We start from the raw sequence: 56382 nt of genomic DNA, 5'->3' as shown, positions 1-56382 counted from the left end.
AGATCAACGCTTACTGTGTTAACCCCATGAGATTTTTATAAATATATGTATTTTTGCTAAAGCCATGGGCTTACTTGCTTAATACCTAGGTCTCACTGAAGGTAGAGTTGGCTGCCCGTTCCCATGATGGGACGGAACAACTGTTGGGACCATTGGGGATTATAATAAGAGAAATGGAGTGACATGGATGGAGTACAAAAAAAAAAAGCAGAGCCCTCAGGTTGGCATAACGGTTTATTTGGCAAAGACTTGAGCCTTCTCAGGATAGAGAGGTCAAGGAAAGAACAGAGAGGTTCTCAGGATAAAGAAGTGAAGGAAAGAACATAGAGTAACCCGTGGGTATTGCAACAGGGAGCCAGGCTGAACTCTTCTCAAACCTTGGAGGCATCCTCCTGCCCGACTCGTGGTGAGCCACCTGAAACCAGGGAGTCCCTTAGCAGTGTTTTATAGGGTTCTCTGGAAGAGAAAAGTTAAGTGGTAAAAAGCCATGGAACCCCAGTGGACATTCATTCCCAACCTTAATAACACCTTTGGTCCCAGTTAATGGGAACAGACATTGTTTCTGTAAGATCAGGAGTTACCCACTTTTAAGCAAATTCACCCAAGAGGTTTGTCAATTGAGTGCAGAACTGGAGACCCAGGTCTCCTTGGGCCGGGCTGAGATAAGGGGCCATTGAGAGGCCAGACTAAGGCAGCAATAACTGGGGTCTTGGACAAAGGCAAGATAAACATACTGATGGGTGATGTTTCTGGGGAATTTAATGAAAGTTAAAAAAAAAGAGTAGAGGCCCCCATGTTGGTGTTTTGGTTTACTTTGCAGTGAGTGGCAGCCTAGGTGTGGAGATCTGAGGGAATTGCCTTGTGCTGCCTGTCTCTTTGACCAAGGATTTGGGTGACTGCAGTCTTCTGTTCCAGGTCACAGCTTCTGAATAGGAGTGAGGAAGCATACCCAGGCCCAACATTCCCTCCCCAACCAACTCACTCATTGTCCAAGCAGATGTTTCCACAGAAGGTCCAGCAGCAGGTATAATTTGATTTTAAACATCCGTTTAATTTAGTGCACCTTCTGCTGCAAAACTGAAATGGAGGCTGTACCCAGCACTGCTTAATTTCTTTTTTTTCACCTGAAACCAAGATGATAGGAGTTGGCAGGGTCTATCCAGTCACAATTTGGTGAGGAAACCCTTCTCAAGCTTAACAATCACTAAAGTCTGGAACCTAAGCTCCAAGCCATAAAGTATTTCTCTGCCTTTCAAGATAATCCCTTCCTTGAGTGCTAGCCAGTGTCTTTTTAGAAGAGATTATCTTTCATGATGTGACTTCCATCTTTCCACATGCCCCCATAGCATTGCAGGCCTTCAAGCCCTCTCTAAGCTCCCTAACAATAGGATCTATGATACCCTCACCATGTCTGACACCACCTCACCAAATCTATTCTCATATACCCTTAGGTTTTAGGACCTGTAATATCCTCTGGCTCCAATTTCCACACCCAATTTGCAGAATGGAAAACTGAGCTGGGGGAGACTAGGAACCTGCCTTTCCCCCTTTCTGTTCTCTCTTCTTGTTTACTTTTATTTTTCACTATATTCCCTATGCTGTACTTTATATCCCTATGACCATTCTGTAAATACCAATTTACACTTTTTAATCTCTTTATCTTTTTTACCCAAACCACGCCCCCCCCAACCCTCCTCCCATCTGGCAACCACCAAAATATTCTCTGTATCTGAGTCTGTTTCTGGTCCGCTTGTTTGTTTATTTTGTTTTTTAGAGTCCACATATAAGTGAAATCATATGGCCTTTGTCTTTCCCTATCTGACATATTTCACTGAACACAATATGCTCTAGATCCATCCGGCTGATACCACCTAAACATTAAGCCTCTCCCCAAATTCCATATCTTTTACTGGTCCACAACCTTCCCTCTCAGTCCTTCACTATTCCCATTTTCTTATCAAAGACCCCAAACTTTGACTCACTAAGGACTTCTTATTTGTTCTTGTCTATTTTTTCTTGGTCTAAAAGATTTTCCCCCTCAAACTAAATGAATATGTTAAAATATTACCCTTTTTGTATTCATCAAAGGCTCACTCAGATCAGGCGCAGAGATTCTGAAAATAGGGGCTCAGAGAGAAGCTCTGTGCTGGTGTTTCCACTGCCCAAGGTGGTCTGGCATTGGAAAAATATCATTTCCTGTGAGCTAATGAAATATAGACAAAAACTACATTGCCTTTCCATATACCCAATATTATTTTCAGATCTGGGAGAGGGACCTTGAAGGGATGCCAGATTGGGAACATCCAACCTAATCTTTCTTGGATGTCTCTGCTTTAAGAAGGGTTCTGATCCTTTGAAGGGTGAATCTGGAAATTGGGCCCTGAATCAGTTATGTCCTGGAACAAGGGGCCAGCTTCCCAGGCCTGGGCAGAACACCCTTCTCCCTCACCACACACCGAAGTTCCTGACACCTCCCAGCGCAGGCAGAAGCATCACAATCCCACAGATGGACGTTTTGAGTAGGAGAACCCAGGGCTTCATGGTAGTCTCTGGGTTAAGTTCTGGCACAAGACAGGTCTTCTCCAAATGCTGCTAGAGGTAGAAAAGGAATCAAGGAGAATAGGGTAGGAAAGAGAGAGAAAGTGCTTGTGAATATTGTGTTATTGTTTCTCCTACTTTTCATTTTCACTGGCACCCTCCGGCACCTAACAACATATCAAGCTAACCATTGGCTTCCCCTGACTACTTTCCCATCTCGCATTACATACAGCTTCCTTTCCCAATTATTTTTAAATGCATTGCTATTTTTCCCATTAAAAAGCAATAAATAATCAAATTGTATAATTTCTAAGACAAAAAAACAATACAAAGAGAAAATGAATAAGCATTAGGAATTCTACTACCCAGAGATAACCAGTATATGTGTATCCTTTAATCTTGTAGTCATTATTTTTATGAAATTGGAATAATAGAACACATTGAGTGTACTGATTTTTTAAGAACATACGTAACCAGATGGTATAATTTAGTCAAGACCCTAAAATAAAGATTACCACAGGGATTCCAGGGTGAGTGATGAGGTGGATTACTCAAGAGGACTTGAGAAAAGATGATGGCCAACAACTGGTCTAGGGACTCTTAAATCTTTTATCTACATAGATGGTGTAAATGCCAGATTTAGGCATGTGAATCACTGACTCATTGACTTTGAAGCAAATTGGATTTAGGTGACTTGAGGAGAGACAAGAGTAAAAAAAGAAGATCGGGAAGAGAAAATCCTTCAAAATGTAAGAGATCAGTGGTTTGGGGAGCTACCGCTCTGAGACACTTATATATGACCTGCAACCTACTCCATTCAGAAGCCACACCCTTGCCAACTTGCCTTGGCATAGCTTGATGATGGAAAATTGTCAAGTTAAGGTGTTTAGGTTTCATTTACATCAAAGGATATAACTTAATTGGTGAAGCTCCAGGCCAAAGAACTACCTTTGAGCATGGCAGTCTTCCAAAAATCCTACAAATCACCTGCAATTTTTGGGCAGGAAAGCCAGTGAGCATAGATAGTTCTTGAGTGTGGCTCAGAGTGTTCTTCTGATCCTCTGAAGGCATCAGCACAGAGCAAGACACATGTGCAAAGCAGATAGTCTGTTAACCACTTACAGGTGAGGATAGAAGGTCTGAGGTAACTGGATTGGGATGGCTTCTGGATTCTGGCACCTGCCTTTTGCACAAAGAAGGAGGAAGACTGGCACACAGTCACAGAAACACAATAATTCCAAAGCTGTTTATTGGTATTCAAAAATATCATTCTAGACCTCAGTTGTCCAAAGCTTTGAAATCTGTTTATTTAAAAGGCCTCATGCTTAGTTCAGTTTTCTGAGTTTCCACTTGCCCTTGAAGGATTATCAGGACTTGGGGATGCCCAAACCCCTTCTTTGCACAACTCAGATGTACTAAGTAGCCCTTGAGAAGAGAAACATCCTCCCGCTCAGGCTGAGTACTACTCACATACAGAGTTCTGGGTGAATTCTTTAGCCATCCTGAGATAAAGTATAGACAATGAAAAGGTCTCTGAGTATCACAAAAACTCAGAACTACAGCTCCCCACAAAATTCGGGGCTTGGGGGCTTTCCAGATAATGTTAAAGGAGAGAAAGTGTTGAATTCGAGTCAGGAATGCTGGTGTCTTGTTTCATCTCTGCCCTTTTTACCTATGGGACCTCAGGCAGGTCATATCACCTCTATCTCCATGTTTTATTTGAACAACAGAGACAATGATCCCACATCACAGGAATAATGCTGACACCACCTGAGCAGGGAACTCATCCAAGCAAGCCACAAATAAAATTTTATGCCTCAAGACCCTTACCCCACCTACCTCTAAAGCTCTCTGAGTTGAGTGTCTGCAGTAACTGGCTGACAGTTCTTTTAGAGGGACTCTTCTCACGTGGGAAGGGAAAAGGAGGCTATGTCCTGTAACAAGGGTCAGAAGAGCTGAAAAACAAAGGTCAAAGGCCTGGAACTTAATGATTTGGTAGTGGCAGATCTTTATGTTCCGCCCAGGAACTACATGTTGGCCATATCACCAACTGTTTCCTCCAATAATCACCCATACAGAAGTACTTGATTTTCTTTGATTTGAGCAGTATCTCCTACCAAACTAGGAGGAACATTGTGTACCTGGGTTGCAGCCACCCCCAACAGACTGCACTCTAGAGTCTTTATCTAATGCATAGGTTGGGAGTGGAAGATGGTCTGTATATTTGTTTTCCTTTGACTTGTGTAGGCAGTTGAAGGTCTCACCCTCTTCTGTATTGATTCTCCTTTGCTAATTAAAGCATAATATCATCTCCTACCACATGCAGTGTGGCTTTTATGTGGATAAAAAGAGACCAAATAGGAAGGACTTTAGAAAAGATAGATTTGGTTCACCCCATATCAAAGAGGAGCATTATATTGGGCATGCATACACATGACTTGAAGGTCACTGGAAAACAGAAGAGTCAAGGGGACAAGGACCAGGGACTACCAAGGGCACACACCTCCTTCTCCCAAACCTTGTCCACAGGTATGTTTTATACAGACAAGAGATATTCATATGTGAGTGATTTCCCCCAGGCTTTGTTGGGTGTCTTGAGCAACAAGAAATATATGCCAGGAATCCAGAGACTTGGCTGAGGAGGGTGGACCAGTACAGGCACAAAAGGCAGAATTTGGGGACCTAGGGACTGAAAATAGTGCCAAACCTAAATAATTGAATTATGAATTTGCATGTATCAGCCTCATGCTCTGTGTCTGGCCCAGAAGTTAGGGGTTTTTGATGGTTTGTTTGAGGTGCACAGACACTGACAAGTACCAAGGAGGCTTCTCTCAGGACTCCTGCTTTCCTGGTTCTGGATCATATATATGGACCTGCAGAAAGCTATGCAGAATTTAGAACAATATCTTCTCATTTAAAATGCAGTGTCCTGTGGGGTGGGGGTGGGGGGCAATGGTAAGATATGTACACATATAATACCTTAATTTAAAAAATTGGGAAAAAATAAAAATAAAATAAAATGCAGTGTCCTCGATAAAAAGAGATAGAGGAAGACACAAACAGATGGAAGAACATATCGTGTTCATGGATTGGTAGAATCAACATCATTAAAATGTCAATACTGCCCAAAGCAATCTATAGATTCAATGCACTCCCCATTGAAATACCAATGACATATTTCACAGACCTAAAACAAACTCTCCAAAAATTCATCTGGAATAAAAAAGACCCCAAATAGCTGCAGCTATCCTGAGAGAGAAGAACAAAGTAGGAGGGATCTCAATACCAGATATCAAGCTGTATTACAAAACCACTGTTCTCAAAACTGCCTGGTACTGGCACAAGAATAGACATATAGACCAATGGAATAGAATAGAGAACCCAGAAATCAACCCAAACCACCATGCTCAATTAATATTTGACAAAGGAGGCAAGAACATACAATGGAGTCAAGACAGTCTCTTCAATAAATGGTGCTGGAAAAATTAGACAGATACATGCAAAAAAAAATGAAACTAGACCACCAACTTACACCTTACACAAAAATAAACTCAAAATGGATAAAGGACTTAAACATAAGACAGGAAACCATAAAAATATTAGAGGAATCCACAGGCAGCAAAATCTCAGACATATGCCAAAGCAATATCTTCACCGATACAGCTCCTAGGGCAATGGAAACTGAAGAGAAAATAAACAAATGGGACTACATCAAAATAAAAAGCTCCTGTACAGCAGAAGAAACCATCAACAAAACAACAAGAAAGCCCACTGCATGGGAGAACATATTTGCCAATGTTATCACCAATAAGGGTTTACTCAACATTTACAGGGAACTCATTCAACTTAACAAAAGGAAGATAAACAACTCAATCAAAAAATGGGCAATGGACCTAAATAGATACTTTTCAAAAGAAGACATAAGTAAGGCCAAGAGACATATGAAAACATGCTCAAAGTCACTAATCATCCGAGAGATACAAATCAAAATGACAATGTGGTACCATCTCATACCTGTCAGAATGGCTATCATCAACAAATCAACAAATGACAAGTGCCGGCGAGGATGCAGAGAAAAAGGAACCCTTGTGCACTGCTGGTGGGAATACAGACTAGAGCAGCCACTGTGGAGAACAGTATGGAGTTTCCTCAAAAAACTAAAAATGGAACTCCATTTTTATTCTTCTCTATTCTTTCTCCCATTGACCCAGTGATCCCACTTATAGGAATATATCCCAAGAAACTAGAAATACCAATCAGAAAGGATATATGCATCCCTATGTTCATAGAAGCACAATTTAAAATAGCTAAGATTTGGAAACAGCCTAAGCACCCATCAGCAGATGAGTGGATTAAAAAACTGTGGTACATCTACACAATGGAATACTACAAAGCAATAAAAAAGAAGAAATGCTTACCATTTGCAACAGCATGGATGGAACTGGAGAGCATTATGCTAAGCGAAATAAACCAGTCAGAGAAAGATAAATATTACATGATCTCACTCATTTGTGGAATAAAATGAACAACTTAAACTGATGAACAAAAACAGATCCAGAGACAGAGAAGCATCGATCAGACAGTCAAACCTCAGAGGGAAGGTAGGGGAAGGTGGGGGTAAGGGGGAGAGATCAACCAAAGGACTTGTATGCATGCATATAAGCCTAACCAATGGACACCAGGGGGGGGAAGGCATGAGTGGGGGGTGAGGGGGCAATGGGGAGATAAGGACACATATGTAATATCTTAATCAATAAAGAAAAAAATAAAATGCAGTGTCCTACAGAATTTGAGGAAACTGACACTTATCCTCTGTTGAGTGAAACATGCTTATTTAAAAAACAAAAGGATGAAATTTGCAAAAACATGGTAGATCTTGAAAGTATCATGCTAAGCAAAATAAGTCAGATGGAAAATCACTCATATGCAAGATATAAAACAGAAAGCAACAAGTGAACAAACAAATTCATAAATAAAGACAGCAGTATGATGGTTATCTATGGGGAAAGGATGAAGAAAATGAAGAGGTTCATAATATATGTGGCGACAAAAGGAGACTACTAGACTTTGGTGGTGAGCATACAAGGAAATATACAGATGTATTATAGAATTACTAGAGGCCCGGTGCACGAAATTTGTGCACAGGAGGGTGTGTCCCTCAGCCCAGCCTGCACCCTCTCCAATCTGGGACCCTTGAGGGATGTCTGACTGCCCGTTTAGGCCCGATCCCAAGATATAAAACAGAAAGCAACAAGTGAACAAACAAATTCATAAATAAAGACAGCAGTGTGATGGTTATCTATGGGGAAATAGATAACCCAGGGGATCGGGCCTAAACGAGCAGTCGGACATCCTTCTCACAATCCAGGATTGCTGGCTCCCAATTGTTTGCCTGCCTGCTTTCCTGATTGCCCCTAAACGCTTCTGCCTGCCAGCCTGATCACCCCCTAACCACTCCCCTGCCAGCCTGATTGATGCCTAACTGCCCTCCCCTGCAGGCCTGGTCACCCCTAACTGCCCTCCCCAGAAGGCCTGGTACCGCCCCAACTGCTCTCTGCTGCAGGCCTGGGTCCCCCCCCCGCAACTGCCCTTCCCTGCAGGCCTGGTCGCCCCCAACTTCCCTCCTCTGCCAGCCTGGTGACCCCTAACTGCCCTCCCCTTGCAGGCTTGATCACCCCCAACTGCCTCCCTTGCAGCCATGTTGTGTCTACATGGAGGCAGCCATGTTGTATGTTGGAGTGATGGTCAATTTGCATATTACTCTTTTATTAGATAGGATACACTTGAAACTTATGTAACTCTTAACTAATGTTACCCCAATAAATTTAATTTTTTTAAATTAAGAATTTATGAATAAAATGCTCAACATGATATTGTCTAGATAATCAGTAATGGCTACAACACAAATGCCTGACAATAGGTATTTATTTTAAACAAGAGCTATACAATTATGGAAAACCATGTTTTGCAAAACATTTACATGATTAAATTAGGGTGAGACAAGATGCATAACAAAAGGTGGGTGATTCTGCCCACCAGTGTGGCTCAGAGAATGATCATCGCCCTATGAACCAGGAAGTCACTGTCTGATTCTGGTCAGGGCACATGACCCGGTTGCAGGTTCAATCCCCAGAAAGGGGTGTGCAGGGGGCAGTGGATCAATGATTCTCTCTTATCATTGATGTTTCTATCTCTCTCCCTCTCCCCACCTCTCTGAAATCAATAAAAATACACTTTTTTAACAGGTGGGTGATTCAAGATGTGAGAAAAACAGAATTTATCTTAAATATGCAAACAAACTAAAAAGATAACACAGTTGGCCCTTAAACAATATGAGGTTAGGGGCACAAACACCAACACACTCAAAAATCCACTTACTACATTTGATTCCCCATAGTTTGCCCTTAGCATCCACAGATTCAACCAATGGTAGATGTAAAACAGTATTTTTTTTTATTCTGTGTTTGAAATGCAAAAATACTGTTTTCAATCCACAGTTACTTAAAGCTGCAGATGAGAAATCCAAGGATACCCAAGGCCAACAGTATTTATGGAAAAACCCGAGGATAAGTGGGCCTGTGCAATCCAAATCCATGTTGTTTAGGATCAACTATACAATGAGACACAGGTTAATTCTACACAATGAGATTATCATCATTTTTAAGTTATATATTTTTCTGTAAATTATTTTATAATTAAAAAAATAGAAATAGATTACATCTTTCAGGAAAAAAAAAAAGTTCTGCTTACAAAAGGAGAGGGTTAGTTATGTGACAGGAATGGCAGTGTCTTCAGAAGCTCAAATCCCACATAGAACAGGCTATGGGGAGGGGCAGGGACAGGGGAGGACACAATGACTCCTTGTCCTGTCCTGGCCTGGCCAGTGGAGGCAGGGAGGAGCCCAGAATAACCTGCTCTTTCTTACCTTCCCTCCACACACCAGCTTCCAGGAAAGTCTGTGTCAGACGGAGAGCCCACTGTTCTGGCCAGAGTCATGCCCACCCAGGCTCTGCTGCCCATCCTGCTTCTCTGTGTTCTGCTGCTGCAGGCCCAGGGAGGGCACCGTAATAAGAACAAGATGCAAAGTAGGTGATGGGCTGGGGGGCTGGGATGGGGAGGGGGAAGGAGGAGCTGTGTCCAGCTAAGGACGACCTGGACTTGAACCTTTCAGCACATCCCCCTCTGACCACAGGACTCTGAAGACTCTGGGTCCTTCCAAATCATGGCCCTCCAGCCCCCTTACGGTGTGCCCTGGGACTAGTGATGGGGGTGGAGGGCAACCTACATCTTTTTATTCTCCATTCTCAAAGTCCAGAGACATATGGTGCATACAATAGTGAAAGGTGCACAGAGCTGAGAGTCAGACAGTAAACAGTAAAATCTTTGATTTATGCACATATGTCACAGTCAACATCCAGAGATGTTTATGGGAGTAAGTCTAGAGTTAAAGGACATGGGGAAAGCAAATTTTGGGATGTAAAAGATCAACTTAAAATTATTATCAGAGTTATCAGTTTAAAATTATTATCAGAGGACCAGGATAATGACACTGGAAGGGAAATGTTATTTGGAGGGAAGGGGCAGACAGTGACAAGAGCAGAGAGAGGGTGGAGAGGCAAGTTAATCTTCTCTGGACTCTGCAAATTCTGGACAGTAGGGGGAGGGGTTACAGATGTCTTAGACTGCTCTGAGTTCTCAGAGTCAGAGTGTAGATTCTATGGGGTAACTTCACCAAGGCCATGACTAACATGAGAGACAGGGTCCTGGCTGCAGAAGTACGGAGAGGGTCCAGGAAGCCCAGGCATTGATCTCTATTGGTGGAGAATGGAGGTAATGAATTGAAGATACTATCAATCACCAGGTGAGGGGCAGAAAGTGAGATCCCTAAAAAGTCTAAGAATGTCATGAGTGGAATGTGTCTTGGGTCTTGAAGGAGGCTATTCATTTTCAAAGGGTGCTCTGTGGCGGGGTGTGGGGGGGGCGGGGGAGAGGACCGAGCGGCGGGGGGTGGGGGTGGAGGGGAGGTCTATTGACCTTGCTTCTGCTGTTTCAGGTACAGAGCCACCGCCACCCAAAGAAATCCCGATCTGTGAGAAGAGATTCAAGATACATTTGTGCAGACGCACCTGTACACAAGACCGAGAGTGTCAAGCAAATAACATATGCTGTTTAAGCTTCTGTGGGAGAATTTGCATAAACATTCTCTGAGTGGGAGAGGGGGCTGGGCTGTGCATCCTGCTCCTCCAGCCCTTCATTTAACACCAAAGAACAAAGACCTCAAATCTCAGGCACAGAACTGTCAATAGCAATGCTACCCTCCTGTCTGTATGGCTTGTTTCTGGCAAACAAAACAAAGCAATTGCCCTAGGACCTGCCTATTTTATTCCTAGTGCTTGTAATTATTGAGAACCCAGTGCAGACCCCAGCATGCCCCCACCTCTCTGGGTCCTGGTCCCTGGTCCCTCTCCCCTTGTCATGCTTCTCTATTCTTTCTCCCATTGGCCCACGCACTCCTCCCAGGCCCTCGGAGGCTCAGCTCTCTCGTTGCTCTGCTCACTGAACCAATACTTCCAGGGGGGAAACTGATCATGGGTGGCATCCCCTAGTGCTAAAGAGAACATCCTCACCCTGGACTCACAAGGGCCAAGTTAACCATGAGCTAGGCGGAGGCTAAACCCTGGGGCACAGAGTCCGAGGCCCCCAAGGGGGCCTCTTTAATTTGCCCCATCCCTGTCCATTTCTTCTCCCTCTTCTTGTAAAAATCAGGTAACTATCTCTTCATAATGAAGAAAATGAATCCCAGAGTAGTTAAGTGACATGCCCAAGGCCGAAGAGAGTGACAGGCCATTCGTGATATGTCTAGAGAAGTGTGTTTCCTCTGAGCTCCCTGTTTGCTCACTTCTTTTTTTAAATCTTTATTGTTGAAAGTATTATATATGTCCCCTTTTTCCCATTGACCCCTTCTAGCCTGCCCCAGGCTTTCACCACCCTACGGTCTGTGTCCATGGGTTATGCATATATGCATACAAGTTCTTTGGTTGATCTCTCCCCACCCACCCACTCATCCCCGCCTTACCTCTAAGATTTGACAGTCTGTTCCATGCTTCTATGTCACTGGATCTATTTTGTTCAACAGTTTATTTTGTTCATTAGATTCCATCTATGAGTGAGATCATGTGATACTTGTCTTTCTCTGACTGGCTTATTTCGCTTAGCATGATACTCTCCAGGTCCCTCCATGCTGTCTCAAAGGGTAAGACATCCTTTTTTTTTTTTTTTTTTTTTTTACTGCAGCACAGTATTCCATGTTGTATATGTACCACAGCTTTTTTTATCCACTCATCTACTGATGGCGCTGGAGCTAGATCCAGGAACTGAGTCCTGTATGGCCAATCGGGACTTGGCATCAAGTGTGGAGAACTCAGGCAGGCAGCCCATGCTGGAGGCAGGTGTGCAGTGTGACACTCCAGTCCTGTGCTTCCTGCTGGGCATCAATGCAGGAGACATCAGAGGAGGAAATCTGCCTCCATCAGGCCAGAGCCTCTGACCCACCTCAGAAGCATCACAGGGCTCCTGGTATTAGGATCTTCTCCATCTGTACTAAGAGCTGCTCTTGGGCAAGGGGGCCTTGGGAAAGAGGTCATGACCAACCACCAGCACAGACATCACCGGAGTGGGTAGGTGGTAAGGGATACTCTACAGAAATTCTTATTTGGTTCTTTCTCAGATAACCTCACTCTCCAAGCATCTTCCCAGTGCTTGGCCATGCCTCAAACACCCTCGGAGGGACTATTAAGAGAGGCAAGGTTACCTGCCAGGGCTCACATAACAAATGACCTCCCATGTCCAAGTCCAGAGCTCCCTATCATGTGGAACACTATGGGTGCCAGGCTCACCTATTCTGTGCCCCTGGCGTGAGCACCGTGTACCATGAATTATACTGGAAACAGTTGTTCTTCTTCCTTGTGATAATTGACCTGTGATAATTGCCCTGACCTGTGTTCCAGAGAGTTCTCTGGACACATCACCCTACTCCATGGAACTCAGAAACTATACCTGGACATCACTGCCTGTTCTGTCTTATTGGAACAACTGTGTGCCTCCGTGTTAGGCAGAGTGAAGAGTGAGAACCCCTAGAAGACCTTGAATCTTATGAAGGCAAAGGAAGAAGCAAATGCAAAATCTGTCATGATCTGGGTCTGCATATTATTAAATCTCAGCCTTCAGAGCACTTAGTCTCATGGTTTCCACGGGTTTTGCATTATTTGTTCCCTTCTCATGCTCTAGACATGCTCAATGCAGATGGGAGTACTCTAAAAGATTAGCCTATCAGTTCTAAGGCAACCAGATGGGGAAGGAGGTGTTGGAAGCTTCTGTACACTGTAGAATAAGAACTATTTGGGGGGTTTAATAAGGCAATCAAGAGTAGTGGAATGAAGTAGAAAAAAGTCAACGGCCATTGTTGGTAAATGAGTTTATTTGTCAAGAATTTGCTGCTGCCCAGCCCTCAGTGAGAACTGACTGGTATCCCGGGTAAGAGGTTATGGTTTTAGCTATCTTTCAGAGGTTTTCTGCAAGAGAGAAAGGGTAGATGTTAAGAGGCTATGAAGCTCTGAGAAATAAGCATTTATTCCCAAGCTTAATATTACCCATCTGCCAGAACATGTACTTTATGTAACAATAGGAATTGTGCACTCCAGAGTGGGTAGGAAGTGTGGTATTAGTTGATTGAACGGAGAAGGGTAGAAATGTGAGGCCTGGCTGAGACAAAGGGCTCATTGAAAGGCCTCACTATGGTGGCAATGGTTAGAAATCTGGATGAGCCCTAGCTGGTTTGGCTCAGTGGCTAGAGCGTTGGCCTGTTGGCCAAAGGGTCCTGGGTTCAATTCTGGTCAAAAGTATGTACTTTGGTTGCAGACTCCTCCCAGCCTGGGCCCTGGTCAGGGCTCATGCAGGAGACAACCAATCAATGAGTTTCTCTCACATTGATGTTTTTCTCTGTCTTTCCCTCTCTCTTACACTCTCCCCAAAAATCAATGGAAAAATATCCTCAGGTGAAGATTAACAACAACAACAAAAGAAATCTGGATGAAAATTAGGAAAAAAGCAAACTGTTGCATAATATACTGAGAGCACAGGCATTGCTTATATAATGAAAGAAGCAATGTGTCCCAACCTGATGTCTTGGTTTATTTGCTAGTGAATTGCTTTCCAGGTTTAGGAGATATTTTCTTCTGCTACTTTTATGCCTAGGGTTTGGGGTACATCAGTCCTCTCTTTAGGAATAACAGCATCAAGAAGAGTGTATCATTGAAGACACATCTCCCAACTCACTCTAGCTCTCCAACAGATGTTTCCACAGTAGGTCCAGCAGCATGTGTAATTTACCCTTACACATATAAAGGTTTTAGAACACTTCTTGGTACAGTCATCGATGTTTGGCTCTCCCCAGCACTCCTCAATTAACGTTTTATCCCCTAAAATTGAGATGAAACTGTAAGCATGGGAAGAGAAGCCCTTCATAAGCTTAACAACCCTTCTGAGAATCCAAGCCCAAGTTCCTAGCAAGGTATCTATGGTATCTGCCTTACAAAAAAATCTCCTTCCTGACCCTCCTCATTGCATCTTCACTGATATGTTTGCCTTCTCTGCTCCCACAGGTCCTGTGTTGCAGCTCTCTGGACCCTCTTTGAGCATCCTAGAGATAGGACTCAGTGTACTTTCAGCCTGTATGTGCTCTCTTATAAAATCTACACTTATGTATCAGAAGATCTCATAGCCTGAGATATCCTCTAGCCTCATTACCATGCCTATTTCATAATGTGAGAAGCTAGACCAGGGAGAGTAAAGAGCAGATTCTCTCCTTTTTTTCTTCCCCTCTTTGCTGACCCTCTGACTTTAATAACTCAGCCCTTTTTCAAATTCTTCTCTCTCACTCGATTTTTTGGTCTTCTCCATTGATTCCTCTTTCATATTATATGACCCCCAACTTTGCCCTACTAAGGACTCATTTCATGTCTCTTTTCTATTTTTTTCACCTTCTGAAAGATCTTATCACTAAAACAAAGGGTATATATTAAGAAATATCCATTTGGTACTACTCATGAAAGTACACACAGCTAGGACACAGAGCTTCTGAAAGTATGGGAAGATATAGCAACTCTGTATTGGTGCTCCCTCCTCAAAGTTAGCCTGACAGGGGAAATAGTATATCCTCTAACCTATGAAATATGTAAAAGGGGACAGATACTCATTGATACTTTCAAGGTTGGAAGAGGAAGCATTAAAGGACCTCAACTTGGGAATTTCTTAGATCTCTGTGCATAAAAACATTGTGATTCTCTAATACATGACCCAGGGAAGGTAGGACCTGAATCAAACACAATAATACCACTTCACTTGTCCAGAAACAAGCACAACAATCCCCCACCCTTTGTCTCCAACCCAGCCTCATCACCCCAGTCCCTATAAGGGACTCTTAAAGCCTTTACTTGATTTAAATGTTGATCTTTGCTTAATTTCTCCCAGCACAGACAGTAGCACCATATACAGGAATGCCATGAGTAGAGGTGTCCAGAACTTCATGATGCTGACCATACTTATCTGAATATATATTGTCAGGATTTTTTTTCCTTGTCAGTTGCTTCTAGAGATCAGGAGATATAAATAGAGTTGTAAAGCAAGATGAAGTGCTTATCAAATTTCTTTACACTTTGTCTTCTAATTATTCCCCTTTGCTCTCTACCCATCCAACAATAGGTACACATGTCAGCTAAGCACGGCTAAAAGGCCAACTCACAGTCTGTGCCTTCCCGTGCAGAAAAAATAAATTTACAAATGTGTTGCCTTTCCTTGAGTCAAAGATCATTCAAATTTAGCCTATAAAGTCTTAAAACACTAAAAAAGCACAAAGGAGACAATGAGATAGTTTCAGTAATCCCCTATATTGACATATGTTATTTTGTCTTATATATATATGAATTGTTTTTGTAAAACTGAATTCATATCAAGCTTGCTATTCCATATCTTGACTTTTACTTAAAAAGTTGTAACATGACTTAAAATGAAAGTTTTGGCCAAGACCTGTGCGACAAATCAACTTGTAGGACTTTTGAAAAGTGAGAGAAAGATGGTCCAAAAGAGGTTAAGGGACTCATAAAACCTTTACTTGTTTTGTCAGGATTTTGACATATTTTTTTGGAGGAGATCTCTGAGCAGATTTTCTTTAAAGAACATTGTGCTCTCTTAATTCCAAGTCACCAAAAAGGCTTGAACGATACCTCCCACTGAATTTTCTATGTGCCCCAAGCGTTTGTGGAGACAGAGAAGACAGCTGTCTGAGTCACACCTAAGAACACAAAAGCCTAAGAGGCTGGCGGAAGTGACCTATGGCTATAAGAAAGAGGCTACAGCTTGCACTAACTTGACAGGGCAAATGCAAGAAAGCCAGTGTGGATTTGTGCCAGATTATCCCAGGCATGCTGCCTGGGAGGGCCACGTGACCTCAGCAGAAGGAAGTAGAAAGCAAATGGCCAGATCCACTCACAATAGACCAGCCAGAAAGAACTGTCTACATTCCCTTACCTCTTTTTCCTCCTCCACCTCCAAAATGGCACTTAGCCAACTGCAGGAGAAGAGAGAGAGAGGAAACTGACCACTCTCTTCCCCAAATGCAGATTTCTAGATGTGGAGGAAAGCCACAATTTTAATGCAAGCTGAGTGTTTTAACTATTGCATGGGCTTAGGCTTTTATATATGCTGTAAATGTAGGCAGTGTCTAGAAAAGTCGAGTTCTATACCCAAGCTCTCCTACAGACGCAGGGAAAGAAGTATCTCTTCTGAATAAATTTGAGACAAAGAACAGGTCTCCCACGAATATTTTCACAACATATTATGCATATGCATATCATTGATATTTTCCCATTAATCATAAGACACCTAACAATTTGTAATTTCTCTTCCCTAGGGGAAAAAATTAATGCCACTGGGAACTTTTTTGCCAATAAAATTTGGTTAAATGCAAATTTGTCAATCTGGAAGTCCTGGGAAAATATTACTGCCTATCTTGAACCCTAGATAGTTGTTACCAGTTCTTCCTCTATTGAAATCGGTTTATTCTACCCATAGGATACACATCTTATCTCACCACAGGAGGAAAATTCTCCCCTAATGAAGACTGTCAGGATAGTAAAGGACAAAGAACAAAATGTGGGCACTGGAGTTGGAGAGACCTGGGCTTGAAACCAAACCACAACACATTTAGTTTAATATGAGTTACTAGAGTCCGGGTACATGAAATTTCTGTATGGGGGAGGGGGTGTCCCTCAGCCCGGCCTGCACCCTCTCCAATCTGGGACCCCTCGGGAGATGTCCAACTGCCGGTTTAGGCCCGATCCTACAGGGCAGTCAGACATCCCTCTCGCAATCAGGGACCACTGGCTTCTAACCGCTCACCTGCCTGCCAGCCTGATCGCCCCTTAACCACTCCTCTGCCAGCCTGATTGATGCCTAACTGCTTCCCTGCCAACCTGATCACCCACAACTACCCTCCTTTGCCAACCTGGTCACCCACAACTGCCCTCCCCTGCCAGCCTGATTGCCCACAACTGCCCTCCCCTGCCAGCCTGATCACCACAACTGCCCTCCCCTGCCACAACCCACCTCCTCTGCACTGGGTGGAGCTGCAGGACCCCCAGGCCTCATCACGCAGAGCAGCTGCCAAGCCCCACCTCTGCTGTGTGCATGGCCATCTTGTGGCAGCCATTTTGTGGTGGCCATCTTGTGGTAGCTATTTTGTGGTGACCATCTTGTGGCAGCCATCTTTGTGGCAGTCATCTTGTGATGGCCATCTTGTGACAACATCGCATGCAAGGACCACCTAGACTTTTATTAGTATAGATGATTGGCCAAACACTTAACTTCTCAGAACCTTAGCTTTCCCAATCTGTAATATGGGGGTGACATTAGTACCCACATTGCAAAAATTGAATATATGAAGCACTATATATATGACTTGGCATACAGAATATGCAAAATAAATGTTGGCTATTATTATTATTAAACTTAGTCTCTTTTCTTCTACAGAAGAGTGGAAGTCATTTTATTTCATTGACTTAATTGTGGTCATTTTTTAAAACTGTTTAACTTATTTGGAATTAAGTCTGCTGAGTGAGTGAGATTCTATCCTTTTTTCACCTATCCTAAATTTATTTGACTCACAAATACTTCTACTAAGTTACTACTATTCTAAGGACTAAGAATACAGTAATGAACAAAGGCAACAACCCCCCCCCCCATAGAGCTTATATTCTAGGAAAGGGGACACCCAATAAACAAGATGCATCAAAGAAATTCACAATAATAGATGGAGGTCAGTGTGAAGGAGAAAAAATAAGAGAGTGTCTAGGACTTGGAACAATATGCAAGATAACTGATGGCAATTATTTTAGGGAGCTCACTGGTGGTAAGAGGTGGGGTTCTGAAGCAGGAGGCTGAGTAGTGTTCAAAACAATTCCTTTCCTTGCCCAACTGGTGTGGCTCCGTAGTTAAGCGTCAACCCATGAACAAAGAGGTCACTGGTTCCATTCCCAATCAGGGCACATGCCCAGGTTTTGGGCTCAATCTCCAGTGGGGGCATGCAGGAGGCAACCGATCAATGATTCTCATCATCGATGTTTCTTTATACATATATATATATATATATATATGTATATATATATATATATATATATATATATATATATATATATTATTGATTTTTTACAGAGAGGAAGGGAGAGGGATAGAGAGTTAGAAACATCAATGAGAGAGAAACATCGATCAGCTGCCTCCTGCGCACACCCCACTGGAGATGTGCCCACAACCAAGGTACATGCCCTTGACCAGAATTGAACCTGAGACCCTTCAGTCCGCAGGCCAACGCTCTATCCACTGATCCAAACCGGTTAGGGCTCATCATTGATGTTTCTATCTCTCACTTCCTCTCCCTTTCCTCTCTCTATAAAAAATCTATAAAAACATATTCTAAAAAAAATTTATTTCCCCAGTCCTCTCTCACTCCCAACCCGGTGCTTCACATGACTAAGCCAAACAGAAAGGAAGAAAAGAAGCAAAGACAAAGAAGTCTGGATACTATGAGCAATACAGTCACAATGGAGTAATTGTCTTTCCATGCAAGTGACCAAGTCTTTATTTTTGCTTTGGTGTTTTCAACCAAGCAGAAGATAACCTACATGCATTGGTTGAAATCCCCCAAATGCTCAAAAGCAGGCACATTACCTGGAGACATTTTAAAAGGTTCAAAACTCTTTAGAAAGGCTAAACTTATTTTCCTCTTGGCATGTGTAAAAATATAAAATTTGAGGCTCATGAAACTTTAGATGGGTTGTCTTTAACTTTTTTTTTAATTTTGGGAAAATTTTCAAAGTTATGAGTAAGAATAGTACAAAGAGCATCTGAATACCATTTGTTCAGATTCACCTACTTTAAGAATTTACCCCTAAATACCTTCTCATATAATTTCTTCTCTGGAGGAATAGTGTTGGCATGATCTGGGAACTTGATTTGAAAAGGGAACTCATCCTCCCTGGCCTGTGAGTCTAAGTGGTTGGCCCAACAGACCTAAGGATCTTAGGTCTGATTCTCAGTCAAGGGCATGTACCTGGGTTGTAGGTTCAATCCCAGGCCCAGGACTTGTGCAGGAGCCAACCAATCGATGTGTCCCTCTCACATTGATGTTTATCTATCTATCTATCTATCTATCTATCTATCTATCTATCTATCTATCTCTTCTTGCCCCCCCCCCTCCTTTCCTTCCACTCTCTCTAGGAACCAATGGAAATAATATCCTCAGGTGAGATTAATTTTTTAAAAAGGAAGTCATCCAACCAAGCCACAAACGAGAGAGTTTGCAGGCTTATACTCACAGCCCCGGTACTCAATACCCACCTACCTCTGAAGATGTTCAAGTCGGAAATGCTGGTGATTGTTTCACTGACAGTTCTTCCTGTCCTCTGAGAACCACAGAGCCCCTGCACAGGGGTTGGACAATGAGCATAACAGATTTCAAAGACTCCGATTGTGATCATGGTTCTGATTGTGGCAGAGCCATGAGCTCTGCCCCGGGCCATAAACTGGATGCGTACAGGTAGTCACTGAATTCCTATTTAAGGAGTACTTGTTTCTTGCTTTTTGTTGCAGGTAATATAGGCAGAAGCAGAGCACTGTGGAATTGCAGGAGCTTCCTGGAAGTTTGGGTGATTGTGGAGGTGGGGGAGGATCTGTATATCTATTTTCCTCCAACATTTGTGTGATGACTTTTGCAGTCAAATGCTCTACCACTGAGCTATACCCCCAATGTGTGATGACTTTTGTAAACTCCCATCCATCTCTAGATTAATTTCTCCACTGCTGGCATCAACCGAACACTACATTATCAATGACCTGAGGCTTTTGGACTGGTGAAAAGAGAGAGCTCTACCAAGAGAGCTTGGAAAAGGTCACGTAACATGGAGATTTATAACTGACTTAATCTGGGTTCAAATCCTAGCTCCCACTTAATTTGGGAAGTTGCTTATCCAATCTGTGCCTCAATTTTCTCATTTGCAAAGTGGGGGTAATAACAGCCCTTGTTAATTTTGTCACCCTGTGTTAACACTTTTGTGTATATCCATCTAATCAAAAAAGCTATAGGGCATATAGAAAACAAATAGCAAAATGGCCGAAGTAAGTCCCTCCTTATGAGCAATTACTTTAAGTGTAAATAGATTAGATTCTCCAATCAAAAGAGATTGGCAAATACCCTGGCCTAATGGCTCAGTTTGTTGGAGCATCACTCCATGCACCAAGAGGTCCCCAGTTTGATTCCTAGTCAGGGCACATGCCTGGGTTTTGGGCTCAATCCCAATTAGAGGTTGTGCAGGAGGCAGCTGATCAATGATTCTCTCTCATTCCTCTCCCTTGCTCTCTCTCTAAAATCAACAATATATATGTGTGTGTATATATATATATATGTGTATGTATGTGTATGTGTGTGTGTGTGTGTGTGTGTGTGTGTGTGTTACAAGAGACAAGGAACACTCTATATTAATAAAAGGTTCAATATGGCAAGAAGATGTTCTATATAATAAAAGGCTAATATGCAAATCAACTGAACAACCAGTCACTATGATTTGCACTGACCACCAGGGGGCAGATGTTCAATGCAGGAGCTGCCCCCTGGAGGTCAGTGCACTTCCACAGGGGGAGCCACAAAGCCAGAAGCTGGGCTCACAGCTGGCAGTCGGACATCCTCCGAGGGCTCCTGGACTGCGAGAGGGCGTAGGCCCGGCTGAGAGATTCCCCCTCCCCAGTGCATGAATTTTGTGCACCAGGCTTCTAGTAAAATTATAAACACTTATGCACTAATAGCAATCATCAAAACATGTGAAGCAAAAACTAACAGAACTGAAGCAAGAAATTGACAGTTCTACAATAAATAACTGGGGACTTCAATACCTACTTTCAATAATAGGTAGAATAACTAGACAGAAGATAAGTAAGGAAATAGAGCACTAACAAAATAAAACAACTAGATTTAATAGACATATACAAAATACTCAACCTAACAACAGAACACACATTCTTCTCAAGTGCATATGGGACATTTTCCAGGAGAGACCATTTTTTTAGACCACAAATTAAGTCTCAGTAGATTTTAAAAGATAGATGTCATCCAACCACAATGGGATGAAGTTAGAAGTTATGAAAGTAAAATTCACAAACTTATTGAAGTTAAACAATACATTATTAAACAGACAATGGATCAAAGAAGAAATCACAAGGAAAATTAGAAAATACTTATAGATAAATGCAAACAAAAATGACACAGCAACAGCAGTGCTAACAGGAAAATTTATATCTATAAATGCTAACATTTAAAAACAAGGAAGATCACGCCCGGGTGGCTGAGCATCTACCTATGAACCAGGAGGTCATGGTACGATGCCCGGGTTGGGGGTTTGGTCCCCAGTAGGGAGCATTCAGGAGGCAGTCAATTGATGATTCTCTCTCATCATTGATGTTTCTCTCTCCCTCTTCCTTCCTCTCTCTGAAATCAATAAAAACCTATTTTTAAAAATAAATAAGTGAATAAAAACAAGAAAGATCTTAAATGAACAACTTAACTTTATAATTTGAACTAGAAAAAGAACAAATTAAATCCAAAACTAGCAGGGGAAAAATAAATATTAAGCAGAGACAAACAAAATAGAAAATCAATAAAGCCAAAAATTGGGTTCAAATCCTAGCTCCTACTTACTTTGGGACATTGCTTATCCAATCTGTGCCTCAATTTTCTATCTTTTCTTTGAAAAGATAGATAAAACTGACAAATATTTAATTCAATAAACTAAGAAAAAAAAAGAGACTACTCAAATTACTAATATCAGAAATGAAAGTGAGGATATTTCTATCCATTCCAAAGAAATTTTTAAAAGATTATGAGTGTGCTAGAAATAATTAATGCCAACAAATAAAATAACTTAGATGAAATGGACAAATTCTTAAAAACACAAATCCTACCAGGATTAAATCATGTATAAACAGATTTGAAACTTGAATCCATTCACTTGCAAGCTGCATGACTTTAGATAAGTCACTTAATCTCTCTGAAATTCCATTTAATCACATATATGAATGGGAATAATAATAGAGCTCATTGCATCAGGTATTGTAAGAATTAAGTGAGCTAAAGGATGGGTGTGTTTTCTAAAAAGAAAGCTGCCATCCTGCACTTGAAGATTAATTCATCTCTTCTGGGTCTCAGTCAAAACTAGCATTGAGTTTACATCCCCTTGTCTATGTCTATTGAGTTTACATAGACAAGAGAAAAATGCCCCAAAGTGGATTTTGTTCTCTCCAAAATCCAGAAAGCTCTAGCAAGCATTGTGTCTTTCTTCATGGTGGACAGTACAGGTGCAGCAACTTGTCTGCTGCCTCAGAGGGACTATCCATATATGCCCCAGACTAATGACTGAAATCTAGAAATTTCACCAATATGGCAAGTCCTGGACTATTATCAGGTACATCTCCCATTCTCTGGCATGCACATGATAAAGCACCTAGGATATCTGCTGTTTTTGTTCCTTATCGTCAGCTAGCACAATGTTATCAGTGTGATGGACGGGCATGATATCCCGAAGAATACCAAGGGATTAAATTCTCTTCAGACTCTGACAAAGGGCCAAAGAGATGACTTGTCCTGGGGTAAGGCAGTGAAAGTATGTTGCTATACATGGGCAAAAGCTACTACTGATTATCTTGGTCAATAGAAATTAAAGAAAAAAAAATTGCTAGGAGCAGGTCTGAAGCATGAGAAGAGAACAAATAATTCAAAAGCAGGGGCAAATGTGAAGTTATGTGTTTGGTTTCAAACAGACCAGCTCTGATCTGAGTTTCTCTGCAGGCTGTGACTTGTCATTTTAGATAATCAGATCATGGCAGAATTTGCAATTGCTTCTTCCTCTGCCTCCATAAGATTCAAGGTTTTCCAAGAGTCCTCACTCTTCACTCTGCCTAACACGGAGGCACACAGTTGTTCCAATAAGACAGAACAGGCAGTGATGTCCAGGTATAGTCTCTGAGTTCCATGGAGTAGGGTGACGTGTCCAGAGAACTCTCTGGAACACAGGTCAGGGCACCAGTTATCACAAGGAAGAACAACTGTTTCCAGTATACTTCATGGTACATGGTGCTCACGCCAGGGGCACAGAATAGGTGAGCCTGGCACCCATAGTGTTCCACATGATAGGGAGCTCTGGACTTGGACGTGGGAGGTCATTTGTTATGTGAGCCCTGGCGGGTAACCTTGCCTCTCTTAATAGTCCCTCCGAGGGTGTTTGAGGCATGGCCAAGCACTGGGAAGATGCTTGGAGAGTGAGGTTATCTGAGAAAGAACCAAATAAGAATTTCTGTAGAGTATCCCTTACCACCTACCCACTCCGGTGATGTCTGTGCTGGTGGTTGGTCATGACCTCTTTCCCAAGGCCCCCTTGCCCAAGAGCAGCCCTTAGTACAGATGGAGAAGATCCTAATACCAGGAGCCCTGTGATGCTTCTGAGGTGGGTCAGAGGCTCTGGCCTGATGGAGGCAGATTTCCTCCTCTGATGTCTCCTGCATTGATGCCCAGCAGGAAGCACAGGACTGGAGTGTCACACTGCACACCTGCCTCCAGCATGGGCTGCCTGCCTGAGTTCTCCACACTTGATGTCAAGTCCTGATTGGCCACACATGAATCAGTCCCTGGATCTAGCCCCATGACCATTTCAGAGGAACTGTTATTGCACAGACAGGTAGGGAGACTGTGCCCAGTGATTATTCTCACTGACTCACCATGAGACCACGGATAAGACTCATAGCCACCTGTGTTCATTAATCCTTAGCAGCATCACAATGGAACCACCCCCATGGCTTCCCTCCTGATTAAAAAAAAAGAGAGGGAATGAGGGCATAAGGAGGAGGATTTGGGGCAGGTAGGGACTGCTCAGTGAATGGAAGGCACTGGAGTCTTAGGTCCTGACACTCCCTCCAGGCCCCATGTTAAGAGTGGCCATACTGGTGGAGGATGAAGTGGGAAACTTGGGGTTGGCACAGGTACTCACTTCCATGCCCGTGGTCTCACCACAGTGGAGAAGATGTGAGCAAACAGGGAGCTCAGAGGAAACACCCTCCTCTAGCCATATCATGAATGGCCTGTCACTCTCTAAGTGACAGGCCTTGGGCATGTCACTTAACTACTCTGGGATTCATTTTCTTCATTATAAAGAGATAGTTACCTGATTTTTACAAGGAGAGGGAGAAGAAATGGACAGGGATGGGGCAAATTAAAGAGGCCCCCTTGGGGGCCTCGGACTCTGTGCCCCAGGGTTTAGCCTCCGCCTAGCTCATGGTTAACTTGGCCCTTGTGACTCCAGGGTGAGGATGTTCTCTTTAGCACTAGGGGATGCCACCCATGAGCAGTTTCTCCCCCTGGGAGTACTGGTTCAGTGAGCAGAACAATGAGAGGGCTGAGCCTCCAGGGACCTGGCAGGAGTGTGTGGGCCAAAGGGAGAGAGAGTAGAGAAGCATGACAAGGGGAGAGGGACCAGGGACCAGGACCCAGAGAGGTGGGGGCATGCTGGGGTCTGCACTGGGTTCTCAATGATCACAAACACTAGGAATAAAATAGGCAGGTCCCTGGGCGTTTGTTCTGGTTTATTTGACAGAAACAAGCCATCCAGATAGTGAGGGGGTTGACAGCCATGTGCCCAGGATTTAAGGTCGCAGGCACATTTTTAGAGGGTTAGGGGAACAGAATACACAGACCCACTCACAGGCGATTCATGCAAACGTTCCCGCAGAAGGTTGAACAGCATATGGTATCTGAATCGGGACACTTTAGGAAATATGAACAGTGGTTGTTGCAAAGTTGTACACTGGGCCGCTTCTGACAGGCCTTGACACCTAAAAGGAACAGAAGCAAGGTCAATGGAACCAGGCCACACAAAGCATTCCTCTCAAGCTTAAAGTCTCATCATGACTCCAAAACCCAGGTCCCCTCATGACACTCTTGGACTTTTCAGGGAACTCCCTTTCTGCCCCTCACCAAATCCTGGTGATTGGTAGCATCTTCAATCCATTACCCCCATTCTCCATCAACAAGGCTTAATGTTTGGGCTTTCTGGACCCTTTCCATACGCCTGCAGCCAGGACGCTGGCCTCATATTAGTCATAGCCTTGGTGAAGCCACCCCCATAGAATCTACACTCTGACTCTGAGAACTCAGTGAAGTCTGAGACATGTCAAAATTTGCTTTCCAAAAGTTCTTTCATTCTAGACCTACTCCCCAAAACTTGTCTGGATGTTGACCTGTCACATATGTGCATAAATGAAAGAATTGACTCTCAGCTCTGTGCACCTTTCACTATTGTATGCACCATATGTCTCTGGACTTTGAGAATGGAGAATAAAAAGATGTAGGTTGCTCTCCACCCCCATCACTAGTCCCAGGGCCCCGTAAGGGGGCTGGAGGGCCATAATTTGGAAGGACCCAGAGTCTTCAGAGTCCTGTGGTCAGAGGGGGATGTGCTGAAAGGTTCAAGTCCAGGTCGTCCTTAGCTGGACACAACTCCTCCTTCCCCCTCCCCATCCCAGCCCCCCAGCCCATCACCTACTCTGCATCTTGTTCCTATTACGGTGCCCTCCCTGGGCCTGCAGCAGCAGAACACAGAGAAGCAGGATGGGCAGCAGAGCCTGGGTGGGCATGCTCTGGCCAGAACAGTGGGCTCTCCGTCTGACACAGACTTTCCTGGAAGCTGGAGTGTGGAGGGAAGGTAAGAAAGAGCAGGTTATTCTGGGCTCCTCCCTGCCTCCACTGGCCAGGCCAGGGCAGGGCAAGGAGTCCTTGTGTCCTCCCCTGTCCCTGCCCCTCCCCATAGCCTGTTCTATGTGGGATTTGGGCTTCTGCAGACACTGCCATTCCTGTCACATAACTAACCCTCTCCTTTTGTAAGCAGAACTTTTTCCTGAAAAATATAATATTTTCTATATTCTAATTAGGAAATAATTTACAGAAAATTGTAAGGAAAAAAAATTATATATGTAAAAAGATATGGAAACAAAGTAAGTCCATCATCAGATGAATGGATAAAGAAGATGCAATGTAGCCCTAGCTGGTTTGGCTCCGTGGATAGAGTGTTGGCCCCCAGACTGAAGGATCCCAGGTTTTATTCCAGTCAAGGGCACATACCTCAGTTGCAGGCTTGATCCCCAGCAACCAATTATTGTGTTTCTCTCACAACAATGTTTCTTTCTCTGTGTCTCTCCCTCTTCTTTCCACTCTATAAATCAATGGAAAAATATCCTCGAGTGAGGATTAATTTTATATATATATATATATATATATATATATATATATATATATATATGATATAGAAATAATCATCCAGTACATGAAAATATTCTCAACATTATTAGTTACTAGAGGCCCAGTGCATGGAATTCGTGCACTGGGGGAGGGGGTGTCCCTCAGCCCAGCCTGCACCCTCTCCAATCTGGGACATCCTTCTCACAATCCGGGACTGCTGTCTCCCAACCGCTCGCCTGCCTGCCTGCCTGCCTGACTGCCCCTAACCACTCCCCTGCCAGCCTAATTGACGCCTAACTGCTTCCCTGCCAGTCCGGTTGCCTCCAACTGCCCTCCTCTGCCAGCCATCTTGTGGTGGCCATCTTGGATCACATGGAGGCGGCCATCTTGTGTGAGGGCATGAAGGTCAATTTGCATATTACCTCTTTATTATATAGGATTAGTGAAATGTAAATTAAAATCACAATTAGATACCAACCACTTCATACCCACGTGGATAACTATAACCCAATAAAAGGGAAATAAGATGTATTGGCAAGGATGTGGAGAAATTGGAACCCTCATGCATCAGTGATTAAAATATTAAATGGTTCAACCACTGTGAAAAGTTTGAAGTTTCCTCAAAAATTAAACATATAAAGTTATATATATGACCTATCAATTTTATTCATAGGTATGTACCCAAAAAAATTAAAATAAGTTCTAAAAAATACTTGAACACAAATGTTCTTACTACACCATTCACAATCACCAAAGGGTGGGAACAACCCAAATGTCCATCAACAGATGAATGGATAATCAAATTGTGGTAAATACATACAATGGAATATTATTCAGATATGAAAATAAATAAAGTACTGATACATACTACAACATGAATGAACCTCAACAGCTACAGAGATAATATTTTCACTCATCATTTTGGCAAACATTCAAAAGCATGACAACACATTTTGTTATGGAAACACATGTTCACAAGGTTTGTAGCAATACAAAATGGTACAACCTTTATAAAGTAAAATTTGGCAATATGTCACAAAACTACATATGACTTTATCCTTTTAACCAGCAATTGCACTTTTAGAAGTTGACCCTGATGTTACACCTCCAGCAATACAGAAAATATGCACATAATTGTTTGTTGCAGCACATTGTAATAGCAAAATCTTGGAAAATACATAAATGCCCATATAGGGCAGATTGGTTGACTAAGATGTGTGAACATGGAGGCATAGCATGCAGCCATAAGTAAGAAAAGGGAACTCCGGGTATATTAGTAAATGACAACAGCAAGGTGCAAATGAACATGTTTGTGCAAGAAAAAATGAAATTAAGGATTCGAGTAACTAATTATCTTTATCTTACACAAAATATTCCAATGAATTTATTTTTTTTTAAAAAAAAGGGGGGTGGAAATTCTGTGATTCAGCACAGTCTCTGAGGTCAGTGTAAACTTTGTTACAAAACCAGGCAAGAACTATATGAGAAAGGAAAGTTACAGGCCCAGTTCCGTTATGAACATAGATGTAAAATTCCTTAGAAATAGTAAACTGGCCTGGCCACAGTGGCTCAGTGGTTAGGCATTGACCTATGAGGTTGCCCCCAACTGCCTTCCCCTGCTGGTCCAGTCGCCCCCAATTGCCATCCCCTGCAGGCCTGTTCGCCCCTAACTGCCCTCCCCTGCCAGCCTGATAGCCCACAACTACTCTCCCCTGCTGGCCATCTTGTGGCGGCCATCTGCGACTGGTTCGGTTCCCAGTTGGGCATATGCCTGGGTTGTGAGTCCTATCCCCGATCATGCATGAGGCAGCCTACCAATGATTCTCTTTCATCATTGATGTTTCTATGGCTCTCTCTCTCTCTCCCTTCTTCTCTTTAATCAATAAAGATGTTTTTTTTTTTAAAGTAAACTGAAAAAAAGATGGATGGGCATAGAGGGTATTGTGCTGAGTGAAATAAGGTCAGACAAAGACAAATGCCATATGATTTCACTTGTATGTGGAATCTAAAAACCAAAATAAATAAACAAGGACAACAGAAACAAAATCACAAATACAAAGAACATTTTGATGGTTGCCAGATGAAAGGGAGATTGGGGGTTAAAAAAGTGAAGAGATTAAGAAGTACAAATTGATAGTTACAGACTAGTCATGGGGATGTAAAGTACAGCATAGGGAATATTATCAATAATATTATAATAACTCTCTATGGTTCCCGGTGTTACACCTCCAGCAATACAGGAAATATACACATAATTGTATATCTAGGTACTAGATTTATCAGGATGATCACTTGGGAAGTTATATAAATGTCTAATCACTGGTTGTACACCTGAAGCTGAGATAATGTTATATTATTGAAAATAACAAACGAAAACAAATAACTGAAGAGTTACAATACCATTTACGATTTCACTTGAAAATTCAAGCCTCTAGGAATAAATATAACAAAGACATGGAAAACTTACAAAGTTTTGTGAAAGAACACTAACAAGACTTAGATGGCCCTGGCTGGTTTGGCTCAGTGGATGGAGTGTCGGCCTATGGACTGAAGGGTCCCTGGTTTGATTCTGGTCAAGGGCACATGCCTGAGTTGCCCGCTCGATCCCCAGTGGGGGGCATGCAGGAGGCAGCCAGTCAATGATTCTCATCATTGATGTTTCCATCTCTCTCTCCCTCTCCCTTCCTCCCTGAAATCAATATATATATATATATATTTTTTTTTTTTTAAAGACTTAGATGGATGAGAGAAATAACAAGGTTAAGCTTAGGCGGATGCAAAGGGTGTAGATTTGAAAACCCTACCAGATCCTGGAGTGGGTGTGGTTAGGAGGTGCTTGGATTTCTGCCAAATCCTCCTGATAGATCGGAATACACAGTAAAAAGCCAATCACAGCATGCCTTCTCTTTTCCCGCCTTCCGTCTCATTTCCCCTAAACTGCACCTGTTCAAACCCAGCAGTCCTCAGCCAGGACTTACCACCCATCCTGCCCCCAGCATGAAGCCTGCGCTGCTTCTTCAGCTCCTGCTGTTGATTCCTCTAGCACCACAGCTGGTGCCTGCGAGTCCCAAGCAACATTTTATGAGTAGGTGCTGGGGCCCGGCCCAGGCGAGGGAAGAAGCATCTGTAGAGATGGGGGGATCTGAGGGCCGATTCATGGGCGTACCTCATGAGAAAATACCATATGTTCAAGAGTCCAGATTTTATTGTCATTAAGATGTAGGTTGGAATGCCTGTCCTGTTTCTTACTGAGGGATCTTGGGCAAAGTGTCTGGGCCTCGGATTTTATCTTTGTGATGAATATAATGATCCTGGGGTAGTTGGGAGGACAAACTGAGATAATGCATGCAGACATAGGGCACTCTTACTGGACCATGGTAAATGCTCGGTAAGTATTAACTACTGAAATGTTATCAGCCTCATCACCCAGCTGATTCTTGCTGCCCTGGTTCCTTCATGGATGTTTGGGCCAACTTTTCAAGCATTAACGCAGAGAGGAAAATTAAGTTGGTAGAACTCAAACTGGAACCTACATAATCTTGGCTTTGGAAAATGTTTTAGAAAGAAACAAAAGCCTTGCATTTTTTCCTCCGTTTAAAAACTCAGAGGTACCCACACAATTACCAGTGATTTGCATCAGTCTGAAGCTCTATATAATTATTACTCAGTAAATATAATCCATCTCAGCAGCCACCATTGACCAGCTCAACATAATAAGAGTGCTGGCCACAGTAATGTTGACATTGACCAATACCAAAAGGAAAATGAATTATTATTCATCATGCCTGCATATTTCTGTGGAGAGGACATCTTCAGAATATTGGGGGCTCAAAGCAGGAATACGTATGGTATGTCATGTGTCAAGATAGACAAGGTCCTGTTTTAAGGGTCTCAGAGAAGGTTAGTATGACTGAGGAAGGCTAAGCAAGCTACAAGAGAATGGGGCTATCCAGGGTGGAGTTAATTGGAGAATCAAGAACTAAAATTTGGATATAGGCACAAACAGGCTCTCTGTAAGACTGGCAAGTGCTATGACTGGTATTGCAATTAGATACCCAGAAGAGGAGTCAAAACCTGAGAAGGTCGATCTTCCTGAGGTCCTGGTTGATGGATTCCTTCCCCATGTTATTCCATTGAAGCCCAACCTCTCCAAAATGGGAACCAGTTCCAGTTCCTTGCACTGACTCAGATTGTCAACAGCTTGGGCCTGGGCTTCTTTCACCCCATCTCTGGTGCCATTTGCTGTTATAATGATAGCCCCACTTTTATTCACTTATTCTTTTGAGATCAGCTTTGATATCCCACAGACCCTCTTCTAGTTTCAAATACCTGCAGGGTAATACATCAACAGGGGCTTATAGAATGCCCCACCTATGACATTTGCCCTAAAGAAAGGGCAAGTCACAGGATGCAAAATTTAAGACCTGGCTTAGATAAAGGGGCTAATGGGGCCCATCCTTAATGCCTTAGAAATCAGAAACAAAGAGAAGGTTATGAGTTGAAGGCCTGGGACAGAATCTCCTGGTGGAGGTAATCTTGGCTTTGACCTGAGTACTGGGGGCTGAGGGGAATGAGATGTCAGCATGAAGATTCATAGTCTTCTCCCGAACAGCAAAGATCTGGGAAGAAGGAAAAGCTGATCTTTGACCCCAGAACCTGGCCCTACTCTGAAATACCCACTCTTCTCCCCATGAAAGAAGTCACACCCAGAACTCATTTGTGATTTGGGTTCTAGCATTCTGATGCCAGTGCCTTTTGTGTGCTGTGTGGTCTTCATCCTTTCCCAAAATATTCCCTTCCATTCATTCTGCTATACACAAATAACACATGTTAGGTTGACCCTGGGCTAAACTATAAGAGAGGCTTTATGACCCGCTTGAGACTACATAATGAGTCAGTGCAAATGGATCTACGTACCCTTTTCTTGCTCACCATACCTACCATTCATTCCCTTGAACTGGACCCAACCAAGTTTCTGGGCACTGGGCATCTGATCTGCAAGGATGGTGAATGACCAATGGATGTAGGGTTCTAACAAACTGTGTCTTTGATCAAATATCCAAACCCTGACTTTCCCTGCTGAGAACTCTATAGAAGGCAACAGCTAAGGGGAAAAAAAAATCTTATTCCACTTCCCTGTGGCCACACAAGGGAACTCAGGGTGGCTGGTTTCCTGGCAGCTCCTTGGGCTTCTAGAGTTCTGAATGCTACTCCAGGCTGTTATTTAGGCTCTTTCTTTCCTGTTCTGTGTTCCAGAGTATATTTTGGAACCTCCACCCTGCAGAGTAGACCCTGGAAACTGTACTCAATTCTGTACAATGCAGGAAGATTGCCCAAAAGGACTTCAGTGCTGTTCTGCCTTCTGTGGGATAATCTGCACATTCAACAAAAATATAATTCATAAAAAGTAAGGAGCTTCTCGTGCCCAGGCCTGACCCTGGGGCTGCTGGTGGGAGCTCAACAGAAGAATATCGTACCAGCCACTGCATTATTCTCTCTAACGTTCTCCCTCTCTTGACCAAGAATAATTTCCATAAATGTCATGATTAAGAGTCTTCCTCCACTCCTGAACTCCAGAACCCTTCTCTCCTCATCACATCTATGAATCTATGAATCTACCTCTCTGAACACATGCACAAACCCCTCCACTCACAGACCCTGTCCTGTCTCAGCATCCACCTTTATTCTGGGGTCTGGGACATTATATCTGTCACCAAAATCCAAAAGCAAATTGTTCTGTTTTTGCTTGCCCTCTTTCACCAAACACCATCCTTTGCCCCCTACTATTCCTGGGTTTTGGAAATCCTCCAGCCCAAGGGAAGCTTCGGTTAATCACCAGGAAAATTCACCAAAGTCTACTGAATGGAGAACAGAGAAAGGGCATTACAGTGTTGATGAGACATCTAGTTTCCAATCCTACCTTGAGACTATCTTTCTATGTCCTTGAGTAAGACAATTGCCCATTTTTGCCTTTTTTTTCCCCATGCCTAAAATGGGGACTCATTTTTTCAAAGTTGCAAGATTGTAAGTCTCAAATGAGGTCTCAAAAGACCCACAAAGCAGGAGACTCAACCAGTGAGCTTCTAAAATGTTTTATTCTCTGCTTGGTTCCCTTCCCTGAACACAATACCCTACCTATGAGACAAGGTACAAAGTGATGAAGAATGGGCCCAGAGCCAGATACCTAGACTCAAATCCCGGCTCTACCACTTTCTAGCTAAGTGATCTCAGATAAGTTCATTCACCTCTCTCTAGGCATCAACTTTCTCATCTTTAAGACTAGAACAATAATAATGAGAATAAAATAGATTTCCACGAAAGCTCTATATAATTATTACTCAGTAAATTTTAGCAATTTCTCTCTCCGGAGACTGGCCCTTGCCATTAAAACCCACATCTTTCAAGGCTCCCCATTGGAGACAGAAATAAGTATGACTCTGAGTTGCCACTGAGTCTTTGAGGTTTCATTTTTTCCTATGGCAGAAGAATTTAGCTTCATGATCTAGTCTTAAAGATGAAAGTAATGGAAAATAAAAAATTATATCTATAAGAATAAAATTTAACCAGATAATATTTAAAAATGTTTTTCTCCCACAGAACAAAACCCAGACAGTGGAAAAAGAAGATGGGCAAATGAGGCATATTTCCAAGGGCCTTTTGTAAGTATCAGGGGTCGGCCTGGCATTCCTGGTGTGAGTTTTCCCAGTTTTCCTCCCAGAGCCTCTGCAGAGGCACCAATATTCCCATAAGGTCAAAATAGCCTTTGTCATTTAGATTGTGTTTCTTTTCTGTAATTCCCCTCCTAGGGCTGCTCTCACTCCCTGGGGCAGGATGTGATCCAGGGCATATTATGCAACATAGAGCAGGGGGGTTGGCAACACGGCACAGGGCACTCAGGTCTGAGCAAACAGGCTCTACCAGCTCGAGGTTGACAGTGTCCTGAGTAGGAAGTCAAGCTGAGCTCTTCACACTCTGTGTGGCCTTGGTCAGCCCACTTTCCCTCTCGGAGACTGTAAGCTTCCTCATGTCCAAGATGAAGAGGACACGGTGCCTCAGGTTTTGTGAGAACACATGAGGCCACGTGAAATGGAAGAAATTGGTCGTTACAAGGAGTCTACAAGGTTAGCAGCTGCCAGCAACTCACTCTTTCTGGGTTCCAGGTTATTCCTTTTTAAAAAAAAAAAAAATCCTTTTTATTATTTTACCAATGTCCCAAGAAAGGTGCACAAAATACAGCCCTCTGTCACTCCACCACCAAAACAAAGGAACTATTCATAACTTGGTGGATTTTGATTCAGACTGTTTGTAGGGAAAAGGAGAAGCTTAGGATCTTCTAATAATCCTTCTGAAGCCACCCGAGTTTCCAAGTTAGAACAACGGTATTTTCACTTAGACTATCTTTTTATTAACACCACATGAAGGAGTTCAATGAATGGTAGCAAGTGGAGGTTAATGGAGGAGTGTAAGTGTGTGAGCACACTTTCACCCTTGCTCAAGCCCCGGTAAGTCAACCGTGCTAATTTCCTCTGCATCTTGTGCCTAATTAACTACTCAGGCCACACACTGGCCATCAGTGGATGCATCGGCATTGCTTCGTAATCCAGGGCCCATTCAGCGGGGAAATACCGAGCTCAGTTAGAACCCAGGTAGAATCCAGGGGAAAGGCTGGCTGGTGTGACTATATAGAGTATTTTTACAGCCGTTTCAGGGTTACATGACTGTGGTTATATGAGCCTTAATAAGCCTCATCTCAACACATTACTCAAAGAGGCAGGACTTCATCTTGGACGAGCATAGAAACATTGCCATAAACCTGAGTGTGTCTTCTATGGAACCAGCACCCCATCCTGTTATCTTCTACTAGGATCAGCTAAGAATGTCCCTTTGATGCATTGCATTAACTGTAACATCTGTCAGCTACAATGTTAGTGTGTTTGCTCTCCTTGATCCTGCAGACTATTCTCTGCAGAATGGTTCCTCTCAACTGACCATTGCTACTCTGGGGACCCTGGTGTTACTGGGAAGATCAGGTGAAGAAGGAGATGGTAGTGCCAGTGAGGGCCTGAGAAAAAATGTTGATCTTGTTCCCACAAAGCGTAGTGCTGAGCTTCTTATGGTGAGCTGAAAGCAGACCTTATCACAGTCTTCTATGAAGCCTGGGCTCTGACAGGTGTTGTCAACGTTATTTTTAATGTGAACATCTTAGCCATGACTTTGCTTCATCTCATTTGGTCCTCACAGCAACGATAATACCCAGTTCACAGAGCAGGAAACTGAGGATCAAAGAATTAAAGTAATATACTCAGCATTAGCCAATTGGTCAATGATGGAACTAGAATATAAACCAAACACTTGAGATGGCTTCTTACAAAGGGATTGCTACCTTGGGTGGCTCTGTTCACTTGGAAATTGGAAACCCACAAACAGTGGGTTTCCAATTTCCACTGAGGTTTTCCATTGATACCCTTCCCCGGCATACAACTCAGAACTCCTAACTTTCACACTTGGAAACCTACCTCACTAAATTTGGTCTTTGTCCAAGACTAGGGACTCTCTCCCTCTATGTTCTATCTCCAGCTCTTCTCTCAGCCAAAATGTCTTATTCCACTTTCTGATGAGCTCCCACTCATGCTTCAAGTCTCATATTAAATAAAAATCACCATGGAAGATTCCCCAGGCCTAGTCTTAACACAAACCTAACCCTAATCTTAACACTAATCCTAACCAAAGAGTAGCCCTAGATCTAACACAAACATTAACCCGAGCCCTAAATGTATCCTAACCCTAGCCCTAACCCAAACCCTAAGCCTAACCCTAACCCTAGCCATAGGCCTAACAATAACACTAACCCTAACCCTAACCTTAAACCTAGCCCTAAACCTAACCATAACCCTGATCCTAGCCATAGCCCTAATTCTAACCCTAACCCTAATTCTAGCACTAGTCCTAACCCTAACCCTAGCCCTAAACATAACCCTAATCTTAACCCTAACCCCAGCTCTAACCCTATACCTAACCCAAACCTAAAGCCAAACACTATTCTAGTCCTAGCACTAGCCCTAGCCCTAACACTAACCCTAACCTAACCATTACCCTAATCCTAGCCCTAGCCCTAACCCTAATTCTATCCCTAACTCTCCCAGTGAATCCAATGTGCATCCAAGGACCCAAACACTAACTCTAATCCTAGCCCTAATTCTAACCCTTATCATTTATCTCTAGGTGATTCCCCTGTGCATCTAAAAATCTAGATGCTAACCCCAGCACTAACCCTAGCCCTAACCATAACCCTAACCATAAAACTTACCCCTAACCCTAGCCCTAACCCTAACCCTAACACTAAACCAAGACCTGGCCCTAACCCTAAACCTCATCCTAACCCTAGCCCTAACCTTATTCCTAACACTAAACCAAGCCCTAACCATAGCACTAACTATAACATTAACCCCAACTTTAACCCTAGCCCTAGTCCTAATCTTAACCCTAAACCTAATCCTAGCACTAACCCTAGATCGAACCATAGACTTAAACCTAACCCTAACCCTAGCTATAGCCCTAATCCTAACTCTAACCCTAACCCTAGCCCTAACCGTACCCCTGACACTAACACTAACTCTAGCCCTAAACCTAACCTTAAACCTAACCCTAGCCCTAGCCCTAATATAAACCCTAGCCCTAAATCTAACTCTAACCCTAACCCTAGCCCTAAACTTAACCCTAACCCTAACCCTAATTCTAGCCCTACCCCTACTATGAAAATAACCCTAACCCTAATTCTAGTGCTAGCCCTAACCCTAACATGAGCTCTAGCCCTAAATCTAACCCTAGCCCAGATGAAATGAGTCATTCTCTTCGTCCTTTCACAGAACCCTATCTTACCCCTATATTAACCCTTATCATGCTGCACTGTAATTGTTTAACTTAGTGTTTTTCTACCTAAAATGTGAGTATCATAAAAACAGGAACTGTATCTGACGTCTTTGCCACAGAAAACTAGAACCAAACACCATGCCTTGCACATACTGAGGCTACAATTCTGACTTTCAAAATGGGATGCAAGGGAGGCTGGCAAGGAGTAGACTAATCCTAACCTTTACTGAATTGTTCTCACAAAGAAAAGCTTCACTGCATGACCCAGAACCCCTCAGGAATCCACTCCCTGCTTCACTTTTGCCTGCTGGACTCAGCCTCCTTTTGTACATTTTTTTCTTAAATACTAACATATTTGCTTTTGAAAATTTAGAATAGGCTGAGAAAACAACAGCTATAAGAACAAAATAGAAATTTGGCAATATCTGTTCATGAGGGGTTCTGGGACATAGTAAGAGCTAGGGATCCTGGCTGCTCTGGGACTCAGTCCAGCTCTGCCTTTGCTGAACTGGTGATGGGATGTCTCCAACTACCCAGTCTCTGGAAATGAAGCCAAATAACACCTTCCCTCAGGTGTGTCATGAGATGACACAGGCAAAGCTCATACCCCAGGGCCTGGCAAGAGTCGAAGGAGAATGTTACTATTATTATTTATATCCCTTAAATTTTTTATCCAAAATTCCTGTTTTAGAAAGAAACTTAAGTTTCACCTTAAACTCTATAAAATAAAAAGTGGCCTTGCAATAACCAAGCCCTTTTTGCCATTGTAACTTCCTTGTTCCTTTCCTTTCTACCTAAGGGTCATATATATATTGATTTCAGAGAGAAAGAGAGATAGAAACATCAATGGTGAGAGAGAACCATTGATTGGCCGCCTCATAAATGCCCCCTACTGGGGATCGAGCCCACAACCCTTGTTGCATGTGCCCTTGACTGGAATCAAACTGGGGACCTTTCAGTCTGCAGCCCGATGCTCTATCCACTGAGCCAAACTGGCTAGGGCTACCTAAGAGTCTTTTATTTTATACAATTTTTTAAATTCTAAGCTCTTAAAAAAATTCTCTGGGTTCCATATAAATTAGCTCTTAAAATCAGAAACTGGCTTGGCCAGGAGTAGCTCAGTGGTTGAGTGTTGACCTATGCCATTAGAAATCACAGTTCAATTCCAGTCAGGGCACATGCCCAGGTTGTGATCCCAGTGGAGGGTATGCAGGAGGTAGTCAATCAATGATTCTCTCTCATCATTGATGCTTCTCTCCCTCTCTCTCTCCTCCTCCCTTCCTTTCTGAAATAAATAAAAATATTTTTTAATTTAAAAAAAGTTAGCTCCCAAAAAAGACAAGTGCCATGACTCTGATCTTTGAAATGTCTTCTAAGACAGAACAAAGCATAGTTATGGAAAGTATTTTATCCTTGAAAGATAATGTGATTAAACTATGTGATGAAGGACCAGCTAATTGAACAAAGATCTCAATTCCTCTACTAAACCACCAGCAACTGTAGGAGATGTTGTTTTCCTATGAAAATCCTATGTGAATGTTAGCAACTTGGAAATTTGTGGTTACCTAGCCCACAATTCTTTCCCCCAATCACATCCCCTCCAAATGAACTCTTCCTGAGATAAATTTATAACAATTCTATGTCCTATTCCTCTCTTTTGTGACACCTTCTAATCAGGCTGATCCTTGATGTCCCTGGACCAGATCTGGAAACATTGTTCAGAAAATTCTGCAGTTCTTTGACCACTATAAGCTAGTTCAACCATGAGGTTCAAGTTTACCTAGTGAGTCAAGCTTCTCTCATTAAGGTTAACCCATTCAAACTACAACTGTCACTGTTTTAATCAACTGAGTTTGATCTGTCCATTACTATAGGCACTGGTATAGGAGGCCACTTAAATGTAAATTTATATTAATTAAAATTCAATAAAATAAAATATTCCATCAACCCCACAGTCTCACTAGTTGCATTCGAGTGCTCAAGAGCCTCATGTGGCACCCAGTCTGGCATGGCTCAGTAGCTGCGCTTCAACCTATGAACCATGAGGTCACAGTTCAATTCCCTGTCAGGGCACCTGCCCAGGAAGTGGGCTCGATCCACAGTATGGGACATGCAGGAGGCAGCCCATCAATGATTCTTTCTCATCATTGATGTTTCCATCTCTCTCTCCCTCTCCTTTCCTCTCTGAAATCAATAAAAATATATTTTTTAAAAGAACCTCATGTGGCTCATGGCTACTGAATTAAACATTGCAGACATAGACCATTTCCATCATCACAGAAAGTTATCTTGCAAAGCATTGTTTTAAACTGATGTCTAAATAATAATGGCTAATTAAAGATCAGGATGTCAGAGAATTTTGCAAGGCTTTAATATTATCTAAATAATAAAAGCCTAAGTGACCATTACAATCAGTTACTATGATGCGCACTGACCACCAGGGGGCAGATGCTCAATGCAGGAGTTGCCCCCTGGTGGTCACTGTGCTCCCACAGGGGGAGCACTGCTCAGCCAGAAGCCAGGCTCACGACTGGCGATTGCAGCGGCAGTGGCAGGAGCCTCTCCTGCCTCCACGGCAGTCCTAAGGAGCAGCGAGCCAAGTGGTAAGGAGTGAGGGGTCCTGGATCGGGCCTAAGCTGGCAGTTGGACATCCTCCAACAGGTCCCAGACTACAAGATGGCGCAGGCCGGGCTGAGGGACATTCCCATCCCCAGTACACAAATTTCATGCACTGGGCCTCTAGTAGAAGATATTTTAACTTAGTGTATTAGTATTTAGTTCCAACAATTCTGAAGAAATAGAATTCCAAGATATATACTAATTATTTTTTTTAATTTAAAGGATCTTATTGGCTTTATTCAATGATTCATAAATTAAGGGGCATCCAATATAACAGAAAGGTACTCTAAGAAGATGTACAAAATGAAAAACTCAAGTAGAAAGGAGAGAAAAAAGAAAGTTATACTGGCAAAAAGGGCTTGGTTATTACAAGGCCACTTTTTATTGAATTTACTGGGGTGACATTGGTTAATAAATTTACATAGGTTTCAGGTATACAATTCTATAATTCATCATCTGTATATTGCATTGTGTGTTCACCACCCCAAGTCAAGTCTCCTTCCATCACCATCAGCATTTATCCCCCCTTTACCTCCCCACCCCTCTCTTCCTTTGCTAATCACCATACTGTTATCTGTGTCTATGAGTTTTGTGGGTTGTGGCGGGGGTGGGTGGGCAGTTTGCTTAATTCCTTCACCATTCAGTAATAAATTTTTACAATCCTTTGTATTTCTTTGCTGTCAGTTGTTGCTTTTCTCTTTCATTTCTGATTTTATTTATTTGAGTTCTCTTTTTTTTCTTGATGAGTCTAGTTAAAGGTTTGTCAATCTTGTTTATCTTTTCAAAGAACTAGCTCTTGGTTTCACTGATCTTTTGTATTATTTTTTTAGATTATATTTTGTTTATTTTTGCTCTGATTATTATTTCCTTTCTTCTACTTACTTTGGACTTTGTTGTTCTTTTCCTAGTTCCTTTTAAGTTAAGTGTAAAGTTAGATTATTTGAGATTTTTCTTGTTTTTTTGAGGTAGACCTGTAATGCTATGAATTTCCCTCTTAGGACTGCTTTCATTGTATCCCATAGATTTGAGGTTGTTGTGTTCTCATTTTCATTTGTTTCAAGTTCTTCCTTGAAACATCTTTTTGAGTTCTTTCTTGATCTCATTGTTAATCCATTCATTGTTTAGTAACATATTATTTATTCTCCATGCCTTTGTGTGCTTTTCAGTTTTTTTCTTGTGAGTGATTTCTAGTTTTACTATTATGGTCAGAGAAGATGTTTGATATGATTTAAATCTTCTTAAATGTATTGAGACTTGTTTTATATCCTAATGTTGTGTATTCTAGAAAATGTTCCATATGCACTTGGAAAGAATGTATATTCTGCTGCTTAGGAGTGAAATGCTCTAAAGATATCAATTAAATCCATCTGATCTCGTGTGTCACTGTTCCCTTGCTGATTTTCTGTCTGGAAACTCAATCCATTCATGTCAGTAGGGTGTTAAAATTCTCTACAATGACTATGTTACTGTCTATTTCTTTATGTCCATCAACATTTGTTTTATATATTTAGTTGTTCCTATATTGGATGCATAAATGTTTATACATATTATATCCTCTTGTTGGATTGCTCCCTTTATCATTATGTAGTATCCTTCTTTGTCTCTTACTAAAGCCTTTGCTTTAAAATCTATTTTGTCTATTCTACCAATTTAAAAAAACATACAAACAACACCAACCAGCTGACACACTGTTGGCAGAAAGCAAAAGGTATATGGATGAATAGTGTGAAGAAGAAATCAATGGCTTTCTAATCTGCAAAGAGGACCACATTATTCTCTTCCTTGTGTCATAGATATTTAAAAATATAAATGTCATTAATATTAAATATTGTGTAATTATTTTAGTTCTTTTCCATCTCCCATGTTCTCATTTATTTTATATTATTTATATAGGTGATGTTTAAAGTAGAATTTATTGCATGGGTAGTTTAGTGAGTATTGTTGACTAACAATCTCCTCCCAATAAAATCTCTGGCAAGCAACAATAAAGATTTATTTTCTCTCTTACACATCAGCAGGAAAATAGATGTCCAAATAATCTAAACTGGGTTTGGCTGAGCTTGGATCCAGGCTGAGGGTGGGCTCCACTTTTGACCCATGTGTCTCTCATTCTTCTTGGACCAGTGGCATCTCAAGAATCACTCCTCCCATGGCAAAATGCAGACGTCAAAGGAGGAAATCCAATCCTGCAAGCACATGTCAAGTCTCATAATATCCTTTGACCAAAGCAAGTAACAGGACCAAGACCAAAGTCAAAGAGCCAGGAAATATGGAGGAAGTACAACTGTCCACGTGGAGGCCATTTGAAGAATGTAGATGTGTAATAATACTGCTTTGGTAACGTTTATAAGAAAAAAGATTAACTTAAATACTACAAATGCATAATACATCCAATGTACTCATACTTCGCATTTCATAAAAGGGAAATGTTCCTTTTGAATGAATGAGCATTTCAGAAAATTATATTATAAATAGTGTTTGTGATGGCAAGATGGAGGGGACCTAGAAAGATTGAAGCAGAAGCACACAGAAGAAGGGTATACTTCTTATAGCCCACTGTTTAAATAATGTGAAAGAAGGAAAGTGCTAATAAGGCCTTTGCTGTGGCGATAGTGGCTAGGGGTTGAATATGTGAAAGAAATTCTTGTCTGAAAAAGCAAAACTAAGTGTAAAGGGAGGGATCAGAGGCTTAGCCCTGGTTGGAATCTGGAACTCTCCTGATGAAAACTTTTACTAAGTCCTTTTGTGTCCTGTCAACATATTCTTATTGGAACAATCTGGAACAAACTTCCCACTTCAGTTCAACCAGAACTAAGTGAAAGTCTGACTATATAAAAGGAATTATTTCAGTCAAAGATCCTAGATTGAGGTTGACTACAATACAGGAATGCTATATAGTAGAGGTATGAAGAAACTTAAAGGTTTTAGGAAAAATGTTATTGATTCAAGATACAAATGATAAGTATAGTAGTGTACTAGCATGGCTGAGTTGCTGAAGAAAACTTGAATCCAGGAATCAAACCTGCTCCTGGAATTTGGATGACTAAGAAAGGAGTTGAGTGTAGAAACTTTCCCCATTAGACAAATCCAGGGAATCTTCTGGAGCAGTGGTGGAGAGAGCTGTTTAACCTAAAGTCAGCAAATAGTATTAGGCTCACAAATAACATTAATAAACAAAACATCTTGCATCTGCAGTGACCGAGGGAGCAGAAAAAAGTCATAGTAAGTTGGGAAGAAATTATCTGTATGGAGTTTATCAACTTGGATCTATTCCCAATTAGCTTGTTGTGCTCTGCTTTTAGTGACTCAGCATGGACACTTTCCATAAGATGTATGAGGGGAAAAGATCAGAAGGCCAGGGACACAGTCCTCAGGGAGAAATATATGGGGTATGTTCCAAGGATCTTACTATATCTTGCCACTCAATATGCATGAGTGGCAAGATATAGTAAGATCCTTGGAACATATCAAAGAAAGTTCCTGAGAGGAGGATTTATTCACAACAGATCAAGGAGTTTTTTTCTGGAACTCAAATGTTAAAAAGTCCACTAGTTAGGAGCATCTGCTTAGAATTCCTTCATTCACCATCTTACCTAATAATAGACAAGCATGTAAATTGACTACTACGTACATCCACTATGCCCACAGCCAACCAGAGTAAGTATGCAAATTCACCCAACAAAGATGGTGGTTAATTTGCATACATAAGCACCCATCGGCCTCTGTCCGGGAACATCCTCGGCACCCAGGTCACTCCAAGGTAGGCCCCGTGTGGGCCCTGACCAGCCTGGGAAGGGCTTGAGCCAGGGAGCTCCTGGGCAGGGCCAAGCCTGTGATTGGAGCCGAGGGGGCCCCTTCCTAGGCCTAAAGCCTAGGCCAGAGGCTTTAGGCTTGAGCAGGGGCAGAGCCAGCCATCGGAGGGAGCTGGGGGGCCCAGGCCCCAGGCCCCGAAGCCAGCAATCAGAGGGAGCCAGCAATCAGAGGAAGAGGGAGCCAGTCATCAGAGGGAGCTGGGGGAGCCCCTGCCCAGGCCTAAAGCCTAAGGAATAGGTAAAGGGGCAGGGGCAGAGCCAGCGATTGGAGGGAGCTGGAGGGCCCCTGCCCAGGCCCCGAGGCTTTAGGCCTAGGCAGGGGCAGAGTTGGTGATCAGTGTGAACTAGAGGAAACACCTTTTCTGACTGCACATTGGCTAAGCTCCCTGTATGCCATATTCTTAGTAACTTGGGTAATAAAAATCCAAAAAGGTAATCTAGGGTTTTTCCACCACACTCCTGGAGAAAAAAAATGAAAGGTCCGCTGCTGGAAGGTTAAGAAATGTCATATCCTGCCCTAGCTGGTTTGGATAATGCCTTGGCCTACTGACAGTAGGGTCTGGGTTCAATTCTGATCAAGGGCATGTACCTAGGTTGCAGGCTCCTCCCTGGCCGGGGCCCAGGTCAGGGCTCATGCAGGAGGCAACCAATCAAAGTGTTCCTCTCACTTTGATGTTTCTCTCTGTCTCTCCCTTTCTCTTCCACATTCTCTAAAAATCAATGGAATCATATCCTCAGGTGAGGATAAAAAAAAAAAAAAGAAAGAAATGTCATATGCTATGAAAGACACATCTTGAAAATGCCTAAAGAAAGTTGTCATTTTTTCATGGTGAAGGGACTGGAGTTCATGTTGATGAAAACACCTTGGTGTTTGCAGTGACTGGCAGTGGCTGCAGCAATGGGGTGATGGGGCTGGTGCCTTCCCCTGATCAGCCCGGTCACCTCCCATAAAGGGAGTGAGCCTAAGCCATCAGTAGGACATCCCCTGAGGGCTCCCAGTATGTGAGAAGGGGCAGGCTAGTCCTACCTATACCTCTGCTACATCCACAAGCCACGCCCACCAGCGAATTAGGAGCAAGTATGCAAATTAACCCAACCAAGATGGCTGCAGCCACGGAGAGAGCAGGAGTCTTGGGTTTCCCCGCCAAGCTTTCTGCCTGCCCTGGACTGCCTTGGCCTCTGCTCAAGGCTACAAAGTTTCAATTATAGAAGATAAATAAATCCCAGATACCAGGACCTCTGCTTGGGTCGCTGTGGGGCATGGCCAGCCTGCAAACCACCACAGACCCCCCGCCCAGGCCGCCCCACACCCTAAGGGAACCCCCACCCTGATCCAGGACACCCTTCTGGGCAAACCAGCTAGCCCCCACCCATGCACCAGGCCTAGATCCTATCTAATAAAAGAATAATATGCATATTGACTACCACTCCAACACATAAGATGGCTGCCCCCATGTGGTCAAAGATGACTGACCCCATGTGGACACAAGATGGCCACCACAAGATGGCCAGCAGGGGAGGGCAGTTGGGAGGGACCAGGCCTGCAAGGGAGGGCATTGGGGGCTATTAAGCCTGCAGGGGAGGGCAGTTAGGGGTGACCAGGCCGGCAGAGGAGGGAAGTTGGGGGCAACTGGGTCTGAAGGGAAGGGAAGTTGGGTGGGACCCAGGCCTGCAGGGAGAGCAGTTGAGGGGGGACCAGGCCTGCAGGGGAGGGCAGTTAGGGGAAAACAGGCTGGCAGGGGAGCAGTTAGGCATCAATCAGGCTGACAGGGGAGTGGTTAGGGGGTGATCAGGCTGGCAGGCAGAAGCAGTTAGGGGCAATCAGGAAGGTAGGCAGGTGAGCAGTTGGGAGCCAACAGTCCTGGATTGTGAGAAGGATGTCCGACTGCCTGTTTAGGCCCGATTCCAGTAGGATCCGGCCTAAACAGGCAGTCGGACATCCCTCGAGGGGTCCCAGATTGGAGAGGGTGCAGGCTGGGCTGAGGGACACACACCCTCATGCACGAATTTTGTGCACTGCGCCTCTAGTAGGCATATAATATTCATATGATGTACACAAGGGATGAGGTGGTGGGGTGAAGAGTAAATTGAGGATATGAGGATGAGCTCCTGTGTTTGGAAATCCCTGAAGTGACAAGGACAGCAACACAATAACTCAAGCAGCCTTAGCAGGAAGAGATATGAAGAGCAGCTTGAATTTTAATCATGATTCTTTCAAAGTTTTGTAAACAATTAGCACTAGATGCCCCATTCATTTGAAAAGCAAAGAAAATCCTCATTTCTGAGCCATTATTCATGTAAGTCCCTCCCCATAGCAAATTCTTACCTTTTGGCTTCTTCATCCATAGACACTTCTCAACCTCTGAACTCCTATATATTGTGAAATTCCTACTTTGAGAATGAACAGCTGCCCTCATATGCTTCTCTGGTCAAAAAACTATAGTTATAACCATCATGTCCTCCTTCATGGACATCTGGCAGTTGAGGATGTCAATCTCAAAGTAGTATCTGGGTGATTGTTCAGAGAAACGCCCAATTTTGATAGGTTCTCAGCACATTGAACTAAAGGAGACAAATCTGAATGTTATTTTGGTGAGGGGGTTGGACACAAACACAATTCACACTACTTCTCACACTCTTCAAACAAGAAGGATTCTGTGCAATCATCTGCTCTAATCCCTGCATTTTAAGGTGAGAGTACAGTAATACCACTTCTAGGAATATATCCCAAGAAAACGGAAACACCAATCAGAAAGGATATATGCACCCCTATGTTCATAGCAGCATAATTTACCATAGCTAAGATTTGGAAACAGCCTAAATGCCCATCAGCAGATGAGTGGATTTAAAAAACTGTGGTACATCTACACAATGAAATACTATGCTGTGGTAAAAAAGAAGGAACTCTTACCAATTGCAACAGCATGGATAGATCTGGAGAGCATTATGCTAAGTGAAATAAGACAGTCAGTGAAAGATAAATACCACATGATCTCACTCATTTATGGATAATAAAGAACATTATAAATGGTTGAACAAAAATAGACAGAGGCAAAGAAGCATCGAAAAGACTGTCAAACTACAGCGGGAAGGTAGGGTAGGATTGGGGAGGTAAGAGATCAACCGAATGACTTGTACGCATACATATAAGCACAACCAACAGACTCAAGACACTGGGGGTGGGGGGACAAATAAAAAAATAAAATAAATAAAGTGAGAATAAATGAGGACCAGAGAAAGGGAAGACTGATTCAGGCCACTTAGAAAGAAGGGGGCATTGGTAGAATCAACGTACAGTATCTTGGGTCTTGTTTTGTCCTAACTAGTTCAATGGACCTAGCACAGCATTTGACATAGAAGCATGTAATACACTTCCCTTATTCTCAGACTTATTACATAGTGTCCATATCCTAATAGGCAGAACTCCTCCATCTGTAGCATGTACTCACAACACAATCCTGTTCTAGAATGTCACCTGCGCTCTTTCATATCCCAGCTTTCAAAAACTTACCTGGAAACTCTTTTGCTGAAAGAAAGATGACCTATCAGTAGTGGCTGGGGCAGCAGTTGGAATTCCATGAAGTTGTGATAGCAGTAGCTTCATAGTGGTCCCCTTCCAAGCAGATGATGCTTCCTGACTCATGTGAATTTGTCTGTAACCATTGGCTTATCTATTCCCATCATCAGTTGGTGTCCGTTTATTAAGCTCTGATCAAACACAGAGTACCTAGTTACTCCCCTGGACCACTTTTCAGAAAACTGCCTACTCAAGAGTGTCAGAGATAGGTCCCACATCCCATCGGTCTTTTCTCATTATTTAGGTGCTCCCTCCTCGATTAAGAACAAAATTGTGGGTTTTGACTACAAGGAAAGAACACCTCTTAGGGCATTAGGAAATTCTAATGTAGGGTCTAGCTTCACAATATTCTTCTTCTTTTTTAAAAAATCCTCACCCCAGGATATTTTTCCATTGATTTTTAGAGAGAGTGGAAGAGAGAGGGAAAGACAGAGAAATATCAAAGTGAGAGAAACTCATTGGTTGCCTCCTTCACGCACCCCGACCAGGGCCTGGGCCAGAGAGGAGCCTGCAACCGAGGTATGTGCCTTTGACTAGAATTGAACCTGGGACCTTTCAGTCCGTAGGCCAATGTTCTATCCACTGAGCAAAACCGGCTAGAGCTAGCTTCACAATATTCTAATGGTTTTTCAGGGTAAAGGCTAAGGCAGGAAGGTAGACCATCCTGGGGTCTGAGTGCTGCTCTTTCCACCTATTCTACTTATCTGGAACCGTGAGAAAAGCACCAAGAAGGATTCAGATGAACTGCCTGTTTGAGGCTATTAGGAGAAAGTTGGAGAAATCTCTGAACTGAGACTATTTTTTTTAAATTGGAACCTAAATTCTTGGTGGCTCCTCTTGCATTTAGTTCCCATCATCCCCCACTTCACTACCTCTCAGCCCTTGGTGCAGAACAGGATGTACCAAGTACCCACCCATGAAACTAACGAACCAAGGGCAACCTTGTGTCCTCAGAGCTCATCCCACGCTTTCCACCTTCAAAGCAGCATGGTACCCTGGGAAACAAAAATTTCATATAATTTCATATGAAGACTTGAGTTCAAATTAATTTATAGTTGTAGTCATTTATTTATTGATATTCAACCTTGTTTTGGAAGAATTTAAGGCAGCTTAAGATTCAAAATACATAGTATGGAGAAAAGAAAACAAATTTAGTTTTGTTTATATAAAGAAGACAGAGCAAAGGAAATATAAGGTATAATAAAGTATGGTAGAATCATGAAGGAGAGTAGAATAGCAAAGGCATGGTATAGGATCATAGACACTCGTTATGTCATAAAATTGGCTCTCGGCTTTTGTAATAACAGCAGGATAAGGGGAGCACAATCAGTTACAAAGTTTAGACTAAGCATGCGGTTAACCCAAGAAGATACTCAAGAAAAGTATATGCATGGTGGTAAATGGCAAAAGACACAAGCTCTTCTCCATGCTCTCAAAGAGGAAACATTGTGTGGTAAGGTGAACCCCCCATGGCAGCCTCATGTTAGATTCCAGGAAGTCTACTGGGGCTATTTCTTTAAGGATTATTAAGCATAGCCTGACAACACACAACTCAGTGGCAGTAGTTCTCTGGAGGTGCAACATGGTGTAATCCATAAATGTCCAAGAAATCCAGAAAGGGGGGGGGGAGACTAATGAGCCCCCTTTTCCCCACAGGCTCCACCATTTTATTTTTCTTAGTTCACTGTCAGGATGGTATTGAGAAGCATTAAATTTGAGACCACTCTCCCCAGTAAGATCTGACTGGCACACAGAATTTTTAGCTTGTTCACAAAGGCTAATTTACCATGAACCTCATGAAGCTTAAGCTTCAGGCCCCTCACCTTCTCCTCCCAAGGCTCAATGCTATCTCCACTTAGAATGAAGAGAGGAAGGAACAGCCCATCCAAGCATGGAGTTAGGCTGCACTGTCCCAACCCAGGGCGGTATATTGCATGCCCTAATGGTGGTCTGAATGTACTACTGCGTTCACATCCAGACAACCTCCACTGACAATCTGCCCTTGGTGGCACTCATCAAGCAAATTGATCCCATATTTGACCTCAAGGAGAAATATCAATCAGATGCTAAACTGCAACTGCTTGGGGCCAGCCTTTAAGGCTTCATAGCCATATCATGACCCCAGGATAAGCATAAGGTGGGTGGTGGTGAGGACTTGGTAGAGCTGGATGGGTGGCTATTAGGCTACAAGGAAAGTCCATTAGATCGAGATCAATGAGTTAGAGCCCAGATGGCATGACTCAGTGTTTGAGCATTGATCTTTGAACCAGGAAGTCATGGTTTGATTCCCAGTCAGGGCACATGCCTGGATTGCAGGCTCGATCCCCAGTAGGGGGCGTGCAGGAAGCCACTGATCAATGATTCTCCCTCATCACTGATGTTTTGCTCTCTCTCTCTCCCTCTCTCTTTCTCTCTGAAATCAATAAAAAATATTTTTTTAAAAAAATTAATGAGTTAGAATTCACCAAGGGCTTGCCCTACCTGAGCCAGAAACTATGGAGAAAGTTATAGTGGCATTACCAGTGTTATGAACCCAAAAAGGACTTTTCCTAAATAATCAATAACTTTTTTTTATTGAGATATAACTGACATGTAACATTGTGTGAGTTTAAGGTATATAACATGTTGATTTGATACATTTACATATTGCAGTATAACTACCACCAAAGCGTTAGCTAATACCTCCATCATATCACATAATTATTATTTATTTTTGTAGTGAAAATGATTAAAATCTAGTCTCTTAGCAACTTTGAAGATTATAATAAAGTACTATTGACTGTAATAACTATGTTGCATGTTAGATTTCCAGGACTATAACTTTAAAATTTTAATCCACCATGTTAGAGCAAAGACTGAGTTACATTTCTGTTCTCTCCATAGAAATAAGATACAAAAACCATTGTCATAAGAAGAAGCAACATAGAATAATCAACCACAAAGTATAAATAAAAGTATTATAAATATATATTATTTCTTTTTTTTAAAGTGATGTATAATTGACATAAAATATCCTTTAAGTTTATAACTTATTGATTTGATATTTATACTAGAGGTCTGATGTATGAAATCACGTGCACTGGTAGGATACTTAGGCCTGGCTGGCAATCAGGGCCAATTGGGGCCTTCCAGCTGCTGGCAGGGGCCTTCCTTCATTCCACACCGCCCCCTGGTGGTTAGCACACGTCATAGTGAGCGATCGAACTCCCAGTCTCCCAGTCAAACTCCTGAAGGGACACTTTGCATATTAGCCTTTTATATATACTGAGTGGCCAGATTATTATGATCTCTGAACGCATAATAATCTGGCCACTCAGTGTATATACAGCCATATATATATATATATATATATATATATATATATATATATATATTTATATATATATGAGGCTCAGTGCATGAATTTGTGCATGGGTGTTGTCCAGCCAGCCTGGCCAGGGAAGAGGACATGGGCAGTTGGCCAGCCTGCTTGCTGGTCGAACTCCTTGTCTAGGGAACAATTTGCATATTAGCCTTTTATTATATAGGATATGCACTGAGTGGCCAGATTATTATGTGTTCAGAGATCATAATAATCTGCCCACTCAGTGTATAGAGATACATTATAAAATGATCCCCAGGATAAGTCTAGTTACAATCTGTCATCACTGTTATTACAATGTTACTGACAATGTTCCCTATGCTGTACATTATATCCCATGACTTACTTATTTATAACTAGTGGCTCAGTGCACAGATTCCTGTACATTGAAAGGAAATTAATTAGAAGGTGGCAGGTGGGGTGGGGCGGGACTGGGTGAGAAGGGCTGGACACACTCTGGAGCCAACCTCCCATGGTCCCTCCCCAGCTGGCCACACCTGGGGCAGTGCCATGGCTAGAAGGATGTCTGCGGAGTGAGCAGGGTCCCTCCGGCAGGTGGGGGATCAGGCCAAAGCCAGTTCTCCGACATCTCCCGAGGGGTCCTGGAGTTCAAGAGGGCAGTCTGCAAACTTGCTGTCACTTGCCTGCTCCTGCGTTGAGCGTCTGCCCCCTTGTGGTTAGTGCACGTCATATCTACCAGCCGGTCAGACAGTCACTTAGTCTTCTAGAGAGAGAGAGAGAGAGAGAGAGAGAGAGAGAGAGAGAGGAAGCTAATATCCCTTCACCTATTTTGCCCACCATCTCCCCTCTCTGATAACCATCTTTGTTTTGTGTATCTCTAAATTTGTTTCTTTTTGTTTTATTTGTTCTTTTGTTTTGTTTTTCAGATACCACATATAAGTGAAATCACATGCTATTTGTCTCTGTCTGACTTCACTTAGCATAATACCCTATAGATCAAGTATGCCAGACTCAAAGGCTAACACAGGCCAAATAAACGAGGCACGCAGCCCACGGGCCGCAAGTTGGACACGCTTGATCTAGACCAGTGGTCGGCAAACTCATTAGTCAACAGAGCCAAATATCAACAGTTTGAAATTTCAAATACAACGATTGAAATTTCTTTTGAGAGCCAAATTTTTTTAACTTAAACTATATAGGTAGGTACATTGTTATTAACTTAATTAGGGTACTCCTAAGTTGGCCTTTGCTAAAAACTCAAGGGGCCAAAGAGCCGCATGTGGCTCACGAGCCGCAGTTTGCTGACCACTGCCTAGATCAATGGTCCCCAATGGTTCCCACGGGGCGGGGGCAATTTGACTTTTAAGGGGGGCAATTTGAGAATGAGTTATTACAGTGAATTTTTTGCATTTTTTATGGTTCTACGGGCCTCATACACAGTATATAAATATATATTGTGACATATTTATGCATTTCAATTCTCTATTATATGTTTTGAAGCTTTATTTGCTATTTTTCATATCACTTCATATTATTATTCTAACAATTTCTTAGTGATGTCTTTCGCAATACTTCAACTGTCCTTTCATTCTTTTATTTTTCTCTGTCGTGAATGCCATGTTCTTTAGAAGCTTGTTTAGACCAAGTTAATGGCCTTTTAGGCTTCCTCCACGTGAATAGGAGTTCACTTTTTTAAATAATAAGACTTATATGTCGCCGAAACTGGTTTGGCTCAGTGGATAGAGCGTCTGCCTGTGGAACTGATTCGGGGGCACATACCTTGGTTGCGGGCACATCCCCAGTAGGGGGCGTGCAGGAGGCAGCTGATCGATGTTTCTCTCTCATGGATGTTTCTAACTCTCTATCTCTCTCCCTTCCACTCTGTAAAAAATCAATAAAATATATTTTTTAAAAAGAATTATATGTCACAGGGGGGACATCAGGATTTTAGAGGTGCTTAGGTGGGGCATGGCCAAAAAAAAGGTTGGGAACCACTGCTCTAGATCCATTCATGTTGTCATAAATGGAAATATTTCATTCTTTTTATGGTGGAATAATATTTCACTGTACATTACATTAATCTACAACAGGCACTTAAATTGCTTCCAGCTCTAAGATAATAATATTAGTAGTAGTATTATTTTAGGTAATAACAATGAAATACATTATATTTCTGGGCTTCCTGGTGTTTGATATATTTGTAAGTTTTTGTAAGCCTGTGGTTGGTTGTAATTTTTTTTATTCCAAATAAATATTCACTTCCATACCTAATTTTGTGTTCATAGGTATGCATTGTTTTTCTAAAATACGGTTCCCAAAATCGCTCAAGCTCCATAAAACCTGGACCTTTAGCTGCTTGGCTCCATCACATCCAACTCTGCCCCTGTGAGCCTTGAGTCATGTTTAGGAAAAAGGCATAAGCAATTCTGCTGTTCTCCTTCCACAGGATTGCACCAAGAGAAAGATCAAATGAACTGATGAGCATCAAAATACTTTGTACACTCCTGGCTGTTAAAGAAATATGGGATTTTATGATTATCATCAATATTGAAATATTTGGGAATTTACTGAAAAGGGTGGGATATAAGGAAGTACATTAAGGAAAGGGATAAATAAATTACCACCCTTTCCTCAACTAATGAAATCTATATATCATGACTTGCTTTGAGGGGAACATGGGTAGACTGGATAGTACCTGGAATAAACCAAAATGAGCCTCCAGGATGGAATCTTGAAGGGATGCTTCACCTTATTTAATTTATTGAAGAATAAGTGACAGGAATAGGAAATCGGGGAGAAGTAAATCTAATAGGTGGGTCCAACTCTTCTCAGGAGAGGGGATAAAGGATGGGAAGCTGGGGGACCAGGGTTTGACTACATGATGGCCAGGATAAAAGAGGCCAAAAAGAAAAAAAGAATAAAAGAGGCCAAGAAAGACAACCATGCTTATGGATATACTAGAGGCCCGGTGAATGAAATTCGTGAATGGGGCAGGGGTCCCCTCAGCCCAGCCTGCAACCTCTCCAATCCAGGACCCCTCGGGGGATGTCCAACTGACATTTTAAGCCTGATCCCCTGCAGTCAGACATTCCTCTCACAATCCAGGACCACTGGATCCTAACTGCTCACCTGCCTACCTGCCTGATCGCCCCTAACTACCTCTGCCTGCTGGCCTGATCACTCCTAACTGTCCCCACTGTAGACCTGGTCACCCCTAACTGCCCCCCCTCGCCATCCTGGTTGCCCCTTACTGCCCCCCCCCCTGCTAGCCTGATTGCCCCAAACTACCCCCCCTGCCTGCCTGGTTGCCCCCATCTGTGCCCCTGCCAGTCTGGTCACCCCACGTAGCCTGCTGTCCAGTCATTACTGTTACTGTGATGGTGTCCTGGACAATTTGTGTATTCCTCTATTATTAGTATAGATTGCAGATTACAGCTGGGGGTTCTCTTCCCAATCCATCCAGCAGAGAGAGTAAAACATCAATAAACCCTCACTTTCCAGTGGGGCTACACCAACTCAATAAGGACACTTAGGAGACAGAATGAAAAAAGACTGGGGGTTTTTCCTTCTTTCCCCTGGGAGGATGCTGAATATGAATAATATATCATTCATAGACTTAATGTGAATGCACTAATATTAGAGCATCAAAATACTCGAGGCTTTATGGACATACAGTAAATACACTGAGTGGCCAGATTATTATGCGTTCAGAGATCATTCATAATAATCTGGCCATTCAGTGTATATAGATAGGCTGGAAGTAAAGAGAAGGGAAAAGATATTCCAAGCAAATGTAATCAAAGGACAGCAAGGGTGGCATATGTATATCAGATAAAAAAGCCTTTCAGTCAAAATCTGTCACAAGAGCTATGGTCTGTGTGACTCGGTTGGAACACCATCCTGTACACCAAAAATGGTGGCAGCTTTGATTCCCAGTCAGGGCACATACCCAGGCTGCAGGTTCAATCCCCAGTTGGGGATCTCTCCCTTCCTCTGTGTAGAATCAGTTTGCTTGTTTTTAATCTGTCATGTCCAACTGGTGTGGCTCAGTGGTTGAGCATCTACCCATGAACAAGAAGATCACAGTTCAATTACCAGTCAGGCCACAAAACTGGGTTGTAGGTTCAAACCCCAATGGGGGGCTTGCAGGAGGCAGCCAATCAATGATTCTCTCATCATTGATGTTTCTATCTCTCTCTCCTTCTCTCTTCTTTTCTGAAATCAATAAAAACATATTTTAAAAATAAAAAACAAATTAAAAGACTTTTAAATCTGTCACAAGAGACAAAGACTGTCACTATACAATGATAAAGGGATCAATTCATCAAGAGGCTATAACAATAGTAGACAGATATGCACCCAACAATGAAGCACTTAAATACATAAAGCAAATATTAACATATCTGGTGGGAGAAATAGACAAAAATACAATAATAGAGATAGTAGAGAAATTCAATGCCCAGTTTTCAATAATAGATATATCATCCAAACAGGTAATCAGTAAAGAAACCTTGGACTTGGACTTTATACCAAATGGACCTAACAGAAAATAATTCTCAGATGTACACAGGACATTCTTCAGAATGGATCATATGTTGGACCACAAAACAAGTATTTTTTTAAATCAAAAAGATTGAAGTAACAATAAATATCTCTTCTGACCATAATGGTATGAAACTGGAAATCATTAACAGAAGGAAAATTGGAAAATCCACAAGTATGTAAAAATTAAATAACACATTCCTGAACAATTAGTGGGTCAAAAGATAAATCAAAAGAGAGATTAGAAAATATCTCAAGCTTCTTTGCGGGGAAACCAAGATGGCGGCATAGGTTAAACACCTAACCTGCAGCCGGGCACAACAATTTCAAAGGCACAACTAGAGGTCAGAAGGGACATCGTCCAGAACCACAGGAGAGCTGGCGGACTGAAATGCCCACAGCTGGGGGGAAGGAGAAGGCCACGGGGACGATCGGGGGAGCCGTAAAAGCCCGAGGGATGGAGAAACTGGCGGAGACACGAGCACGCGCGCCTGCGGGGAGGATGGAGCCGGAGAGGAAGGGGCGGCTGACGGCCTGGCCAGCGTTCACTGGCAGGAAGGAGATAAAGGCTCCGGAGTGCGCTAAGCGCCTGCTCCGACTGCACTGAGCGCCAGTTCCGGGCGAAACCCTGGGAAGCCAGGCGCAGGCTGGGGGAATGAATCTGGGCTGTGGGGCGCAGGCACAGAGGAACGGGGGAAGGCAGAGCTCCAGAGGTGCGCACGGGAAGGGGCGCAAAGGACGGACTGTTGCCTGCGCCACTGAACTGCCCTAGCAGGAAGGAGACATAAGCTCAGGACCGTCCTGAACCCCAGTTCCGACTGCACTGAACCCCAGTTCTGGGCGAAACCCTGGGAAGCCAGGCGCACGCTGGGGGAATGAATTTGGGCTGTGGGGCGGAGGCACAGAGGAGCGGCGGCTCCAGACGCGCGCACTGGAAGGAGCGCAGAGGACGGACTTCTGCCTGCGCCACTGGGTGGCCCTGCTGGGAAGGAGACAGGGACGCCAGACTGCGCTGAGACCCAGTTCCAACTACACTGAAACCCAGTTCCAGGCGAGAATCTGGGAGTCCAGATTCATTAGGGGAGGGACTGGACTGTTTGGCAGTGGGCGAAACTCCAGGGCGCGTTTCTCTCAGAGGTGTTTGCAAGGAATACAGAGGGACACAGTCGCAGGAGCCTCATAGGGCGGGGCTGACAGGAAGCCAAGGTTGTAGGCTCCACCCTGTAGCTCCGCCCCAGCCAAGCTGAGCAGAAGCTTTTTCCTGCTGAGTGCCTCAGGTAGTGGCTGACCCACACTACATTGGAGACCCAGAAACGAGGGCATCTAGTGGTTGGTGTGAGATGACACCAGATTTCAACCACTCGCACAAGGGACACATTCAGGAGGCAGACTCAGTGAGCGCCAAGGCATTGCTGCATCAAGACCCGGCCCATAAACATGTCTCCTGCACAGCAACTCTTCCTATATAGACAAAGAGGGTCCTCACGGCCAATTGGCCTGGAGGACAATTCCTCCCAGTGACACCAACAACAATCAAGACTTAACTGTACAAAGGAGGACCAAGATGGAGACATAGGGCGGCAGCCTGATCGTTGCCTACCACAACAATATTGAGACTGCGACGGGAGAGCAGAGCAGACACCAGCCAGAACCACCGGGGGGCTGGCTGAGCAGATGCTCTACAACTAGAATAAAAGAGAGGGGTACGCGGGATGATGATGATGCCGGTGACCCAAAGTCCACACTTTAAGAACTATGGCTCAGGCGACACAATGGCAGCCTGGAACGTGCTCGGCGCAGTTCCCCCGGCGGTCTCCGGCTGAGGGGACGGCTCCACTCGCTGCCGAGCACGGACAGACAAGCCCCTGGGAGACATGGGGTGGGAGACTCCGTGCTTGCTGACCTCCGAGTCCTTCGAGAATCTCAATGCCCCGAAGCGGCCAGGTGCGCACGCTCGGCGACCGGCCACCGCTACAGACCCAAGGGCCGACGCAGCGACACCGGACCAGCCTGACGCTGCGCACCGGGCACACCGGAGCCTCGCCAAGCCCACCGCCTAATGAGTTCTGCGGCAGCCGCCCTGGAGCTCTGAGAAAATGACCGAAGGAATTGCTGAGAGGGAATTGACCAACAGGAATTGGGATCAAGAAGACGAAACCCCGCTGAGACCCGAGTCCAGGCGAGGCTGCGAGCCTCTGGGCTCAGGTGTGGTCACACGCCT

The 56382-nt window shown here is 43.1% G+C and overlaps 4 protein-coding genes across 4 annotated transcripts; 1 reads left to right on the top strand and 3 right to left on the bottom strand.

Annotated features, from left to right (window-relative positions):
• Positions 1 to 280: 280 nt before the first annotated feature.
• Positions 281 to 4411, bottom strand: WFDC9 (WAP four-disulfide core domain 9). Its single transcript, XM_028135675.2, has 5 exons — positions 4378 to 4411; positions 3661 to 3721; positions 2457 to 2589; positions 983 to 1124; positions 281 to 456 (listed from the first exon to the last, which is right to left on the bottom strand). Exons 3-5 carry the CDS (start codon positions 2539 to 2541, stop codon positions 372 to 374), a joined length of 312 nt encoding a protein of 103 aa, XP_027991476.2. The 5' UTR covers positions 2542 to 2589; positions 3661 to 3721; positions 4378 to 4411; the 3' UTR covers positions 281 to 371.
• Positions 4412 to 13091: 8680 nt separating this feature from the next.
• WFDC11 (WAP four-disulfide core domain 11) lies at positions 13092 to 15135 on the bottom strand. The gene is made up of 3 exons (XM_008161188.3): positions 15030 to 15135; positions 13873 to 14015; positions 13092 to 13109 (listed from the first exon to the last, which is right to left on the bottom strand). The coding sequence occupies exons 1-3, from the start codon at positions 15133 to 15135 to the stop codon at positions 13092 to 13094; spliced, it is 267 nt and encodes an 88-aa protein (XP_008159410.2).
• A 9637-nt stretch (positions 15136 to 24772) lies between these two features.
• Positions 24773 to 25857, bottom strand: LOC103304263 (protein WFDC10B). Its single transcript, XM_054724403.1, has 2 exons — positions 25728 to 25857; positions 24773 to 25017 (listed from the first exon to the last, which is right to left on the bottom strand). Exons 1-2 carry the CDS (start codon positions 25816 to 25818, stop codon positions 24884 to 24886), a joined length of 225 nt encoding a protein of 74 aa, XP_054580378.1. The 5' UTR covers positions 25819 to 25857; the 3' UTR covers positions 24773 to 24883.
• Positions 25858 to 29416: 3559 nt separating this feature from the next.
• On the top strand, positions 29417 to 33056 carry WFDC13 (WAP four-disulfide core domain 13). The gene is made up of 3 exons (XM_054723599.1): positions 29417 to 29504; positions 31676 to 31826; positions 33017 to 33056. Exons 1-3 carry the CDS (start codon positions 29417 to 29419, stop codon positions 33054 to 33056), a joined length of 279 nt encoding a protein of 92 aa, XP_054579574.1.
• The last annotated feature ends 23326 nt before the right edge of the window (positions 33057 to 56382 follow it).

Source organism: Eptesicus fuscus, chromosome 12, assembly GCF_027574615.1.
Source record: "Eptesicus fuscus isolate TK198812 chromosome 12, DD_ASM_mEF_20220401, whole genome shotgun sequence".
Taxonomy (NCBI): domain Eukaryota; kingdom Metazoa; phylum Chordata; class Mammalia; order Chiroptera; family Vespertilionidae; genus Eptesicus; species Eptesicus fuscus.
The sequence above is the reverse complement of the archived record's forward strand: the minus strand, read 5'-3'. Positions and strand labels throughout refer to the sequence as shown.

Bases quoted from the DNA above. Each gene is read 5' to 3' on its own strand.
- WFDC13 (XM_054723599.1), top strand. From the start codon at position 29,417: ATGAAGCCTGCGCTGCTTCTTCAGCTCCTGCTGTTGATTCCTCTAGCA. The intron at 29,505-31,675 runs GTAGGTGCTGGG...TCTGTGTTCCAG, and splicing joins TCCCAAGCAACATTTTATGA to AGTATATTTTGGAACCTCCA. The intron at 31,827-33,016 runs GTAAGGAGCTTC...TTTCTCCCACAG, and splicing joins AAAAATATAATTCATAAAAA to AACAAAACCCAGACAGTGGA.
- WFDC9 (XM_028135675.2), bottom strand. From the start codon at position 2,541: ATGAAGCCCTGGGTTCTCCTACTCAAAACGTCCATCTGTGGGATTGTG. The intron at 1,125-2,456 runs GTGTGTGGTGAG...TCTTGGTTTCAG, and splicing joins GGGAGGTGTCAGGAACTTCG to GTGAAAAAAAAGAAATTAAG. The intron at 457-982 runs GTGAGTTGGTTG...TTTCTCTTCCAG, and splicing joins AACATCTGCTTGGACAATGA to AGAACCCTATAAAACACTGC.
- LOC103304263 (XM_054724403.1), bottom strand. From the start codon at position 25,818: ATGCCCACCCAGGCTCTGCTGCCCATCCTGCTTCTCTGTGTTCTGCTG. The intron at 25,018-25,727 runs GTAGGTGATGGG...TGTTCCTTTTAG, and splicing joins TAATAGGAACAAGATGCAGA to GTGTCAAGGCCTGTCAGAAG.
- WFDC11 (XM_008161188.3), bottom strand. From the start codon at position 15,135: ATGGTCAGCATCATGAAGTTCTGGACACCTCTACTCATGGCATTCCTG. The intron at 14,016-15,029 runs GTAAAGGCTTTA...TCTCAATTTTAG, and splicing joins AAGATCAACATTTAAATCAA to GGGATAAAACGTTAATTGAG.